Source organism: Ylistrum balloti, unplaced genomic scaffold (genome assembly GCF_031769215.1).
Source record: "Ylistrum balloti isolate Yb309-2 unplaced genomic scaffold, AGI_CSIRO_Ybal_v1 Utg370748, whole genome shotgun sequence".
Taxonomy (NCBI): Eukaryota; Metazoa; Mollusca; class Bivalvia; order Pectinida; family Pectinidae; genus Ylistrum; species Ylistrum balloti.
Genome location: NW_026782440.1, coordinates 321,841 through 384,437, shown reverse-complemented (window position 1 = coordinate 384,437; position 62,597 = coordinate 321,841). Strand labels below are relative to the sequence as shown.

The 62,597-nt window shown below is 34.3% G+C and overlaps 2 protein-coding genes across 2 annotated transcripts; one reads left to right on the top strand and one right to left on the bottom strand.

The window, feature by feature from the left end:
• Window positions 1-19,740: 19,740 nt before the first annotated feature.
• On the top strand, window positions 19,741-20,739 carry LOC132558051 (5-hydroxytryptamine receptor 4-like). The gene has a single exon (XM_060222574.1). It carries the CDS (start codon window positions 19,741-19,743, stop codon window positions 20,737-20,739), a length of 999 nt encoding a protein of 332 aa, XP_060078557.1.
• Window positions 20,740-25,815: 5,076 nt separating this feature from the next.
• On the bottom strand, window positions 25,816-54,760 carry LOC132558048 (adhesion G-protein coupled receptor D1-like). Its single transcript, XM_060222572.1, has 15 exons — window positions 54,717-54,760; window positions 54,351-54,486; window positions 51,354-51,415; window positions 47,007-47,118; window positions 42,849-42,952; window positions 42,425-42,527; window positions 41,402-41,555; window positions 41,069-41,135; window positions 36,366-36,432; window positions 35,739-35,824; window positions 33,962-34,088; window positions 31,578-31,619; window positions 29,911-30,003; window positions 29,204-29,357; window positions 25,816-25,877 (listed from the first exon to the last, which is right to left on the bottom strand). The coding sequence occupies exons 1-15, from the start codon at window positions 54,758-54,760 to the stop codon at window positions 25,816-25,818; spliced, it is 1,413 nt and encodes a 470-aa protein (XP_060078555.1).
• Between the last annotated feature and the right edge of the window lie 7,837 nt (window positions 54,761-62,597).

Sequence of the window (62,597 nt, the reverse complement as noted above, 5' to 3'; positions counted from 1 at the left end):
TGACATTATATTCAAGGTCATGGATAAACCCTTAAATAACATCTTCTGATAACCAAAAAGGCCTTGGGTCATGATATTTGGTCAGGAAGTCCATTGTATGGATGTTTGCCAAAACATACAGTACCTGTAGCAATACAAGCCCTTTGGGCCTCTTGGTTAATAAGTAATATGTATTTCTTTTCAAATATTCTCAATAACTTGACAAAAATCACTATGGAAAAAATCATTTAATTTCCAATTTCTAAGTTAATATATTTCCCCAACGATATTTTTCATAAATTGCGCCCTTTTTTCATTATCTGCATGATTTTTTTCTATTTTTTTTTTTTTTTTTGAAAAAAAATTCTCATTACCGCCAGCTTGATTGAAAGTTGATGCATTCTGTATAATCCCTTACCATGATATTGTATCCGAGTTGGCAAATGTGGACTTTCTTTGCCCAGCCATTATTTTTCCATCCCCGCAAATGTATTTGTAGAAATAAAAATATCTATTTTGAAGTTACGCGCGTAATGACATCGGAACCTTTCTTACCTGTTCACTGGTATAGTGCTATCCGAAACTCCTCTCCCAAAAAGTCGGAGTGACCGCCCTTGAAATGGCATGTTACTTCCGTCAAAGATAATTACATGGACAATAAAATCTCCGGTTATTGAGATGTTAATCTCATGTACGTATTGTGAATTTCTCGTTGCCTGTAATGTTATGCACCAAATAAAAGGTAAATATACACACTACCTACGGATACATATTGTTTTACAAGGAACTTATCATAACTACTTTTTTTGAGCCAGTTTCCAAGCGAGGGGTCGATTTTTTAAAATCTGGAGTTGCTTGCCTTGTGTATTTTTAATGACCGTGGACCTCGGATTTGTCAACCGGCACATAAACTTGAATTCTGCTGATATTTCGTTTAAATAACGTCAGTCATGAGTGCTAAAACAAAAATCAACGTTTAAAAAATAATATCCTGGCCTCGAGTGCCTGTGCTGGTATCAGGAAACATTCTCACTCTGCTAACCTTGATCTTACCCTTATGGGTACTCTGTGTGCAAATTTTCATATATTTTTATTTACTATTTTCCAATTAAAGCACACATACTTGTATAAATTTTTGTCTGTGATATTGCTGGTAAGCGACTCTTTCTAGGCTATCAAACGTTTTGTTGACATAATAAAAATCTAATTATTTCAAATGTTTTTTATCCGACTTTCCATCAAAAATCTCAAAATCGATGGGTAATATTTCTGAAGTTTCAAATTAATCAATACGTAAATCTTATCAGTTACAAAAAATGAATATGACGCTATTTAACTAAACTGGACATACAAATTGAAAACTGTTCACATCTTTTATAGAACAAGGAATTATTGTGCATGTATCTTACACGTGGACCCACGTCTTATTACACACATGAAGTTAAAACATATCAGATACAAATTTATCTAAAGGTCACCACCAAAAGAATAACAAATTTTGATAAAAAATATTCAGAGATTACCAAAGCTAATAAGACTAATTTTCGTTTTCCTATTGAGTTGCTACAACCTCCCCCTCCCCCTCCTGGAGTTTGTATCTGAACTACTAACACAGAAACACATATCTCTGGTTGGAACTGCTCGACATTCCACAAATAGTTGGGGCTGACCGTGTGTTGTTTTGACTAAGTTTTGACAGGTTCATGCATCAACAAGGTTGTTGTTTTATCATAAAAATACATGTGTAATGCTCAAATTAACCTGTACAAATTGTACTGTGTATACGATGATTGTCTGTTCCGCAGGCCACACGGGGTCATTTGTTGGCAAACACTCAACCAATATGCGATATGTGAAATAACATTTTTCTGTAACTGTCGTCCATTAGTTAATTCGATAAACCTGATTCTGTGTTATTGTATTAACACCAAACATGTATGTGCATACAGTGCCTGTTTTCCATTTCCGACATCATTGTCTGTAATGAATTTAGTTTCGTTACACATTTTATTGGGACCAATTGACAACAGAGATATATGGTTTGTAAAGTTCTATATAAGAATCTTCATAAATTGGTAGACCACTAAAGGGATGCAATATATTGAATTTCAAAATCTTATGCGATATTTTACTTGGCAACAGTTTGAAGTCATGGCGACCTTGATAGTCTACTTACAGGATAAGACCCTCGATATGAAAACATCTGATAATATTTAGCTAAAGGTTAACCTCTGAAGGCTAACGGGCTAGTCTCCTACATGTCGGGGGCTGCATGTTTAAGTATCGGTTAAAAAATCAGAAAAAAGAAAAGAAAAACGTTATAAGAGAAAGGCATATCTAACTGAAACGCAAATCCTGTTTTTTTCACAATTACTAATATTGTATCAATTGGTGGAGGTCAGTTTAGAAATAAACACGACTTTCTTATCAATTACCTCTCAATCATTTTGACATAGTATAAAGACTTGTGACATTATCAGTAAGTGATACCAGGAAAGTAATTAAATAACATTGAATTCTGGGATACCATTAATTGGGGATATCGATGTTTACATTGTAAATGTAAATTGCTGATGTGATGAACTGGAATTAGTTATAAATACCATATTGAACCATAGTATCATATTAAACAGGTATGTCTTTCTTAGTCATCTACATGTGATGTAACATGATGGTTACCTTGTTTTGTGTTTTAAACTGTAAATACTTCGTGTTCCTAAATGTTACGGCGTGGTTGTCATCTAGACTTGACTGGAGTAGTCAATTCTTCTTATTTCTGTCAATGTAAAATTTGAACAGGAACGTTGTTGAGATTTTGAAACACAAGTAAGTTTACATAAACATGAAATACACACTCACCATGAGGAAATATCGTTTGCATTTCATGCATGTTTTCGTGAATTGATTTGATAAAAACACGCCAGAATTTGATACCGTTGAGAAACATCGCTCTCGAAGTGTATTTTAAAGCAAATAGAAACCTTGAAATTACGATATTGGAAATTATAAGTACCACATGTTGAAATGGTTCATGTATCACATTTCAATCACAGATGATAACACATATCGTGCGCGAACGGCCTGTCTATAGAAGCACATATCTAGCTATAAAGTGATTATGACTAATTCGCACGTGCACAAAATTCTTCCAGTTTTAAAGAGTTCTTTCCCGTCAAATTGTACTTATGATTAAGCTGATTTTTTACCAATTATTTTTATGACATATGTTCAATTGCTGATTGATAACTGAGAAAATAAATATTGAATGAATAAATTGTGAAACAAGAATTAACTAATAAAATACAAAGTCTAACGTAATAATTACCGAATAACGTAGGCTGGATAAATAAACAACAATATTGTTATGAAAGACAAACAAGTGAATGACATGTAATAAATCACAAATTTAAATAAGATACAGTAGAGCCAAACAAACTGCATCATACAGCTGTTTCGTCCATCTACGACTCGTCAGTGATGAATGTTAACCCTAGGATACGTCTAAGGAAAATCCAAAGTGATCGAAAGAAATATCTATATAGGAAGGTGCACGTGTCACGGAATTCAGTAAATTTTGTATTTTTTTCCATATCTGATAATTTGAGATGAACGTCAACAGATATTTTAGAGTCGACTTTATCAGCGTGGGCGAGCTTATCATCGTGCCTCACGAGACTTAACAAACATTTCTAGCTATGATATAAGGTTACAGAATTATATTATTACTTGTTATATATATCTGCTCCTAAAACATTAAAGTTCAAAGCATTAAATGAGTGTACTAGGGGTCCTTGGTCAGGATCAAGTCAATGTTCAAATTGTCAAAGTGTTCCATGATATGAGAGCAATGTCATGACAGGAAAAACAAAACGTAACATTTTGTGTGCCAATCTGAAGACCAACATTGTGATGGTGATATCTGTGGCACTTTTGAACATTACAATATCACAATAAAACAATATTTTTGGTTAAGATAACAAAATTCAATCAAAGTGGAATCTCTTGTGTATGGTAAAACACAGTGTAACAATATTGTACTACTTTACACATAACTTCATTGATGGAGTATAATGCAGTCTCTAAATCTTGTGGAATCTCTTGTGTATGGTAAAACACAGTGTAACAATATTGTACTACTTAACACATAACTTCATTGATGGAGTATGATGCAGTCTATAAGTCTTGTGGAATCTCTTGTGTATGGTAAAACACAGTGTAACAATATTGTACTATCCAAATAACTTCATTGACGCAGTCTATAAGTCTTGAAGGTAAAATGTTATACTCCTACCATTGAAACAATTTAATTAGTACAACATTTGTATCCAACGTTTAAAAAATAAAGTTAAAGTGATTCTCCCTCTTCAGTGCCTTCATGTAACCTCGTATTGTTGACGCCAATATCCATTTCGAATGTCTCGTTGCTAATGCTTTCTTTTCAATTTCCTGATCCGGAGATCATACTTACAAATGTTGCTATTTTAAAAGCTGTTTCAAAATCAAGGATTGCCGTCATTAAAAAAAAGATATCGTAAACTGTTTCACCACACGTACCATTGCCGTGATGCTGACATTTGGTATAACTACTCAGGGACTCAAGACAGCTCCGATTTATTGGTAAGACTAAGTCAGCCTTTCGGAGACAAGACTGAACTGAGAAATCACCTGCTTTTGGTAAACAAAATATATGTTTTATGTAAGGAAGTAAAAACATCAGAAACATCTGAAATCAAGAAGTTCTAATCTTATTTCGTAATTGCTCCTGGTATAACTATTGCAGTCATTACACTGATTGGGTCGTTATAATCAGAATTATGATCGCTGGACCTCTTGTAAATTGTAAATTGGATGAATATTATCATGAAAGTAAATGTCACATATATATATATATCCCTTTAATGACTTTTGGCTTATCTTATTCGCATCATATCACCATAGTAACAATCGACGCTATGAACAAGCCGAATAACTATGACAATATACTGAACCACTTAGTCGATTTTTTTGGATAAATAATCTTTTGAAAATTCATTACACATGTATGTTTAATCATAGCTCAATTTCAAAACGATATTTAAAATAATGACATAGGTTATAAGTTAAAAAAGAGATTATATACAAGGCAAACTTTTCATCAGACCACATCTGATGTAACACATTCATGTAACATACAATGACATTTATATACTATACATGTGAGACATTGTTGTCAAAAACTTGCTGTCACCCAGTTTGTTATAACACGTTTATTTAGAAATACTTTAAATGCAACATGGAATAGGGTCAGATATCAATCAAACTCATTACACTTGATTCACTACTGATTTATAATATAAGTTCCTTATTTATGTCTAATTGAAATATACAGACGTATGTTAATTGAAAGTGTATTTAATTAGACATTAATTACAAATAATTAACAATAAGGTAGTTCCTCAGTATAATAACAGTCACTAATGTTACAACCATGACCAAGATAACCGTAATAGTTATATGAATCCTGAAAAATATAGGGTAAGAATATCACCTACTTTAGATCTGTCTTGAATAATGTTATTTTGACCAGTTCGTGTTAAAGTATCAAATTTTAGCTGCAGTACAGATGGCCTCGATCCTCCAACAATTCGCCAATTTATGAATGTTGAGTTTGTAAATAAGGGAGTTAATATTATAAACATCAACAATATTTTACACCAGAAGTCTTTTCAGGCTAACATTCTATCATACTTTTAAAGTAGAAACACCCATGTTAGTGTTTACAGTTATTTCAAGCCAATGCGTCCAAACTTTCAATTACACTTTGTACACACAGCCGCTTCAGCAAATGAATGTAGATGACCTTAGAACGTGTCCTTTGTCAGCTTGTTTTTGTTCTACCTCTACTTTTAACTATGGTCCAATTGGGCACATCATGAGTCGTGATTTAATCAATATTCAAAATGTTAAGCCAGAAGAGCTTTTCATGAAGGGTCCTAAATATCGTGTAAACCCGTTATAGTGATCTCATTGAGAAATATTCTATTTCTTTGTGTGATGTGAACCCTGACGTATTTGATGCTAGTTAGTTTTCCTGTTGGCTCCTTTATGGTATACCTTGTTCTCATTTGAGAACATGACATTACCTGGATCAACCAAGGTTTACATGGTGAGTGTAGTCGATGAAGTAAAAGATGCTTCTTCCGGAACACTTGTTCTTATTCTCCGTGTACGTTTTCAGGAGTCTCCGTTTAAATCTTTCTTTTGTTCATAGTTTTATAGAATTTCAATTTGAATTATAATTATGCAGTCATGTTGGCATTTCTTGATTTTTTTTATAAGACATTAAATTCGGCATGATTCTTTCCTCTTATATGAAAGAGTAACGAATGTAAGGTACTGTTTATACTTGTGATTCTAATATCTGAACTTTAGAACGTCAATATAACAAATACGTTTTGCTGTTCTTTATGCGGTATCGACTGATGGTTTCGATTCTGTGTAAGCTGTAAACTTTACAATTTATAGTATACCACAGATAGATAGTCCAAAGGGTTATATACTAAAAGGTTCCTAAGTAGAGCCTTCAAGATTACGGACATTGCCATTGTGTCATTGGTCTGGAGGCTGATGTACCCTAACCATTTAATGTACCGAAGATCGAAAAGGTTGTTAACCCGAATACGAATACTGATTAAATGGTTATGAACTCTAAATTTTATGGTTTACCACTCAAAGAAGATTTTATCTGTTAACCGTTTCTGATCGAGGAGATGGCAGCTGTAGACTCGACAGATCTTGTCGTCTCTTAGTGCACCTTACTGATGTTCCTTTTAAACCAGACTCTAATAAAACTAATTTGCTGCCAAATAATTATGCATTCTGAAATAAATTTTCGTTTGAAGAGCTTAGTTATAAATTGAACAGTGTGATCAATTTCTTTTGATTTCATTTCAATAAATGAAAACCACGATTAAGTCTGAGTTTTGCTTAAGATCGTTTTGTTATCTCTAGTCAAAAGTGTTGCCAACAATTAAATAACTTGTCTTAAAAATGGAAAGTTTGCATTCCATTAGAAAATATCAGATTGATTTTTTTACTTGTTCTTCATAAAATGAGTTATTTTTAGATTAAGTTCCTTTCTCGACGTCACACAATCAAATTAACTGAAACATTATTTCTATATGCTTTGGATACAGCTGACACCTGTTAGAATGTGTACTTGTACTTATAAGTATATTTAAACATTAAAATTTTGACTGCTTTTGTAAACGGTATGTCAGACGTGTACATCGAAGATGGTAAAATTAACATATTACTTTCCATCTCCATTTCTTTCAGTTGATAGCAATTTTTTTTCGTCATGAAGCAAAATAATCGTGTTGAATTGCATACATGCGCTTTAAGTATCTAGCTAAGGTAATTCTTGATAGCGATATATATTTACTATAAAAGTCTATAAGAGTATATAAAATATAGTACCTTACAGGGTAGGCAGAATGATAGGGGATCATTGGTAGATTCTTTAGAGGCTACTGCAGCATCAAGGGTTATAGAAAGGCGAGTATCTCAAATACCTTACAGGGTAGGCAAAATTACAGGGGATCATTGGTAGATTCTTTAGTGGTCACTGCAGCAGAAGACACCTACGGTACACGTTTCAAGGAAATGATTGTGTGAGAAGAGTAAATATTTCAACAACGTATACATTGGAACTGTTGTAATCCACTAATGGACAAATACAAACACATACGAGTAAATCATCATGTTGAAAAGTTAGAATGGCCACAATGTCGTTTAGGTCAGATAAAATTTAAATATAGGTCATTTGGAGGTCTTCAAATGCTTCACTCCATATATAGAGTCCGACGAAAATTACAATTAGGGTTAATTAATGGGTTAAAAATTAGTGGACAGCAATATCGGAACTGATATATCGGGTTTTACTACATCTCAAGGACACCAAAGGTGTAGTTCAGATCCCATTATATTAAACTGTTACTTCCAATAAAAGGTTTCCTTTCCATTAACTTACACGTATTGAACTTGTGGCTAACGCTACACGGCGCCATAATGGTGTCAAGTATTGATATATTACGGACACAGACACTCATGGATATTGTGTAGGATATTAATCTATTGACTTGGTATCGTACCTGTTTAGAGTACAAGGTTTTCTAATCAGAGTATGGTTAGATTTGTACTCGCGATAAATTCATCTGTAGGATCACATGCGTTGATAAACGTGCTAATGATGACTTAAAAAGTAATTGTGATGAAAACTTCAATAAATGGAAGTGGTTTTGACCTACGTGTAAAGGCAGTCTACAAATCTGAATGTCGAGATCGGATATTAATGTTATTCCCTGTTTTATCGAAGCGAATGGGATGTTAATATCACTTTTCGATGTTATTTGGGCTAGGGCTTGAATTGTTTTGAATTAGACACAAACCTCAATTTGCTGCAATTGTGCTATTTAAGTGGGGTTATTTTGATTTTCTTGTTGCCAATCTCGGCTTTTGAATAAAGCTTGATGTAAAACGTTAAAAGTTTCATGTTCTATTTAGCGGACTTTACAGTAAATCTAATATTATAATAACCTATTTGATTTGTTTTAAAGAGGATGTGTTTTCTAGCATTCGAACATCGCGTTCGTCATGTATAGTTTATACTGCCTACTGATTTTTTCTCTGGTGATTATTATAGATAACTTTACTGCGTTCCTAACTATGCATGAACCGGTGGTAAAAGTCTGCCTTGTATTGAATTACATTTCGGGACACTTCCAGTTCATTACTACCTAACTAAGCGATTCTTGAGTGGTAAAAATATATATTGTGTATAGGAAGTATCCCAACCAGCTTGACATTCGATACATCCGGCAAAGGGGTGAAGATGGTCTTAATTTCAATTACATCAGGTCGGGCTTACCCATTCTGACTCTTTCTCTGGCATGGGATACCATGGTGTTTTAGCTTTTAACACTTTACAAAAATCTCACATTTCTCATCCAGTACGCATAGCACATGTAGCTTGACATCGGGAACTTCCGTCCAGATGATTACGTCAACAAATCGTTGATTAATTGATTGATTTCTGATATGATATAAAAGATAAACGTTTAGAATCGACTACAGCTGACAGCGAAAGACAATATCTATAACCTAAGACATGATGCTAAGCTATGTTTAATAGAATGAACTCTGCATTGTTAAACGTTTTAACTTTTGGTAAGTAGATATTACATTAAGAAGCCTTTTTCATCGTTTGTTAACAGAAAGAACGGGCAGTCTTTTGGTGTTACACTGTAGATATTTACATAGAGACCGACAGAATATGTTTGTTAGATACATCATCAGGGTCACGATTATATCGGATACCTCCGAAGGAAACATTTCGTGTCAAACACTCACAATGTTGAACACTTTTTTAGGTCACTAGTGTAAGCGAAGAGTCGTAGAAGGACGTAACATGATTCAGTTTAATTCACTGTGATATGTCATATTTTGAAATCCTTCTGATGTGTTTATCTTCTTTGCAAAATTTTAAAGTTTACCATTCCATCGATTCACATATAATAAGTTAAAATATTTAATGGAGAAGCTAATAATAACCAAGGCAAGATGATACAAACATACTAGTGGTAAAAATGTATTTCAATGTAGAAGAAATTGCTTCAATTTGTTCAAATCTTTGTGCTGAGCGTTATGTTTTCTATTCAGACTTTAACATCGGAGTAACATTTAAGGCCATATGAAAAAGGATGCCGAAGGCGAGACGTGTGAAAACAGGCACGATATGTGAGGAAAGAAAAGTATAAAAGAAAGATACTGTACTTCAATGCTGTCATTACGGTAGCAAATCAATATCCTTTAATCAGAAAAAAATTAAACTGAGCTCCGCATTACTCGGCTCTACATATATATATAGTGATCGTGTATCGAGTGATGGTAATGTTACATCGTTACAGATTGATAGTATTCTTGAATCAAGTGAAGTGTCAGGTTACCTTGTAAAGGTTGAAAATGCTTCATTGAGTTATAGTACTGTTACATCGTTACAGAGCGCCATCTTAATTTTCTACCATATATGACATGGTTGTAAGAATATATTCAACTTGTGCTTACAATCGGTGTTGTAACACGTTTCCTATGAATGGAAACATTCCAGTAAACAATGAGATCCTGAAGTGGATATCAAACTGAAATGACCACAATGCTTTGGAAAAATAGGTGTTGTAAACACATTTGGACATAATGCCTCTGTATAGGGGATGGCTATTATGTGCATGGTATTCCTAACGTTGACAAAACTTTACTGATAGTTTAGGCGATAAAGTCTATGATATGTCTGAGTTAGACAGTTGACACTTATTGTAAACGAAATCCTCTCTTTATCTCACCTACTCTGCCAATCTAGGAAAAAGTTCACTCAAAAATAGGATTTTAAAACTTTTTTTAATTTCATCTATTTCCGGATATAGGGAATTATTTTCAAGCAAGCAATAGTGTGTAGTATTTAGGTAAGTCTTCTATCGTAATACATTTTCTCACAAGCCATAAAATGCTTCCATACATTTCCGTAAATATATTCTTTGATTTCGCAGAAACAACAAAACCAAACAAAAATACCGGTAAAATAAATGCAACTTCGATTAGATGTGAAATCAATGAGTGTTCAATGACGTTCCTATATTCATTCCTCGGTTGAGCCTGATACAAACCACCATCACACGTTAATATCGTTTTTCTTTGTGTAGATTTAAGAACCATGGTCCAGATTTAATGAAATAATTCTAAATGTAGTGATAAAGCCAATAGATTCAGATACACCTGTATTGTTAAACATTTGTTTATGAATGGCGGTCAACATGAAATTCACCTGAAACGATAAAAACGCATTTTAGTTTTGTTCTGTACACAAAAACAATGTAGATATAACAGACACAATATAGAATTATAAATACGGTAACTGATTTGAATACTTCACGGACTAGACAGCCGGAATAAATCAATTATGGTCTTGTATCATAGGCATATATACCAATCAAATCGTGGCCACTTATGATGTGATATATATATTGTCATGATGAAGTCAAAATATGGCTGCGAGATTTGGAAGCTCAATTAAGTAAAAATTAGTAATTTTACTTCAGTTCTATTATCATATTTATAAATCTATGAATCAATATATTGACATAACTGTGTTCTGGATAAAGCAACACGAACTTTATTGTTGTGATTAAAGATCGTTTAAAAGGCACACAACTACTATCAATACAAACTTTCAGCTAGAGTAGGGCCAAACAATTAATACAAGTGCGTCATACAGTTGTTTGGTCTTTCTAGATAACTCGTCAGTGATTTTCAGTGCTTAAATTTTGAAGCTTATAAGGCAACGTAGAAAAATCCAAAGTGATCAAAGAAAATGTGAAATTCTACACTGAGAGATGCACTAGCCCCATAATTCAATATAATTTCGTAATCTCATATATCGGATAATTTAAAAGCAACGCCAAGTACGTGTGTATCAATTAAAATCTGGAAAACAGATAACTGAATATCTGTAACAAAAAACAAAAGTGAAAAGGATATAACGTTTGTAAAAATAATCATACTTCCAAAACGTTTAAGCTGGTTAAAGAAGCGTTTCAAAATAAATGTGTGCATGTCTGCAGATGTTCATTAAAAATCCCGTTTCAACATGTGTTGATTTAATCTATCTATTAAGTGACCATCATACGGCCCAATTCTGCCAACTGAAACGTTTCCTGACATTCAACATGCTCGTGTTAAATTATAATCTCCTGATAGGCCATGTGGTGCCGTGATGGGAGCGAACAAAGTCGTGTTGGTATACATTCTTATCTAGACTTGTTCATTAACTAAACCAGTATTTTATTCGACGGCACCTTGAAGAGTAGATTTTGAAAAAAACCCAGCACGATTGAGTATTTAACCGTCAGAACGAAATTCCTGCACAACGTAAGTAATTGCTCTGAACTGCATTAGTTTTAGAGGGGGCATATACACTATAGCTTTAACAAAGAAGTTTTATATTTGTTTTGTCCATGATCTAAAAGTTTAGGAACCTTTCTTCGCTCTGTCAAATATCTTATTATTCTTTCTGTCAAGAAACTACATCAACACTTAACTGTACATCGTCTTCGCCACTCTGCCCACCAAAATTAGTTGTTATTTGAAATAGATAAAGAATCTTATAAATTAAACGTAAATCTCTCTTCCGTATAGCAACAATGAACATAATTTAGAATACGATTATTCAAGGAATTATGCCCGATGGCAGGTGTTCAAATATTCCGGAAAATCATCTCCTTTTAACTCTGTAATTAGTGATATTAGTTCTCTCCTTTGAGTTTTCAGGGATGTGGTTAATTAGATATCGCAAATAGAGGACATGAAAAGCAATTGATTGGCTTGGGTTAGGGGATAGGGAAAGGTGTGTATTGTATTTTCTGTTATGGGGAATATTACATACCTTTTTAATTATCTCCGTAGGGTTTATCTTTGTTTTCATACTTTCCAAATTCCTTCAAATTTAAAGCGAGGTACGGTGATACCAGGTATAATTAGACTGGTCGATTAACGACTGTTTTGTCGGATCTGGTGAACTGATTGTATGTTTTCTGTGAAACATCTCACCGATTACTAGACTCGTAAGTATCAATAGAAGAAATTATTAGTCTCCCACTTATGTGGTGAAAAGTGAAAATACCAACAACCTTTGTAGTTATCGCCTTCGACTTGACAAGAGAGAAATCATATCCTAAGTTTTACAATATATATATATATATATTATATATAACTATCTTTCATTTTATGATTTAAATATATAAACAAGATAACACATTGTATGTATGCCTATAAAATGAACTTATAAAGATAAGAACTGCCAATCGATAAGAAGATGACTTGTACTTCGTTATTTGTATCGCCTCATAGTGATAAAATATTATTTATTCTGTATCTAAATACAATGCATCTCCATTATTCACTCTGCTATTAAAGATAAAGCTTGCTTCCTGACATAGATCCTTACCGATATCGTAAGACGTATAGTTTTGAAGGTGTAACTGGTTAAATTTTGTTTTCTTTTTAGGAATATTTCCTCTATCACATGAACAATTAATGTGTGAAAATGATTACGACTACTTGGGTAACAAGTTATCTTATTTGCTATGATGATAAACAAACCCACAATACCAGACTAAATCAACAACAAGCAGGTCTGGCTTTTGAGCTGCGGTAATTGTAATAATAGTGAATAATTGATTGTAATTCTTTATTTGGCATCTGCTGCAAGGTCTATTAACTATCAGACGTACGTTGTTTATGTAAAAATTACGAGTACGTTTCTCGAGGGTGTACTAAATTAACAAACTGATGTAATATTTAAACACATCAGTCTATCGCATCTTATTTGTAGGACTCCATTACAATGTATAAGTGAATGTAACAGGTACACGTCATTTGGCGTTATGCAGTGTTTCAGCAGACCACACCAGAATGACGAAAAAAACGTAGTTATCTAATACCGTTATCTTTACAATACGTCAACACGTTTTGGTAACTGAATGAAACACACCATACATTAGCGAGCAGTAGTGTTTAAAGGGTGTGCAGTGCTTTCATACAATACACACCAGAACGTTTTGGTAGCTTATTATCATCTGACGATTACGAAAAATCCATCAGCGAAGTTGGCAATCTCATATCTTATTGCAATACATGTACGTAACACATTTCTGAAACCGAGTGGTACAATATTACATCATATAACAGATTCATATAACTATCTTTCTAATATATCAGATTTCATCAGGTAGCTCTTTACAAGGAGCTATAACAAAATTCTTAATCCAAGAATGTCTTTAAATCAACAATGCTATATTACGTCTTTCAGATAAAACTAATACAAAGCCTTACGTGGATAGAATTAACAAATGGTTAAATTTAATTCAATGCATTTACATTCTATGTATAAACACAGCTTACCCTTTGTATACGATTATGTAATGCAGGGACGTGTAAAGTACGCGTTATGCTTGATTAGACAGCACGTGTAGTTTACGGGCAACTGATTCATAGAAAACCTGTTGGTTGCATATTATGCAATCGAAGGAAAATTCAATATTACGAAACAATAAAACTCTATACAATGTACATGTAGCTTTTATCAATCAGTACTCACTCTGTCACTTTTTTCATACTGGTTGCTAAAGTGTTATAGTTAGTATTAATTATATGTTTGAAAGTGACATTTAATATGATAAATACTGCCTTTACAAAAGATTGATTAAACAAGTTAAACCCATATATGTAATACATTTATACATACATGTTGTCATTTACGACAATAATTATCTAACATAATAGGAATTAATGAATCATTTGTAGATTAATAAACGATATCGCACAGCAAAACGAGTTTTTCAAAGTAGTATTTCTAATTATATAAAATGTTTTATTATTTTTGCGGAAAATGCACACAAATTGTATTACATTAGCGGTGATAATAGTATGCATTTTTAAGGAATAAAGTCTGTTAAAGGCTATTGTACTTTTTCACATTTGACGTTTTATGTTCATTTCATTTATTTTTTCAGAGAAAATATAGGAAAAATTTGAGAGAGCCATAAAGGTTGTTCAAATACACTTATTCTTTTGAAATAGTATAATCAACCGCCAAATACTGTTTATCAAGTAACAGTGCATTGTATCTTTGCAATTCATATTTTTGAAAAAATATAATTCTTTTATAAAGGAGTCTTGTGTCACCATAACATAACGTGTATCGTTAAAGAGTGAAGGCACATCTGGTATTGAACTGTTGATGATCTGTGTTAGCGATATCCCTTTTGTCCTGAAGGGACCTCTATCGACTTGATGTGCATGGCTGCATTGGTTGTTATTATAGTGTAACATGTGTTCTCACAGATAATAATCAAAAAGTAAGAATCAGTTTTGACACCATTGACATAAATGAAGTAAATGAAAATACAGAAATCGAAATGAGAATGTATCAGGCATAACCTACGGAGGATGAGTGGTTAAACTCAGGAAAGGATAACAGTACAAGGTAAACCATTTCGTTTCAATGTTACACTTTTTTTTCAATAAAATGTGTCGATGGTATGACAATAGGTTAAAATAACGTGACCAAGCAATCCTTTTTCTCCTCAGCCTTCTGTACCCTGTCTTATTTTGCATCATTTTTCGATGATGGATATTAGACCCATCAGCAAGATGATGAACGCTGCTTCCAATGCTTTGTAAAATGAATTTTATAAATAGGCAACGAAGTCTCGTATTAAGTAGCTTGAATAAGACAAATATATGTTTGCTATTGGCGAGGCTTAGGAGAAAGAAAGCATGTGTAAGTTGCATCTGTTGGCCTTACTTGAGTATGGTTGGTGTATCTACCACTTAATTTCTAAAATCTAAATGTGCTACTCGCTTGTGTAGCACTTGTGCATTCCACAGTAAATGATCAATTCCCAGTAGAGATTATTTGCGACAACAGTATGTTAATGTCTTAAAATTATAAGATAAATCGTACTGAGCAATCTAAAACATGACCCTACAGTAACTGCACCTTGCCATATAAGTTATAATTAGCACATTCCATTCCCGGTCCGCAACGTATTCTCTTGTGACAATACATATTTTGTATCACATAAGAGATAGTAATGCATACGCGAAGATTTGCATTCCTTTTCAACTGCTGCTCTCATCAATCACAACTCTTCCTAAAATCGGGGAAAATATATGATGACTGAAGTGTATCGATATTTACATGTTTTACAGGTAGTAGTTCGTCGTATTTGTGTCTATGCTTATCATTAGACTGTCAGAGATGCAGTAAAGCAAACGAGCAAATACAGTTCTGTATTGGCTGAACACGCCATTAGGGCAGACTGCAATGCTCAAGTGTTGGATTTTTAAATGTCAGTTAACTCAAATAAAAATCAATCAGCTTATTTAAAAATCAAAGCAACTGAAAAATTTGAAGTCGTTTTAACGATCCAATAAAATGGTATATGGCAAAATATTACTACATAGCATGGATACTTATATTTCGTTCTGGTAGAAAACATCGCAATTTAAGGTTTTCAGTACGTACCTTACTCTGTCTTCAATGGTAATTTACAACCAGTGACATATGCATTAATAAAAGATTACTCCTATCGGTAGCTATACCTTTTGTTCTGTTTTAGGTTTATGTTGCAATTGCCTGCCAGACATTTTGGAAGCTTACTATTGACATTACCATACATTCTGTATGCTAAGACTTTCTTTACGATCAATTGTATCTACAGTTCACACCTAGGTCGGCACAAAGAGTAATTGATTGACACTCCTCGGTATTCTTACTTCATATATCTTAAAGGCTATATGAAGAAAAAATCTACTTTAGGATTTTACATAGAATAACTTCATCGCTGATGGGACGATGTGTTTTGTAATTATCCTCTCGTTATGTAGATGATAAAACACTGACATCTAGCGTAGGTGTTATATCTACTGTGGTGTCCAACTTTAAATGAGCAACGATCGTGATTTCTAATGTGGAATTCAGTTTTGATAGAGCAAAGGTGATGATTGCTGTGAAGGTCACATTCCATTAGTGTTATATTAAGAACAGTATTCGATTTTAATGAAACCAATATAACAATTGTCTTCAACAAGAGTTATCTGCTAAAATCACAAGAGAGATGTGAATTTGGACGGAGTAAGTATACAGATTGCTTTGATCGAGGAATCTAATACATAACTCAAATGGACACTCTGTTCTGTTTATACATCCACTTAATGATCTGTCAACGTTCCTGGTTCGACGGTGTGGTGAGCCACTTTCCAAGGAAACAACTAAGTGATAGCCTCAAAAAACCCGCATAGAATGTCATCAGATCAGAGTCAATGCTCATTTCAACCTAAATATTATTTACCTGTTTTAAGGGTAATTCTCCCCAAGTATTACAGTTATGTTTTTCGCTTTTGACGGAACCCTCCTTGGGCAACATCATTCGTTACATCTAGTAGTTTTGAATTCCTTGCCATATCACTAACAAAATGCATTTTATCATATTGACATTACTTTTTCTAACTTACCTTTTGCACACTGTGTAATCAAATTCCTCTGAAACTCTTCCTGTGATAAAGGAAAAAAAGAAGATAACAAACAAATAATAGGCAATGGGTGATTTACGGTGTCCTGCAAAAGTAAAAAAAAAACCAACATAATAACGACTAGGTACATTGTATGTGCCATCATTGATAAGGTTATGAATCATTTCTGTTGCGTAAGGCACTCAATACAAGTATAAATTGGGATTTCCGACCGATCAATGATGTAAAGTGTCATACGGTAGATACAGGTAGCATGCATCCTGTTAAGTCTATCTCCATTCCTCAGCCTGAGTATTCTTCCGTGTTAGATGTAAACCGTGTAGTGTTTGAAGCTGTTTGGTTTAACTCAAACTGTCCAACTTGAGTCTGGAACAACAATAACAACCTATTATTACTGTTGCTAAACCGGCGAAAAATCGATATTTGATTGACGTCAACGTGTTAGAAACATTGAAAAAGGTATTTTTCTACCGGAAACATGTGCCTTTCACTGAAAGTGTATGAACACTCCACTCTTTCTGCATGATGTATCGGTAAATTGAAAGGGAATGAATATGAAGGATAGCATTGATTTCTGAGTATGTTTCATGCAGAATCATGATTTTTAAGGTGCATGTCTACCTGGTTTATCACACGATGCTGTGATGGCATTTTAGATGAAGTTTACTTAATATCCAACTTTTCGAATGTTCAGGAAAAACAACATTTTCGTAATTAAAAGATAATGGCGGAGGTTCTTTGTCTTTAACACTATTATATGAACAAACTTATGATAATGGAATAGAAACAGGCAGAAAGATATCGTGACCTCTGACAAGACAGAATAGACACATCCCAATGGCGTATAAGATGTAATTAAACTATGTAAAAATTCTTATTTTCACGGCCTAAATACTAGGAATTCAACACAAATTTACTTGTCATACTGAATTGCCTGTGAAGGGCGTTGCTTCAGCACGTGCGTGTAACCTACATTGCATTCTATGTTTTTTTGTTTTACTTGATTGCCCTTTGTCTTCAAACAAAATATGTTCAATATAAGTTTATGATACATGTATCAACACTGCCTCAATACACTATCTGAGATGTATAATGGTATAATCTTATAACTAACCCGATTGACATTATGAGGACACGACATCACTTGCATTTGATCTAGATACACATGATGAATGAAGCAATAATTCATGTACTTGTAGTACATTTTTGTCTCCTTCATATCAAATTAGGGTAACATTTAATACATATGTTATGGCTATGGAAGGTTTATTTTTATCTTTTGCACAAAGGGTAACAAATCCAAGTGGGCATCAAATACATAGGACTGTCTTGTAACGGCACAAAATTACATCTAAGATAAACACGAAAGAAGATACAGAAGAGTTAACGGAATCATATGGACAAAATAAATATTCACACGAATACTCCTGGAAAGATACAGAAGAATAGGTTCAGTTGTAGCATACAATGTTATATTTTGATCTAGAGAATCGTTCATATGCACGATTTTTAAGGTCTTGAAAAGAGTCTGATTTTAATTGTAATTTTAATGAGTGTGTTTAGTTTTGAAAAATACAGAAAGGAATTTAATACTTTTCACGTCAGCAACCAAAGACATATTCATAAAAACAAATGATGAGTTGAAATTTATAATGACTACCTCAGTACATAGAGTATTACAGTATCTCTAATATGGTAATGCAGTCCTTTGTGCATGAGATCTGAATCATACTTCTGTTAAAGTGTTTCATTTACTAATCTTTCTGTTTCAGAATGAATGGGATGATTATCGAAATTCATTTGGGGTAATGGAGCGAATAGTTAAAAGCCTGTGTCGTTCAAAGAAGCATATCTCAGGATGGCATTTACAGGAAAAGAGAGAAAAAAGCATCCCATCATTGACATATCGATCTGATTATTACTTCCATATAACAGACTAAAATGGTACTGCTGACGACATTGATGTTCCAGATTAAATTTTGAGTGGGGCAACTATCTGAACGTTAAGCGGGAATACCATCATAAGAAGACATTTCGTGACGACTCGGAAGGGAGTATTTGTTGACAACTGTAGTTGTCATTTTTGGAATACCAATATTAATCCCAAAGTGGTCGATGTTTCAGCTCTGGCGTGGTGCAAACAAAGACTAAATTATATTTACACCCGAGTAGATTTGTATTTATAAAAGAAGATATTCTTATAGCTTGAGTATATCGTATACGTTCTAACTAGTAATCATCAACAATCTTGGCAATAAGTTTACTAGTGAGTGAAAAGAACACAGAAAAAAACATGGATTTAGCATAATACTACAAAGAATGTGATCATAAGGTGTGATGTTTTCCCGGAAAAAGTTCTGTTCAAAGAAGAGAGGTATGTCTACATTACAATAAGAGCGGCAGAGGTAGCCACTGTAAATATCTACTGTTTAATGAATGGTATATGAACCGTTCATTGCGTTTGTGTTCGATGCCTCGACAGAAAATCGAAATGGAAAAGCTTAATTTCTAGAAGTGGTATACATGGATGTACAAAACTAACCCAATTTAAATCTGACGAACTTAATCGTTTTTGCATCAATACCATCCCGTCTTGTTTCAAGTTTAAATTATTGTGTATAACAACAATCAATCATGGAGAATACAACCCTGAATTTCAGTTGTCGACCCGAGCCGAAACCGGAACAGATCCTTGGAGACGGTGTTGTTTCAACCCTTGTTATCATTTGCCTTTCATGTCTCCCTGTGTTGACAATATTAGGAAACCTCTTGGTTATTATAATCATCATCAGACGCAGTAACTTCCGGCAAAAAGCCAATGTCTTTGTAGTGTCTCTTGCCATCGCCGACATCGCTGTGGCGATATTTGTGATGTTATTCTCAATACTACAGGAAGTGAGCAACATGGCGTGGCTGACGGATCCAAATATATGTCTGATGGCGTGGAGTTTTGACGTCATGTTCACAACGACATCAATTCTACATTTGATGTGTATGACAATAGATCGGTACGTGGCGATATGCTTACCTTTTAAATACCATGATCTTATCAGTCAAAAGTGCGTGGCGACTCTACTGATGCTGTGTTGGTCACTACCTGTAGTCATTTCGTTTGGATTGATATTTGGCAAAGTTCATATGATCGGCATAGAGGAATATTATTCATGCTCCTCTGAGTGCCACTTCAGAGTTAATGCTTATTATGCGGTTATATGTTCAGTTATTTCATTTTACATTCCATCAATATTCATGTTAGTGCTAAATTTTAAGATTTTCTGGAATGTCCGTGTTCGAACACGACAACTTCGACAAATGACTGACGGTATGGCAGTGCAGTCAAAACAAAAGGAACACTTTCTAATGAGGGAGGCTAGCGTGGCGAGGACAATAGCCATCATGTTAGGATGCTTTCTCATATGTTGGTTGCCCTTTTTTGTTTTCAACGTCATAGATCCTCTGTTGAACTATACTATTAGTGAAGTACTTTGGAAGATAGTGACCTGGTTCGGCTATGTCAATTCAACCATTAATCCCTACTTGTACTATTTCCGCAACAGAAAAAACAGGCCTTGTATTTATAAATCTAATGTCGTGATGAAAAGAGCAGGAAGTTGTAAAGGTCATCAAGTGTAAGATACAAATAATCATCCCTTAACCGAACACTGCAGAGACCTACAACGTTATTTTGGGACGTAGATAGGTTTTAGAATGTTTCAATGCTGCATACCTAGACATTTTCGCGTTTGGTTATTTTTTTTCCATTCCATCCATGGACAAGGAGGGATGAGTGATAAAATTTATTACATTTATGTAACCCTCTGTTATAATCCTCAGAAGGCGAAATGAACACGATTATAATTCGTTTTAATGGTAAAAGTGCGCAAATAACCTGGGGCGAAAATGTCTTGATAAACATTATACATGTTTGTCAATGAAGAAACGACGAAGATGGATTGTCACTATACAGGAATGCATATTCTACAGTATTCAGTTTTGACAAGTAATGTTATTGTAGTTTCAGTTTACTATATTGCTGGGCGTGTTACTGGTTCTACTTGTCACTGACTTGTTAATTAAACTGCAATACATTACGCACACTTCCATAATCATATCACAAAATATCTTCCCACATCATATGTTAGAATGGATGTTTATTTGATATTGAAGATAATGTTACATATCTGTTGAAAGGTTATTAGTTAGGAACATCGATTCTATATAAACGTTCAGAAGTCACTACCGCCTCTCAATATATAATGATACTGCCTGGAAAATCTAATGATTATTCAGAATGCACCTTAAGCATCGTGGCAACGGATCGTCAAAATTCTCTTGTCTGTGTGACTTTCATTGTTTTATATCGTTTACTACGAGCCAAGGACCCTGGCATGTTTTGAAACCAGAAATAGGAGAATGGAAGTACATAATAAGTCCACATATGAAATATTACAAAACGAAAAAACAAAAACGTTGCCATATCGTTCGGTTTGTATCGTAGTATGCCACATAAATTTTACTTTCTTGGCTTATTATAGACAATCATTATCACACTCTGAGTAACAGATTATTTCCGCTGGTCCAAATTTCCAATATTTTCACGGTCAAAACATCAAATGTTCGCAAATGTCATTGAAAGTCCACTTTGTTTATCAATGATACATTTAAGATAACTGTCATTTGTCTACTTTACACATGTACTTGCCATGTAACCACCTATGGTCTGGTCTCATTGTTGTAGTTCTTCCTGTACAGCTTACCTGTATGCTATTTTATTCGCATTTTCTTTTTCAGAAGAGATGTTGTCCAAATACTTTTTACGGAGTGTAGCAGTGTAAAAAATGCAGAAAATCATCCCGAAGTACTAGTAAATTCAGTAACATTTACATTCTTATTTATGCCTATCAACGTGAATTTTTGTGCTATTTAAATACAATTTGTGTGCTTTAACACATAACCCATACTCAACACGTCCAATTGTCGAAATACCACTAATTAATCGTTGGAAACTGTCAACGTAGGAGTCTGCTTGTAACGTTATCGATGTCAGTCTTGAGTTACAATTGATCATATCACGATAGTTATCTAATTACATGAATCAAACTTTTGTGATCACGTTAATGTGTCGGTAATTACCAAACAAATACCATTTTCTTGATAATAATCGCCTATACAGTAACAAAAGAGTACTGAAACGGCAGAAGAGAATACATTTTTTGCTGATAAGCCGCTAATTGAATGATGAGTAAATACATTTTGATATCTGAATGACTAAATAAACTTTGATATAAAGTGTTTATGATGCTTATTATTCTATCCAAGAAAGCAAAACGAAAACACGTCTTCATTCTTAGCTATGATTTTTTATTTACGATGCATTTAAGTAAACACGACACATTATCTGTGCAACATTTATACACACAATACCTATATTTTCAATATTAGACTAAAGACAAACACGTGACAAACACCTTTCAAAACAATCAAGAATTAGGTCCATTAGGTCTAGATATATATTTAACTGCATTCTATACTCGTGATTTCTGAACATTGTTAAATGTGACATTGCTAAATTCAATATATGACGAAACAAAGTAAGGCAAGAACGACAAAATACAACAATCAGAGGATACATATTGGGATATATCTACGACACCTGTCATATAGGTAGTCTCTTGTTCCTAAAACGGAAACGAGGTTATCATATCCAATTGATGCATTTGTATATTAACAAGCGTTGAACATTCCAGACTTAATATTGCATACACGGAAACAGAATATTTCTAATGAGGTCATGATAGGAACACAACATTTCCTTGAAGTATGCTAGAAGCAGTTTGCATTTTGCACTAATACTTTATTTTCACTGCTTTAAGGTATGGATTTTTCGAGAGCTTTGCAAAAAGAGATCCTTCGAATTTTGTATTATATAGGAAATAACTCAATGCTAAGATACAATTCCCTTCCTAGAAAGTTTTTGTAATATATTGATAATAAACTTCAGACTTTACTATTTTGGTAGAAACCTTTCTATTCATTGCTTAGGGCAGAGAACCCTATCAACACAAACGAATCGATGAGTATGAAATCCGGCAAGGTCATAATGGATTTCATTTAGCATGTAGAGAAAGTCATCGTGCTCACAACACTAGGCACTTTCATTGCTAGTTAAAATAGTTTCAATCGACATAACGAACAGGGATGGTAGCAAATGAATCAACATGTAAGCATGAGACGACGATTTGGTTGCTTTGTTAGACTAACGACCGAGCAACGAACCTATTTCGTTTATAAAATAAAAAAAATCGATAATCGTTTCCTACCAGTCTTATGATAGTATTTAAAAAAAATGTTTGTCTTATGTTTCATTTAGAATCAATATTATTTACGAAATCCAGAATGAGAAAGCGGAATACGATACAAATATTCACATAAATATGTTAAGCTGATGAAGTTTAGCTTTGTCATATACCGCTCCTCTCCTTAGTCTGGTTAGTTCTGAGGCTGATCATTACAAAGGTGTAAATACAAATATCTGCAAAATTGTTGCCAGCACATAAAACGAACGTTACGTAATGAGATGGAACAATATTTTGGATTATTTTGAATATTGCATACATTCCAGGGATACTTGTTTGAAAGCTCAATTATTTATCGAAGCTTTAATCTGACGCTGACTGTCAGTCACAGATATGGATTACAATGAAGTGACGTCGTGACATGAATTACTACAATCGAAAACATGACCTTTCATGTAATACAGATATTGATAAAGAAGATATTGACGTTATATTATAACTTTTGTGACATTATCTTACTTGGGGCTTACTAATCTTTCAGAGGTATTACTCTATCCTAGATTCTTCCACTCTATTTATTCAGACTACATACAACGTGAAGATCATCTTATTGATGACAAAGTCAGGTAAGTTACTGGGAGTATAACTGTCATTTTTATATCTGAATCAGCGTGATCCATGTTAACGGGAAAAAATGTGAAACGTCAACAAAAATCGGATGCTACTCCTGATGTCCTTGGCACGACTCAGCGTCATTCGTTGGTTACAATTTCATCAAATAAATCTTATAAAAGAAATGTTCAAAGGGTAAAACTGTAAAACACGAAATACAATTAAGTAATGTGAGCTTCCATATCAACTTAAAATATTAGATGTTGTTTTATTGAGGTGCAAGTCTCGTGAAAAGTAATGCTTGTAGTCGTGTGTGGTTCGACATGGAGGATCTCACAGTTTTTATGTCGTACTACATTCATTAAACGAGTCTTACACTTTCTTCTTCCATATTCTTTTTTACGACTTCAATAAGGGCACTGGTGTGAAATTTAGACACGACAGAGATACCAGAATATTGCTACGTCTTACTTTAATACCAAACACTAGAACTGTACTATAACAGGATGATCACATAGGGCTCCTTGAATGTATTTCTTTAAACTGATTAAATTCAAATTGGCTCTCAATTTATCAATTTCAATTTAACATTCATCGTGTTGAATGCGAGTGCAATCGATCAGAATATTTTTTTTTGGATAGATATTTCTCCTTTCGCAATCTATTTTGAATTTGTTCAATAAGAGAAAATTCCTAACTGTGTACATTCATAAGAGATCTGCTGTCCGGAGCGAGATTACCACTAAACATTTGTCTGCACGCTATACGTCCAAACTGTTGTAAAACAATATACAATACGTGTAAACTCTGACAGCATGCAGCACAAACCCAGTCGTGGATTTCTCTAATACTGGGTTTTATATTAGAGTAACAATTGCTGTTGAATGACAAAAACGTTCGTCACGCATGCGCTCAAACGTAGCTTTTGATAGAAAATCGGTTTTCTGGAAAGGCGATCTTGAATTGTTTTTTATTATCTTTTATAACAATAATTCAACAAAACGCTATTTCACACAGTATTTCCAATTGAAGCAAAATTTCCGTTTTATGTTTTATCAAGGAGGCAAAACATGCGGAGAAAAGTGCTTCATCTGAATTACGAATTGAAATCATGAATAAACCCAGTGTTGTACGGAATGCTACGGAATAAGCCCTGCATATCATGACTATCGCATCACTCTTCATGTATTTAATTGTTGGTTCCTTTTAAAGTACACTTGTCCTTTCCTGAACAATTCATTTCATATCTTACTCCTAAATGTATAGGCTTATGTGATGTGTTAATCAGTTACCATTCATTCTGAACGCTTTCACCAGCATCGTCATGTCTACCAGATATTCTCTCATATCTATATAACTATATAATGATATTCTGGCGAGGATGTATCCAGTGATACGTGCATTAGGAAAAATATATTAATTCCATATAGAAAAATATATGTATGTTTTTTGAATAATGAATTGATAGCATTGCACCTGAAAATAACATGTTGTATCATCAGGACAGGTACTCCCGCAGTCATATTACCATATTATTTGATGTTAGTCAGAATTATCTTTTTTTCCAAAAGAGAACATTGTACAAATCATTTAGAAATATTAATAGGCCATACCTTTTCTATACTTTCTAACGTGACTGTTAATCTTCTAAATATCGTCTGCTTGAGATAATTCACTCTTGATCGTTACTTCAGTAACAATACATCGCACATGATATTGGAAGTTCCAATAATTCCTACATTAGTTTTTACTTCTATGATTATGGATTGGATATTAAAACAAAATTTTGTAACTCAGTGCTCTAGATGTATTGCAATGCGAAATTTTCTTCTGGCAATGTCAGGTCCTGAACAACCACATCATCTGCAAATACAAAAAAAGTATCAAAAAAAAAAAATTCGGATCATCACCAGAGAAAGAAAAAATGATTAAAAAATCTGCAGTAAATGGCTTTTAAAATGCAAGAAGATGCCATTTTGTTCAATGTGTCGTCTCCGATGACAAAGAGAACCATTACACTAAAACAGATTCCAATGAGACTTGTATCAAGTATCGTAAAATCAATGAGAAGAACATTGTAACATCATTTAAATTATAACAGGGTGGTACGGCTTTATGCTCGACATGCATATTAAAGATAAAATCCGATATTAGCTAAATTAGATTGCTATAATAAATTACACATTTTTTATGGAATAGCATGTTTCTGATATTGACACAGATTCAATGTCTCTGTATTACGTCCAGCGTAAATTTAATTTACATAAAATTACGATTAATGCCACTGATAGTCCTCTGTCATTGCATAATTCCTGAACAAACCATTCCCCCGACACTGCCGTTTGTTTTTTTATGTGTTATAGCTCCCTTGAATATTTTAGGACGATGAATTCTTAACATTTGCACGTAGTATCTTGAAAATACAACTCTAAGAGGTGATCGTCCTGTTTTGGAGTGAAATATGCAATGGTGGTTTAAAAGTCGAACAGTTATATAAAACAAAGAAAGTGCCAACACGTCACCAGAATAATAATCCAACATCCAACTAAAAAAAGGAAAAATAAAAACAAAATAAAGATTTACACGGATTCATCGGATTTTACCGTCATGTCATTGTTTTGTCAATTCAGTCATGTGATGTCACACAATGCGAATACGCTCAACCACAAGGATATCAACAGGTTTACTAATGAGAGCTAATCATGTCCGATTTCATTTCAAATCAGGAAAAATAATTTTGCAATGAAATTATCGTGAAGACCTTTACACTTGTTAACAGCCATCAATGAGCAGAGTTTATGCAGATAATTAATAAATCTGTTTTATCATACATCGCCTTAATGACGCCTTAAGTAGTTTCAGTCGGTAGAATATCCCACTACTAATGATGTTCGGGATGGTTTGTCTTCCTAAGACAACTAAGATTTCCAACATCGGCTGTTATTTTATTGGGCAGGATACAAACATTGTTGTGGATAGCATACGGAGCTCCCGTATGACACGTAGATATGTTGTCACTAGATACTACAAGGGAACTCCTCCTCAATTAGACAGAAACAACAACATATAGTCACTAGATACTACAAGGGAACTCCACCGCAATTAGACAAAAACAACAACATGTTGCCACTAGATACTACAAGGGAACTCCTCCGCAATTAGACAGAAACAACAACATGTTTTCACTGGATACTACAAAGGAACTCCACCGCAATTAGACAGAAACAACTACATGTTGTCACTAGATACTACAAGGGAACTCCTCCGCAATTAGACAGAGACAACAACTCATCAATGGAAATGAATATTCCAGATATAGTTTGGCAGAACGTCGTCCTCCTTGGGCTAAAATGTACAGTATCACCTGTCAGGTGTAGGGTTCGAAGTACCATCCGCGGTATAAAAGAATATAAGTACTCACGTCGCAATTATCAAATACGAAAATAGACATAGCGTGGTATGATGGTAACTTCCCATTTAAATCATACGAGAAAGCCATAACGTACAGTTATTAACTTGAAAATGTCACATATCTAACAGTCACAGTTGTCGTCTTGGTTATGTCCCAAACCCGCAGTATCAGAGATAAGATATGTATTATCATCCTCTCCCAGATCTTCTGAAGATTTTCCATTACAGTAAGTATATTGTGCCTGTGATTTATATACTCCAAGATTAAAGTACACTTGAAATGATATTCGAGAAAATTATTATTCAATTGAAACTGATGTAAAACTCCCATTTAATCTCAAGTCTGCATGTGCATGTAGTTTGAGTCTGTGCTGGCTGATAGTTACTGCTTTGAATTGATAATTATTCTGTTAAATGTTGAATATAGCCAAAAAAATGTATTTTTGTAACCGACGATCTGTCGCCACTGTTCTAAAGGAAAGACCAAAACTAAAGCCCCGTAGGGTTTGACCCGTCTATGATGATAGACTTGTTGTGTTTGCTTGTCATGATTTCCATGTCGTCACAAAGATCTACGGTCTTATTATGCTGGCCGCCTCGGGAGCACCGCCGAACATAAGGAAGGAGATAAGAGAATGGATGGAAACAACTTATCACATATTGTAATGGGCAGACAGGTCAATTGGGTTTAAATAAATCCTCGTTCGATTCTTTTCTGTGATGAAAAAGAGAAACGTACAGGTCCTGGTTCCAAGGTTTTGATACTGTAAAAAACTTATTTTGTGAGAGCAGTCATTGTCCTTTAAATGTATTATACGGAGTTCATAATCAGTACACTTTTGAATATAATGCATTTAATTCAATCTTGAATCCCTAATGGTTCCGGCACTAATGTAAACCTTCAAATCACTTAATTTTGGAGAGCAATCATTTTCCTTATATTGATAATTTAATTTGTGAAATATCGATATTTTGAATATCTTATATAATAATATTCACTGAATATTATGATAATGAAAATTAGTTGTCTGTTTTATTCAGACTCTTAGACGGAAAACATACATACTCGAAAATGATAAGTGTTGATGTTGGAACTAATCCTGTAAAGAGTAGGTGTGATCCTGATCTTTTCTACATTTCTATTGTATTAATGATCCGATGAAAACATAGTTATGTTTTTGATGTTTGTATGTATAAGCTGATCAGATAATTCCGGAAACATTCCTTGGAGTGTAGACATCGATTGATCCATAACATTTAGCCATCGGTTTCTCTTCACTAAGTATGCAACGTTGTTGATGAAAGTCTTGGTGATATACTTGTATTCTTTAGACACCAGAAAAGGACGTTTGGTTTTTATCGTATAACAACAGATACATGTAATTTTTCACTGTTCGTGACAAAATTACAAGATATAGACGTCGTCATAGCATCATTGAAATGCATTGTATTTCCTTGTACGTTATAAAGTGGGATAGATGTGTTCGGAGCTCCTTAGCATGCTTGCTGGATCTTTTAAACCCAGTTATCATTTGAGAATAAGCTGACATTACTTATCGTCTAAAAACAGAAGGTGCTTGCCTTTCGGGAAGACCTGGTCTTATTTTTCTGGAATATTTTCAACGATCTCTGTATTAATGTATCTGTTACATTTAGTTAAGATTTCCCCCTCATTTTTATTGGAATTTTGAGTTTGATCTGCCGTGTAGATATTAATAATTTCTTATTATCTATAAATAGACAATTTCTCTGTTGTATAAATGTGAATGTTCCCTTACCCGTTTCTCGAACTTCTGTACTTTGTGTGCTACTCCTGCTTGACACGCTTGAATGTTTAGGAGACCATGACGTCGTTTGGTCTGACGTCACTGAAGATACCCTTTTCTTTCGATATGTTCTCTGAGGCTTGGACTGATGACGATGTCGAGTTTTCTGTTAGGGATATCGATTGAACATTTAATGACTGTGAAACACTTATAGTGCTAAAGATCGGCATATAACACTACACACGAAGATTACCGACTCCAAACGTAACCCAACAACATCAACAGTCGTATTTATAGAAATAAATGATTGAGTGAAAATAACAATGTTGGCTACGTAAGCATGTTATTTCTTTTCGAAATTACTCTTTCGCTATCAATTCAGTTTCCAGAAAACTTTGCTTGTGTGAGTCTGAATCCCCGGGAGAGACGATACCGTCGGTATTTAGATGATTTGTGTTACCTCTGAGCTTGTTAATGCTGCAACACCTCGAGCAAAACACTTGCATAATAACTAACGAAGATATAATTTATCATTAACAACATCTGGAAAATATAGTGTAATATATATGTCATTGCTTTAAGATATTGCAAAGAATCACAAAAACTAGCCTTTGCTTTATTCCATACAATCGCTGACGAATGTCTTGTGAATTCGGTCATACATCCCGCGCTCATTTAAGTCATATATGTAATGCTGCATGATAGAGTATTTTTGTTACCTGGAAGCCGTCAGAGTTGCCGTTTGACAGGGAAACGAAGTCTCCCCTTTGAAGGATTCTTCTTTCTCTCATCTTTGAAAGGGCTTGTCGAACCTATAACGGTTAATATGATACATAGGCATTATTATTCCAAATATATCTTTATTTAGATGTTAATGATATTAGACATGTATTTCTTCAGAAGATGTTATCATCGAACATTTAATTGAAAGTAATATACATGAGCTCAGTGCATAAAACATTTATGTATTTCTTTCTCTCTTTTGATTCTACAGTTCAATATTTCAGGTTTAATTGAAAGATCATAGTATGGTCGTGAGGATTTGTGACAAGGTAATGCTTGTAATACTTGGTGGTAGACGTGACGGATGAGAAGTCATGATAGAAAAGACAAAAATGCGGGAGGAGAAAGGTTGGGTTGAACTGTCCTCTCATTGGTATACATTCAGTGACAGTACTTATATCCTTTGCCGCTAAGTAGTTTGTCTACTTATTATATTGTAATTATAAGATAGCAAACATAGTAATAAGAAATACGATCCCCGTTATCACATGTAAAAACAGTATATGTATTACAAGTGTAAATAGGAACAGAAAAACGAAGCAAGTTTCTCATTGATGTACGTAAATAACACGAACAAAGGAGATATATCTATAAATATATCAAAAATGTAGTATTGTTTAGCAATATACGATTGATCAAGAGGACAATATAGACAAAGTTGGATCCGAAGCCAAATGTTTTATAGGTTTGGTGCTCAGAAGAGGTCGACACTGACGTCACACATTAGCATCTGGTATGAGTAGGTTTACATTAGTTTGATAAACAACGCTATTTATGGATTATTTTTTAACAAAATATTGCATGGCAAGAAAACATAGATAAAAATGTAGCAGTGTAAAGAGAAAAATACATAAATACAAAATTAACTAAAAACTTAGTAGATTAGACGTCGTAACCTCTAAAATTAATGTCTTCAGCTATCAAACTTGTTTTTCTCAACAAAATATTACAAATCACCAATAAATTTATTTAAAAAAAAACAAACAAAAAACTCCGTATATAGATAATTTGACGAGACGAATTAAGTGCATTTACATATGTAGGTATGTGGATAAATGAAATAAATGAGCATATTTTTGGGGTTTGGGGATAAGCAAATTTATCCTGTTTTTTTAATTCCTGAATTGGTAAATTTAGATAGAAAGACCATCTTTATATTTACGTTAAGCTTGTAAAACTCTCCGCTCTAATGACCTATCAGTTGAATCTAAAGTACAATGTAGTGCTACTTTGTAACACTGTTGTGGTTGTCGTGCAATGTACATGCGTGGGCACATTCGGAACAGCTGCTAGCTACTTTTATTCGTCACCAAGCAACATTGTGATTCGGTTATACCTCGAGCAAGTCCAAGGAAATTGCTGGATGTCTTGTTTTGTGAATGAAAACATGTCGGTTAAAGGGGGAATTTTACGTAGCCCATAATTGGACGAACAGATACATGTTTTTGAAATTTTTAATTAATCTTTGTATTTATTAGTTACATGATAGCAAAATAATTTAGATTAAACGTTTGATTTTTTTTATAATCCTAAACCTTGATTTTCGCTGAGAGCAAAGACGATATTTATCACATATGATATTAAGACTTAAAAGAATACTTACCTCTAAGTTGAACGCACAATGGAAAAGGAAAATGAAAAACCCCTGTATAATGTAAAGTGCATGTTTAGCATTTTGTGTACAGAATAATCGCTGAAGCATGATATATAGGGAATATCTATCAAAAGTATGAATATGTGAATAAATATAATACATCACTTTTGATCGAGTTAACAGCATATGGAAAATAAAATGTTCTGTTCTATTATGGAATCAACTATGATTCAAAATAGAACATAATTGATGGTGCAAACATACAGACCTAACCGTGCATGTTAAGTTGAATGATGTTTCTCACAGTGTCCATGACCTCTATCATCAAACCATTAATTGTTAGACTTTAAGATAACCTGACGGAAACCATTAATTCTGACAATTCTACGCAATAGTAGTGTTGTTGAGGCTTTGACAATGATGGATAAATTCTGGAACTAAGGGTAAATACACTTAATGCTTGGGCAAACACCGACATAATAATCTAAAGATTCAAATCAATGACTGGGTAGACGAATCGTCCTAATCTATTTAAGTAACTGATTCTTCAGCGTTTCTGACGTTTTATAATTAAACATATTTATAAATGTTTTAGTATTTATTTCTGTCTTTATTTCATATCCTTAATCGTTATGTTGTCTAGTATATAAACCTGTACCCTGACCGTACTTAACACAATGAAATTCCTGAAAGTTTTTTTCACATGAAAGAACCTCCAGAAATACAGAATTAGGAGCCGAACGTCATGTGAAGGTAGAATTAAATCGTTATTGTAGCGCCATATTTGTAAAGAAAGGAATTGAAAATGAAAGTAATACTCTTTATTAGAAACAAGAAGTGTATAATTCAAGATATATTGACGTGTCTTGTCGATTGTGCTTTCCAATGTAGTAATAACTAGCTTTCAATAGTAAGATTGATGAGCATTTTTGTCCAATATATTCGTTGGGTAATCAATAATGATTTGATGACAATTATCATTTGCTGAATAGAGGTTTACTGCTGAACGTTTGGAAATGTGTTCAGGGGCATGTTAATGTTTCTTCCTGGTGTTAAATATATGTATGCTATAATTTGTATTGAATAGGGTCCCCGATTGTATGATATTTTTTTATAAAATCGTGTGGTTTGGTCGTCGATATTTCATATATATGTTTGAATAGACGTTTGCTGGTAAAAATTGTTGCCTGCTTTATGTCTTGTGTTTCTGACCTTTTCTTTGTGAGTGCTTTTAACTGTTGACAGGCTTTTGGCGAATATTTTGAAATCAAGGTCTGAATTTAGATTTGTTTTTGTATGTCGTCTTATCTAACGGATTGTCGAACTGACATATGATCAATAATAAACACTGTGCTGTATTACAATTGGTTTCACAAGACCAAAGAGGGGATTAAAATCAGTTCTACTAAGCTTTTGAATGAGACTGATTTCATGTACATACCGGTCATGTAGAGCAAGTAAAACATATTTCTATTCTATTTTCAACATTACATATAATGACATACATAACCATTGTCACATGAAGTTTGAATAAAACATTCGTGTTAATTCGGGACATGCTGCATGTTTTCCCATAAATTACGTTTTTTTCGAAAGGATGTAAAGCATTGACGACAATGTCACCATTTTCAAATTTAAATCACACATAGCGCGGCATGTGAGCGTTTCGTGTTCAATATAGACACATAGACTGTTTAGTAGCTTGCTGGTGTGTCCTTTCAATGTAATCGTAAGTCAGTTTTTATGTTAACGACATATTCATTTCACTTGATTTAATAAACAGGGACACTTTTCAAATCAATGATCAATTCTTTTTCAACCAGAAATCACGGCATATCAGATATTTGCATGCAATTTAGATGCTTAAAATCAATCAGCTTGTATTTTCAAATGAAACGGATAGTGTAACGTATCAGTTTTTATGATTGAACGATGTAAAAATGATTTGTTTATTTTGTTATTTCTAAACATATCCATCCCAAGAGGCTATAGATGACCGGATAACATGTGCGATAAATGATCAATTGCTTTTATTGTGATACGTTCGCTATCCAAAAAATCAACCATTCTCCAATGTTTATATCTAAACAATGAAGTTGCGATGTCAAATGACAAAGCTTTGTTTCTCTAATCCGCATTCTTTTTTCAAAATGTTATCAAAACGAGTAAACCTGCATGCAATCAACAAGTGATCCTGTACATCAGTTGGCTGCATTTCCTATTTCAATGGTTGCCCTACGTTTACTGTAAGAAAACGGAAAAGCGAAAAAAAACTGGAAACTCTAAAACTCGGAATAAATTCATCAGCCAGAAATGTACATAAGGAAATTCTTAAAGACATGTGTGATTTGCAATGACACGAAATGAAACTCTCAAGACGTATTTATATATACCTGCAGTGAGTTGAATATAGCAAACAGATACTGGAACACTATCATGTCTTCATTGACTGCCAACAAACCGAATAACCAGGTAAGCCCAAGTAGAGGTAAAAGGAACATAGCTCCCTTAACGCCGACTCTGTCAATATAGGTCGAGTCAAATGTGAGAACGATATCAACAAAAAATAATGGATGGAGTATTTTATAAGCAAATGATATAAACGCCGGTTCATGTAATCGATAACGTAATTTTAAGATTTACAATGTTCAATTAAACCAGCGAAATTTAGGCACTCTTGAAATTTAATTGCGAATCCCACTGATCGCTGATACGTAGTAACCTATGTCTAAACTCTTGTTCGACAAAACAATAACTGTGTACTGCCGCATCAGCGTTAAAGCTCTGTTAATGCAGTTTTTTTATTAACCAAACTCGTATGATCATTTCAAAAAACGCTTAGATATTTTTTTATGATTTCCATGATACATTTAAAAACATTGAAAAGTAGAAATGTGAAAACATATTATTGTTTAAAGGGACATATGTGCAAACCGTTCTTATATGGATCGATTTGTTATTGCGGTTGTCAACATTGATAAACTCAGTAAATATCATTCACATAAAATGGTACTTAGGAATATGTTTCATGTAACATGGCACTAAATCAAATCTCCTTCATTTTGTTTATGTCAAAACATTAAGCATATCGTTCGAGGTAACTCTAAACGAATGAGTGTTCGATATAAACTGACCACAAACTATGCAATTGACTTATGTTTAATGGACAATTCAAGCACTCAACCATTTTGGCCAATTAATGATACAAAATTGTAGACAATCATCTTCGTCCTCATATCTTATAGATCAGAACATAAAGCATACTTTCATGTTTAATAAGCGAAATGGACTTCCGGATATATGAACTAATTACTCTATACAAATCATTTCAAAACGTATGGTTGTTATGAGCGCATATTGATAAACAACTAAATGGCTTGTGTCAATATTTCAGATATATTACTGATACCAAATCAATATGCTTTCATACTATTTCATAATTTGTTTACATCGAAGCAGTAATAAAAACGGATTATGTTCAAACTAGACATTATCTAAATAAAATTACTCAGACCCCTTCCCCTCCCCAGTCTCTATGGCAAAATTGACGTACAACGTACTTCTAAAGCTTTACGGCATATAGCGGTACTATACTATAAACTTCTTACTTCAAATTCAACATACATCGAGAGGGAAAAAGAAACCAACATCTGATTTACCAGAAAAAGCCTAGTGGAAGAAAAAAAATCATCCGGAGGGTAAGTGTCTGCCTTGTCAAGGATTACACCAGTCATACCAATCGAAGTATACTAAATCTAATGACGAACATCGAAAACATCCAATTTCATATCGTACAAAGAGTTTAATGTAGAGTCTAACTTATTTATTTAGCAAAAATAGATATAATAATGTTGCCATGAGGTTGTTGATTTATTTGAAATGTTGTTTCCATGAGTTTTAAATGCAGGTAGTGCCTCCTGCGTTATATGACGTAGTAAAAACTGGAAATGTTTTGTCTAATTTATACAGACACAGATGTGCGCATTGTTTCGACGAGATGTAGTTTTCAAAGCAATGAGTTACTCCTGAGTATCTAATAGTAAATTGATCATTAATACTCATAGTGTAATGCTTATGTCGTTAAAGTAGTTATAAAAGTATATATAAGCTATGGGACCTGTCTGCAAAACAATATAAATATTTGAAATATAACCCTTATCATTTGATTACCTGATATGATCAAATTCCCCATTTCTTTCCAGCTTTGCAGAACTCATCACAACTTTAACTACCATGGCTAGGATCACTATATTAACCTGTGATATTAGAGAAAATCAGTTAGTTAATTGCAATAGTCAACTCAAGGCAATACATCAAGATACAATATATAACGATTTTTTTGTAAATATGTGTAGATGTAACAGAATACTGGAAGGCATTCTTGATAAAGTGAAGTCAAACATTTGCAGATATCTCGTAACGATCAATCAGTTTATCGATATATTTTACCAGTTGTAAACTCCTTCCCAGATGAAAATAATTTAATTAAATCGATGTGTAAGATACATATATGACATAAAGTCCAAACACTTCCGGCAGTTCGAATGATTAGAATATGAAGATGTTAGATGCAATCTGTTCGTCATACCAGTGATAATGTAAATGCTGCCAAATTCATAACACAGACATGACTTAACCTGCAATTCATTTTGTTAATATTTTTCATATTTTATTTCATTGATCTCGAATATCAATTGTGACTTTCTATGATACTTTTCATGATATAATTGACTTAATCTTAATACGTGAACGTATAGTATATTTTCTTTTAGACATGCCAGAGATAACATATCTTACCAATATGATTGCTATCGCGGGCCCAACGAATGCCCATATGGTCCCTGTCTTGGTAGAGAGCCAACAGCTAGAGGAAGCAACATGATCAAGTATATTAATGTACAAATACGATGTAATTACAACGGCATCTTTCTGTTTGATATATCTGTCATTATAGCGTAGCAATAACAACTTACTGAGGTAGAGATATCACCTACATACATACCTAACCTTAAACTAGGGATGTACAATATATATTTCCTTCAAAACAGTTAAGGTAATTATCAATGTGCTTAAGTTATTGGTCTTATCAGATTCATTAGTTAAAGAGGCACAAGAACCATAACAGTCATCTGTGTAATATAAAACTGATTGGCTATTTCATTTTTGTAACAGCTCATTTAGAAATCATGTTGTTACCAAATTAAGAGAACTTTAACTGCATGATTTATGTAATTTCAATTAAGTTGACCCATTTTAAATCGGCCCATCGGTCACTTTAAGGGTCAAAAGGTGAATACAATAACAATCTTAAATATTGAATTACTTTCAAACAAAACAAATTTTGCTCAGAAATACTATAGTATTGGATTCGACAACTTATGGGTCGTGAGAAAATAGAATTTGGAAATTTCAGTCATGCCAATGTCGATCAGCCAAGGTCAATACATAATACAATTATAAATTATTTTCAATTTAAGATATACATATTGTGCTCAAAATATAAATATCCAAAATGGATTATAGTGAACTGCCAGCAGCCGAGTGAGAGGAGGGATGTATGTGACTTTGGATCTCAGGGTAATGAAATTCAATTTTCCACGAATGTGGTTATACAACATGAGCACGAGGAAAAATACTTCTGAAATGAGGTATTGTCACCTGCTAGCTCCACCATCTAGCCCATTTTAGCCCAAGGGAGAATGAGGGGGGTAGGGGGTAGGCCATGTTGGTAATGTCAATAGAATAGAAGTTCTTATTACACAACCAGTAGAAGATTAGAATGTGTCATAGAAACGTCACACTCTAATCTGTTACTGGTTGTGTAATAAGAACATCTATTCTAGAGTCAGTGTCTGCATTCCTGCCATCTCATACAAATAGTTTTAACCGAATAGCTAACCAAATCTACTTCCGTACATGGTTAGCATCTTGTGTCCACTTTTAAAATAACGTTTTTAACCATCTCGTCAGTAAATGTTTTTTACAACTAAGTATATACATAAGATTATATTACACCTGAACAAAGTCGGTAGTTTCTTAACTATCACAAACACTATATACATCAGAGCTGGTAAGCTTCACGCTGATCATTTGTCTGATGAAGTTGGCAGTGTAATCATCGAAACGACACATTTAAATATTTAGTTGTCGTGTTTTAAGAACATCTATTCTACAGAATGATGTCGTAAAATGTGATCTTTTGGAAAGAAAGCTGAGAAAGACGGACAGCTCAAAGAACATTTACGTATTTCCTACTATTTTGTCCCCATTGTTATTGTTATGACGTCACACAATTAATGTTATTTACAGTTTGATTAAGGACATGTATATTTGTTAGGTTTAATAAGGGAACCTCAATTATTTCAGATGTAATTATACAATATGTACATACTTAAGGTTATTCCACGTCATTCACTCACCATTGTCCTATAATTCGATTCAAACAAAGACAATTTCTTAAAAGAATGCTGACCAAGGAGAAGCAGCAGAAGTTATTATAGTAAATGAAATTACAGTATATCAAATCTGAAAAGTGCATGTGTTCTATGAAACAATGCTCGACAGGGAATTGGAATTTTACTGTCTGTCTATACGCTAAAGCGCGTGACTTAAATATTTCATTATCATACAATTCTCGCGTCTACTTTATAAGTCAAATCTATAGCTATCATGATAAATTGTATCGATATATAACATGGCATTAGAGTTATGTCGAGTTGTATTACGATATTCGAGATAAGTGTATTGATAAGAAGATATTAGAGTTCTATAAATTTATATTGAATTGATATTGATTTATATTATGATATGACAGTTGTGCATCAATTTGTTTAACTTTTATCACTATTCTTTATAAAACTATAGTTATATAGATATACATTGTGATAATGAAGGTAGTTCTATATACATCATTTGAGTTTTAGTCCAGTATCTATATATCGCTTGTAGTTTTTGATCACCAAGAGCAGTAATTTCTTATCACTACATTGAAATTTGCGATTATACTGATTAGATGTAAGCAAAGGTAGATATAGTTAACTCTTTTTATGTACATCTCTTATTTGGAATATGTAACAGTTATTAAGCGTATTTTACCAAAATTAGCATAAAATATCTGACTACGTTGTACAGCTATCCATTAAAAATGGCGCCGTCTTGTTGTCAAGTGTAAAGTAAAACCTTAAAGCACATGCTAATGAATACCGAGTTTGTTTGAATGTCTGTTTATATCATAGCTAGATTGGTTAATACCCCATTTGTTTTTCATTTTGGAATGGATTAACAGGATAACTTGTTTAAAAGTTACAGGAGAGGCAAACAATGAATTAAACTGCATCATACAGCTGTTTTGTCCTTCTAAGACTCTTCAACGATATCGATATATTACAACATCGGTTTTATATCAATATATATATCATGATCTTGTTATTTCGATTTATGTCGATATATGACCGATTTCTCCCGATAAATACAGGACATTTGAAGAAATATTACAATTCAATGTTACTGACTGAACATGTTGATAATTCTATTGCCTATTAACTCTTATAGCATCTTCAATGAGATTTCATTCCATATGTCATGTAATGGAAAGAGCTTGTTGCCAGCCTTGACACCAAAATTCAAATCTTTCATGTTTCAAAAAAGTTACATTTTGTCAGGTTTTTTAAAGCAAAAGTGTGGAGGACAAAATCAAACGGGGACAGCCACTTTCAACTTATGACGTAAAAATGCTGCGTTAAAAGAAATTGATAGCTGTAATAGATATTAAAGTTCTAAGATCATTTAAAAAATACGTACGTAACACAATGACGTTAAACAATGAATTGTCAATGCATGTAGTAGCAGTTATGAAAAAAATATATATGTCATATATACAAAAGAAAAAAAAACATAAATCGCTTAAGGGTCGGCAAACATTACTTTATAATCAAACTAACATAACTATCGACTGTTAAGATAAATCCATTGGCACAATATAATTGATGCTAACCACAATTGATAACGAGATTTCGTTACATAGACTTTCATCAAAACAGTAACACCGAAAATAATGCTTCTGTATAGAATACATTCAGTTTGAGGATCTTTAATGTAAAACCATGCTAGATTTTTGCTGTTAAATGTTGTAGGGATTTGTTAAAGTTTATTTCTTCAATATTGACAGAATCGTAATTTACAGAATTCTTGATAATAATCTTCAGACTGTCTGACATTGTAGTTTTAGAAAAAAGGGATAAAGAAAAGCATGCAGTAATGAGGAAGACTGTGTATCTTAAATATTGTTTAATGTTATTTCTCGTTTGTATCTTAGAATGCTGTCATGTTATTGAATTAATTTGCTGTTTGTAATATTTCGGGCATTGAATTAAAATTCGAGTAAATAGATTTGTTTGTACAAATTGCTAACTTTAAATAATTAGAAAAACAACACACGTACAAACCAAGCATATCAATTAGATATTGGCATCAGGGAAGACCCGGGAATGCTGCTTCAAATGGGTATAACTAGTAGCATTGGCGTCAAGATAAACATCTTTAATTAAACACGTATATTAACATCTTCATTAGTAGGCGTCATTGTACGATTTATCTAAAAAACAATATTTTCCATTTCAAGTATTTTTCAGCAAATCGTTTTATTGTTGAATATTAAGTTTGATAATTTGTTTTCAACAAAAATGAAGTGTTTTTGTTTTATCTTTATCCTTATAATGATGAAATTGTTATGAATCTATATACCACTTTTTGATTTGCTTTTGGTAAATACATTAATGTTTTATCTAAAAGGAGTGTAGATTTGAAATGTGAGAAAGATCCATCGAATCCTAGAAATAATAACAAAATTTCTTTGTCAAATCGAAGATAACGTCTTTTAGTCATTTTCTTTCCCTAATCACAGAAATTAAATGGACAAAACAAATGACCAAAGGAAACTTGCATATGGAATTTGAGAGCGATCTATGTAGCACTTCTCATTTGAATTCGATTTGAATAGCCCAGATAGTTAAAAATATTTGTAAAAGTTGTAATGACTTAATTCCTAGAAATAAACGGTGCCTTTTCCATCAAAAGAAGCCAAACTGATATGTATAACATTTACTTAACAACATAAAACTACTTTTTTTTTTTACATATTTACTAGAGTCCTCTCTTAACAGTACAGAACACAAACGCAATGCCTTTGATTTCGCACTTGTTAAACATAGTATTTTTTTTTCTATTGTAGTCTTCAGCCTTTTGGTTAATCATTAGAGAGATGTTTTACACAGACATGTCTTCCTGCCAATATGATGTCTTAAATGTCTGGATTATCTATCACTTAATATCCAACTTACATATCGTATTGAATAACTGTATTTCGAAACGGTGGTAACAGGATAAAAAGAAAATTAAGATTGGTCATATTACACAAATCAATTGAGTGTTAACTGTTTTATTGATGTTGAGAAAGTTTTACTTATGAACCGAACTGTTTCCCGGAATATACCTCGACATACCTCTTACCGTTTCCGTAGCCTTCCCAATCCGCAGTAGCAGAAATAGTCACTAGTACGAGGGGGACACCTGGATTGCCAGATAAAAACATCATTTTGTAATATTACATGCCGAATTCTTGATAATTGGCATTAGACTACAACTAAATCAACTTTACTCTTTGTATACAAATACCTTACATTAAAAATGTCGGATCATAATTTGCAGTTGTATAACTATAGTTGAAAACAGAAGTGTTTGAGAGATAAATCGTTAATATGAATAGAGATATGATCAGCCATTACCCGAATCAGCTCTCTTTATGTGGAATTATTTATCTTATCTGAAGCATTTACCCCATCCAAAACCACAGTAGTATATGACCCTTGACCTCTCCGTCGAGAACACTCTGACGACCTTGCTGTATAGATGCATGCCTTCAACCAGCATCCAAACAAACATGGCGGTGTAGAAGTAATGAAGGATCATAGCGACAATTGAACACAACACCTGTTGGGACAAAAGAGTTGTGAAGGCAGGTTCTAAGCAATCTTGATTTCAGTTTACAACCAATAAAAAAAATCCCGCTGTTATTCACAAGATAAACGATTGTTATTTATAAAATCAAGAATATCATTTAGAATTAGGTTATTTTGTCATTTTAACCAAATGATAGTAAATGTTTCGTCAGGAGATCAAAATTATGATTGACATCTCTAAATTCTGCTCTAAGCCATGCCATCTTTGTCTCATCTAAACATTCGAATTCTGACATTATCATGTTAACCAATATATATAGCATAAATTGCGGTAAAAGTATGCGACTTGTGTGTACATTTTAAGAAAGAAAGTCTTTTCTTCGTGTGAACAGAAATAATAGGGTTGCCTACAAAGACTTAAAAGGGTACTGACATGGAAAGAAAGGTGGTGAAATACAATCATCGTTCACAAATATTCTCTTAAAAAGCTAAGCTGTAGTCATGTTACATGTATACGTGGTATTTGGGATTCTCTCCTATTGCACTGAGCGTACATAAGACCCACAAATTAATAGGACCTTTAATATGAAATTTTGAATTAGTACAGTAGAGCTTAATAATGAATTAAACTTCATCAACAGTACAGCCAACAATGAATCGAATTAAATCAACAGAACAGCCAAACAAAGAATTCAGCTACATCAAAGGGCAATGTAGATTGTGTCATCAAATGCAATCAACATCACATGTTTCCTCCAGTCAGTATTTTTCTTCTTCCAGTTACTCTGATAAACGGTATAGGACAAAATATTGCCTGGCACGATTGCTATTTTTTGCCTCTGCCTTTGCCTTTGTCCTATAATTTTCTCTGGCTTACTTCCCATTGTTTTTATACAATACCTTATTTTCAACGGCTCTGATCCCTGACAGAAACGCAACTTGAGAGGCGATGATTGCAAAACATAAATTTCGGTGAACATAAACACGTTCCGAATTCAGAGTCCTAAAATTGAGCAAATATATGTAAATAATATACAATGGATATATATTAAAACAATAAAATAATGTCCGATAGATTTATTCTACAAGATGTTTTATAGCAATATCGCTTCTAGCGTCTACTTAATGCTTATATCACCCTGTTGATGGAACGGTAATACTCAAAGGAAAAGTATATAACATCCTATAGATCGAAATAATGCGATATCTGATGGTATTTATGTATCTTAACATTACGTATTTATGTACATGTAAGAGGACTATTGTGAAACAATAATCAGAAGAGATGAAGAGTTCATCACATATCACTTATATAACAGCTTACCCGACACAGACGAAGACGGTAACTGTGATCAGCTGTGTGAGGAGGGACACACTACAGCCAATGTATGTAATGATACTGAGGACAGTCTGGTCTATGGCTGTTATCTATACATCAAAATGCAAATTAGGCACGGAATATGAGAAATTATCAGGCCTTGTTCGTCACAATATCAATAACTATGAATTGGAAAACATGTACACTTTATACAGCTATCTATTTAATATATTTCACAATAATTGCTCATCAAACCGTATTAACTACTCTTGCTGGCTCGGATGAAAACGCAAAGGGAATATTTCATTATCAGGAACCAAATTGAAGGCAAGGAGAAAGTTTACGCTATCAGTCAAACGATTCTCTAAGTCTCCGCTTTCTTTGCTGAGGGCAATCGAACCCTTGGCAACGTTGTGAAATTTTACATTTTCCATTACTCCGACTGGTCTTCTATTATGCCATTTGAACTGGATTGATAAATTTTGCTAAATTAAGTTCACGCACGAATAACCAGTCTTCGTAATGATAATACCTGCTGTAAAAGTATTGAAATAAAGACATCGTCATTTCCTTAGTAGCACCAAAATATATATTTCCCCCCTGCTTTTAAAGTATAAGTTAGAAAAAAGGCATGAAGATATTATTGTCACTCCAGTAGAATATCTGTAATTAGCGAAAAACTATTAGATAAACAGAAAATTTAAAATTTCAACAGAATTTCTAAAAACTGAATCATGCAATAAAGAATAATTATGTATTGTACACATCTCGATCCAGGCAGAAAAAGGAATGCGCATGACACCAGACCCATAACGTACCATTCCCGGTGTTCTATTCAACATCAACAACAAGTAAATATATCAATATTGTCCGAAAGAATGTTTCTTCTGAAATTATATATTCTTATCGATCTAAAAATGATTTTTGTCTGGTCTGAAAACTATGATTTAAAGTACATGTGACAGCATACTTTAACAATTACAAAAACAGAATCATGGCGGCGCTGAAACACTCACTTTAAGCTATTATAATCAAATGACTTAAGGTTTTGTTTTAAAGATATTTCGAGCACAAAATGTCACACAATTCTTATTCATCTTTCTATTTTTCCATTTTTCAAAAACCATTGCAGCCCTATAAAAACGTTTAAGTCAGACAAAATGACGGAAACACAGTGCCTGGCAAAACCTATCCAAGCGCTTAGTCTCTTTACAGAACCGATTTTGTTTGTTTTTCAATAAACTTGGCGATCTGTTAAATACGGAAATTGGTTCTTCTCAGCAATCGGTTTTCTACAAACTTGCCGACAGCTAGTTATCGTCATTGCGATGGCATGGTGATAATACTAGAAATGTGCATCATTGGTATGATGCAAGCGTCAGGAAGGCTTTGGGAGGCGCAGAGAAGACAAGGTCTCTTCGTAATCACAACAGTGTTATGAGCCATATGACTCGGACATTTATGAAAGCATGATCAATACTCAGCCTTCGTTGTGTAATCTCGCATAATCTCGGAGAGGATATTGGTCTTGTTTACAATCTCATTTAGTGAGAAGAATTTGAACAAATATGTCCTGAATTAAACGTAGGCGGTCGTTTTAGTAGTGTTAAAGGCTATCAATAACAGTCAAAGTTCAGCAACGATTAAACAAAGCACATTTTGCTTTTTAATTCGACGTATCAAAATCCATCATCATCGAAAATAAAGAGATGGAAATATAAAGACTTTATCATGTCTAAGATTATAACTCGGGAATGGTTCTTGATAAACTTCTTTCTATGAAGGAAACAATGCATTAGGTGGAAGTAATAAATTTAACTCTCCGTCAGACAGTAAGAGGAATGATTTACAGAACTAAATGGTTGCCGAATCGAGAGCGGTGGATTTTAACTTAAGTGTGTTAGTGTATGCGAGTTCAATTATTCCCCTGATATCCATCAGTTTCTGTTCGTGAACATAGCCTATCTACCGGTATCATCATGAAATGGGTCAATCCTTTATGACATTCGATTATGTTTAGGTGTATCTTGTATTATGTATGTAACTGAAGACTATCATTCATTTTTTTTTTTTTTTGTAATATCACTTTCAAAATCTATCACCACGCCATGTACTATACATCATAATACAACTTCAACACACTGATACAGCACGTCTGAATATTTGTGAGTTTTTGCTTACAATAGTAGTTTAACGTATATGTCCTATACAAAGACTCTACAAATAGGCAACCACATAAAGATGTTTCACCCAAGAACACTGGAGTTTACAACAAGTGGTCGATATGGTTACTTTACAGAGAAAACAGGGTAATCAATTCATGTACTGAGCGATAAAAACAATATAAAATTTGGATAACTCAACATTTGGGATATAGAATTACTATGAATGAAACAATCAGTACGTATAGCGTCTACATATCATTTCATCAATAAAACTGTTCCTAAAATAACGAAGAAAAACCAACATGTCAACAGAATCATAATTCAAATTCAATAAAACTGGTCCTAGACCAACAAAGAAAAACCAACATGACAACAGAATCATAATTCAAATTCATTAAAACTGGTCCTAGACCAACAAAGAAAAACCAGTAAGACAACAGAATCATCATTCAAATTAAATAAAACTGGTCCTGAACCAAAAACAAAAAGAAGGAAAAACAAGCATGACAACAGAATCATAATTTCAATTCAATAAAACTGGTCCTAAACCGACAAAGGAAAACCAACATGTCAACAGAATCATACTTATATGTGTAATCCAAACTGAAGATAAACACGGAAAATATAGGGTATATATATATATTTTTTTCAAAATGTTAAAAAAAATTATGATCGCTAGTCAAAAACTGGGGACGGCCAGGAAATCGGAAACAGACATTTTCCCCTTAGTTATCGTATTTCCACCTTAAGGTATAAACAACTAGAAATAAAACTTTGCAGCCCCGGAGTCTTAAATGGTACAGAAGCAATGAATGAAGGAAGATTGTTCGTGTTAAATTCCATTTGAAGCAACAAAACAGCTCACTGATTGAGAGTGTAAAAACTGCCTTGATACCGAACATGCTTGCATGACATTTGTTATTGTGTACCGAGATATTAGCATTAGATGGAATTGAAGGTGTTGTTGAATACGGATTTACGAGGAACAACACCACGGGCTCGAATGACAATACCAATCTCACACCACAAACTGTTCAAACGAAGAAGAAGGTTGCTGGTTGGTAATCAACGAATTTTACACGTTTATTGAACTCAATACAATAGTCAAATATTTATGTTATTTTAGGTTTAAAGCACACTTTTGTCAGTCAAGGCTTTGGGATGCATATAGCTATAGCATTAAGCACTATCTGTAAACCTGAGTATATTGAAAGTGTATTTACCAAGTGTTGATTTATAGAGAGGAAGTTTTGAATATTTAGCGTAAATGTGGCGAGCTTCATTATAATGATAGGTATGTTAATCATAGCGTACAAGCGTTGCCAAGAACATGTCAATTAAACGGCTGTGATTTATAGGGTGTTTCCAGCTGTAGTGGTTCATCAATGTTAACTAGACGCTATATCTCTGCTGCTTCTGCTTCTTGATGACACAATCAGTGATTTATATAGCTTTCTTGTATACACTACACATTCAATCATGCTTCCGATAGATTATCAAAAGGTAATTTGTACATCATGTGTGCTAAATTTACATCATACACAGAACATGAAGTTATCAGGAAATACCAATAGAAGGTTTGAGTTCTCATGATGTTTACATTACTATGTCAAATTTTAGTTTTGAGATGAAAAATCTACAAATGGACAGATAATTGAATAGTAAATTGATTTGTTCATGCTTTTATGTTGGAACATTATAAAAATAGGTCGATGTACTATTTTTTACGTTAAACTAAACTAACACCCTACCTACATGCACTGCCCAAGTTATATTTTTATTGTATAAATGTTAGAGTGATATGGGTCATGGCTTTTAATCTAATTCATTTTGAAGATGACAATCCGTCGAATCTAAATGCGCTCCATAAGGTCTATGTTTGAACGAGCTTTCTAGAAATCGCTATATACATGTAATTAAGCAGGGCACACTAATGGAGAATCACCAAATCTTACCTCTACTGATGCATAATTAAACCAAACCAAAAACAAACGCTCACCTTTACGTCTCGAACCTGCATGAGGATGGCGAAGTTAGTTGTATGATTACAATGACAGGTGCTAGCTGAGGCATTCGTGTGGAGTAAAAAACACCCTTTGTCTGACCAATAACTTCAATATAAAGAAAATGAAAACATGGCAACAGAATCAAATTTAGGTTTAGTAAAGCTCAACGCACCAAAAACTTAGTGCTTGCATTGTGGACCGGCAAATCGTGCATACATCGTGCGCACATTCTCCGCACAAACAAACTCTGCAGTATTAAGTCTACAACTGATTAAATCGCAAATTTTGAGTGGTTTCATAAATATGATAAGCTAAATTTACGGACTGAAAATTACACGGAGAATTCAAGTAGTTGTGACTTAATAGTGATCACATCGTATCAAAATTGACCGGTAATTATTTTTATCATCTTTCATTCGTCAGTTTTCGCAAATAACACTTGACGCTGCGCTTAGTAGCCTTTTTAGCATATGATTTCACATCTTAGACAAGAGATGTGCCTCGGATGTATACGTGACAGGTGCGATCCGGCTAGGTTTCCCGTATAACAAACCATCAAACATTATGATTACTCTAGAGACTGATTAATAGGAATCTTTCTCTGAATAATCTAATAACATTTTTACTATTGTAAAAACTGTCTGAGAGGGGACCTTTCATATACAGCTGTGGTGACGTGCGACGCACCCAAAAATGTGCTTACATCGTAAGCACACTGCAATCTACAGCATGCAACGTACAACTGTGTTTCAGGATCGTACGTTTTGTGCGGCTTGGTCGAAATGATTGGCTAATATTATGGATTGAACATTAAACGGAAACTCGTATAGTTATGACTTAATAGCGATAACGGGCGTATCAATGATAGATCGGTGATTGTAAAAGTCGTTTTAAGTTTGGAAATAACATTGGACTCTGCATGAATTCGTACCGACTAGGTCTTCCGTGTAACAAATACAACACCTAGAATTTATCTGAGTATACATTTTATTGTTTGTTTACGAAATGATAGAAAAATGAGTGTAATACAGAAGCAATGAAAATCAAAATTCATTTATGACGGAATGCGATTTAAAATCATTCATTGCCGAGACAAAACAAAGGTTAATTTCGTGTTAACACATAATGTGTACAATGAGTGTAAACAAAACACTATGAATTACGAGTGTATATAACTCTTCTGTCTGTATATGATAGATTCGCATGTGTCCAACCTATAGATGTAGGACATAATTAGGAAATATACCTAGTTTTATTTTTATATATTGAGCAAATAAATAAACCCTATCTCTCACTAATCGATAATTATTTTCTGAATTTATATCAACCAAGATAGAATCGCACATCTGTGCGATAGCACCGCACAACGTGCGCACAGACGTGCGATAACTTATTCGTACAGTTTTCCCATCGTGCGCACATCGGAAAAGCCTCGTGCTTCATCGACGACACTCGCCATGTACATCTTGGTCACTGTATCTTACATAAAAACGACAAACCTGATTACGATGATAATGGTCAAATTAAGAACATCTTGATTATTCCTAGGTATTTCCATGCGTTTAGGGTTGTACAGTGTATACATACTTTTATATGAGTGATGTATTTCGTCGGTATAATTGTTTATAGATTCATTATACCTACTTTCTTTTTCAGGATTACATATGTATATTGTATTGTTTTCCAGACTTCAGGTACTCAAGCGTTGTGGTATCAAATTAATGTAAACCTGTGTAAACATTTGAAGACTCACTGAGACAGAATATGTAACAGTACCCATTTTACTTCCGCATGTTAGATCGTGCCATGTTTGTCTTTCATTTATGTTTTGATACGGTTTAATGCTACATTGGTGATGGGAACTATCATGTCGGAATGACTGACCACTCTTTATGTTACCTTAGGCTGAAGAGACCACATGCAATTATAGTGACTGATAACACGCTGATACTATTTCTGAAGAATGAAAACATGATTTACTAAATGAACTACGGTTCAGTGACTTCACCACTTCGTCAATTACAAAACGTTTATCAAAACATATCATGGACAAAATGTTTATCAAAACATATCCTTCACAAAACGTTTATCAAAACATATCAATGAACAACAGTGAAACAAAACAACCATGACGTCAACCACGACCTTGTTTTACTTGTTTGTTCTCATTTTGAGATAAATAACGACGAAATTGTTCTGCAGTAAAATTCACCGGTTAATAAGCGGTCATTGGGCCGTACGGTCACCGGCGTTAAATACTGTTGGTGATTATCTTGTTAACAAAAAGTGGTAACTTGAACTACAACGTACATGAAACAGAACTGAAGAGTGTACATAACATTGACAGTCATCTCAATCTAAGGCATCTTACTACCTTTTTAATTGATTAAAAATCAAACTAAAAAAAATGTAATTTCCTACATAAACTCCTCTATCCATGTAAATTATTTAATAGATTCGTCCATAGCTTGGTAATGAGATGATTGAACACTGAAGTGAATTTGAACCCGTCTCCCTTTGGGAGTAAGCCAGGACCAGTATGTGTACACCATCAAACTGTTGTCATATACTAAGTTTTCATTAGTTCCAATAAAAATTAATAATTCATGCCCAGAAATTAATATTCCTGTATGATCCGTTGTAGACTTTCTTTTCTCTTCAGGGCGAAATGTGACATCATGGGGTCAAGGAATTTATAGTTTTAGTACCGCAATATCTTTTAATTTGAGTATTTGATTTGACCATACTTGTGAGAAGATTTTTGAAATGGCAACAATTTGACCCCTTTTTTACCCCAGGGCCTGAGGAGTGGGAACCATTTAATTTACAACGCTATTGAAATGTTGGTATATTCTCTGTTGTTACGGAAACTTACATTATTTTTGTAGTAATGTATATCATTTTTATTTGATTAGGACGCAAAAAAAGAAGAAAACAAAAACGATGTTTTCATATGTGTAATATTGTTTTCTTGACAACATGCTTTTTTGCGACATGTTCAGTATTTTGTTTTACCTGTAACAAAGATCTAACATAATGTGTACAAGAAGCAGTATGTAACAATTTCGTAATAAGTTCGCTAGTGAAAGGGCTATTATCAGTGGAACCACCAAACCCAGATACACATGTCTTTGGTGGTACGAACATAAAAGAACATTCTCGTTTTCTATAATGGTAAATTTGACGACGAACTTGAGATAGGTTTGAAAGCCAGTGCTGTAATGATGTAGGTGTCTAAGAGAACGGGAGACATTTGAAGACGGCGTAGTTTGTGTTCATACATGAGTTTGTTATACGTTTTACTTCTAATCGATGTCGTTAGCGATGTAGTTATCTTTATGAGAACGGTGATCGCAAGGGCAGTATTATGCACGCATTCTGTATATCAACAACAGATCTTTAATTTAACTAGGGTCAGTATAGCATTTCCGTGCCTTTTGAAACAATTATCAGATTACAGTAGCTGAAAACAGCATGTTCCTACGGCAATTCTCAAAGACCAGTTACGAAACACGCGAAAGAATTCTCAACATACTGAATAGCATCGATGTCGAATTTGGAAAACGCATCATACTGAAGCAAATATTGCCTGCCGTCTTATATTAATCGGCCATTAAAAAGCTTTAGATGTCACTCAAATGGACAGTACGTTTTGAATGGTTGGTGCAATATCGTATCCGGTAATATCATGTTCACTCCGTACACCGTTCGATACGAAGTAAGAACCAATATGTAAGGGACAATATGTTGAAGATATCAGTGTATGAGATTCGGCATGGTCATACATTATACAATTAAGACATAGTATGAGAAGTGGTGGCAGTTTTGAAGAAACTACATTGATACATAATGCAAATTAGGAGATCTTAAGCAATTTCCAAAGAAACGTTTTAGACAATCAGTATGTGTATTAAAGTTTTATATGGTGTCAATTTTATTTGCATTTCTTTAGATGTACATAGCGGAGTTAATAATACCGATTTCAATCAGCAATCAGCACATAGGAAAAAGCAATAAAAAGTTAGATTAAAGAAATTTAATGAACAATGCCTTTCACTTATAATTAACAATAGGGTCAGTCTTGTCGTTTAAAAGAAAGTAATAAGCATACAAAACAAAGAAGACGTCAAAATAGTAAAATGGATTACGATTATGTACACACATTATGTAACTGGTTTCCTGGTAGACAGGTTTTTCATCAGTACAAATGTTATTAGAGTGTTTATTCAGAGAGAGAGAGAGAGAGAGAGAGAGAGAGATTTCCATTAATCGGCCTCTAGAGTAATCATAAGGTTTGCTTGCAAATTACGAAACCAAATTGAATATGGACGATGACTTACCCAGATTCCTTATCAATGTAGCCACATATTATCTCTGCACTTTTATTGGTACCAATTTGTTCCTGGAAATAACAGAATGTTTAAAGAATAAGGTCAGGGTAAAGCACAATACGGTTTTCGTTAAGCAGGAACTCAACGTCATGAAACCATTACGTGCTGAAAGCTAATATCCAGGAAAATGTCAATTTAAGATTGTAAAACAAATGTTAATAAAACCTTTGTTATGTGATTAGGTTATTTGTGAATAGAACAGTAAAAACTGATTACGCAAGTCTTTATCATTGTTTCGGATTAAACAGAACTCTTTGGATTTTAGAGGTGAAAGAGAACTAAATACTAATGTTTTTCGCACATTGATATACTTGAAAAACAGTTTTTTTCCTACAGGTATTTCTGGTTAGGTAACACAGCATGGATGATCTCCGCGTTAGAAATCATACCCTAAAACCAGCGATGTAAATGGATGACCAAAGTGAAATTGTCGTTGCATGGCAGTTTGTTGTTGTCTAGTGTGTAATTTATTGTGCTACTGGGTCAATTCGCGTAAAGACTACACGACATGGCATGGCAATTTGAATTATGCACCCGCGTGACGGATTCAAAATTGCCGCAGAGACTGCATCGCATAACCTAGACACCCATGGTAGACCCGTCGGTGTTCAAACGTCCAGGAATCATCTGCGTGTCGAGAGAACACATGGTTCGAATAAGTCACATTATCGTTCCTTGTTGTCATTTCTCCAAACATCGTCCACTGAATACGCACACCGAAGAGGTTTATGATGTATTTTATCGGCAGAGGTGTGTGTTGTTCATCAACGATTCGATATGGTAAATATAGTTTGGAGTGGCACATCCCATGGAGTAATTTCGCCTTAGTAGTCAAAAACCAAAACCTCAATGCCATTAGATATATAGATCATATCCTCCAACCACATGTCCTTACACATGCTAGAGGTCATAATCTTATATTTGCAAGACTACATATGACGAGATTCATACGTAATATCTCACGGCAAAAAAATCTAGTCTAGCGAATGACCTCTATACTTCACGACATAGATCTCCGTTTGACGACCTTTAGAATGAGCTCGTCAGAACCAAGCCACGTAAGTTAAATACAACATAGACAAGAGGAACATCCCAAGGCTCGACCAACACGTGAGTTAGATACAGCATAGACAAGAGGACCGTTCCCAGGCTCGACCAACACGTAAGTTAGATACAATAAGACAAGAGGAACGTTCCGTGGCTCGACCAACACGTGAGTTAAATACAACATAGACAAGAGGAACATCCCCAGGCGCGACCATCACGTAAGTTAGATACAACATAGACAAGAGGAACATCCCCAGGCTCGATCAACACGTAAGTTAGATACAACATAGACAAGCAAGAGGAACATCCCCAGACTCGACCAACACGTAAGTTAGATACAACATAGACAAGATGAACATCCCCAGACTCGACCAACACGTAAGTTAGATACAACATAGACAAGCAAGAGGAACATCCCCAGACTCGACCAACACGTAAGTTAGATACAACATAGACAAGATGAACATCCCCAGGCGCGACCATCACGTAAGTTAGATACAACATAGACAAGCAAGAGGAACATCCCCAGACTCGACCAACACGTAAGTTAAATACAACATAGACAAGAGGAACATCCCCAGGCGCGACCAACACGTAAGTTAGATACAACATAGACAAGATGAACATCCCCAGACTCGACCAACACGTAAGTTAGATACAACATAGACAAGCAAGAGGAACATCCCCAGACTCGACCAACACGTAAGTTAGATACAACATAGACAAGATGAACATCCCCAGACTCGACCAACACGTAAGTTAGATACAACATAGACAAGATGAACATCCCCAGACTCGACCAACACGTAAGTTAGATACAACATAGACAAGATGAACATCCCCAGACTCGACCAACACGTAAGTTAGATACAACATAGACAAGATGAACATCCCCAGACTCGACCAACACGTAAGTTAGATACAACATAGACAAGATGAACATCCCCAGACTCGACCAACACGTAAGTTAGATACAACATAGACAAGATGAACATCCTCAGACTCGACCAACACGTAAGTTAGATACAACATAGACAAGATGAACATCCCCAGACTCGACCAACACGTAAGTTAGATACAACATAGACAAGATGAACATCCCCAGACTCGACCAACACGTAAGTTAGATACAACATAGACAAGATGAACATCCTCAGACTCGACCAACACGTAAGTTAGATACAACATAGACAAGATGAACATCCCCAGACTCGACCAACACGTAAGTTAGATACAACATAGACAAGATGAACATCCCCAGACTCGACCAACACGTAAGTTAGATACAACATAGACAAGATGAACATCCCCAGACTCGACCAACACGTAAGTTAGATACAACATAGACAAGATGAACATCCCCAGACTCGACCAACACGTAAGTTAGATACAACATAGACAAGCAAGAGGAACATCTCCAGACTCGACCAACACGTAAGTTAGATACAACATAGACAAGATGAACATCCCCAGGCAAATCCATGGTCTAATGAATTAAACGCATAAAGAAACACATTAAACAACAATTCAAACAGAATGGTAATTTTGTCTATTCGGGGATATCCAACTACCAAAAATACTAAAACTACATACGTCACGTCACACAGACACTGCTTTTTTCAGCACCAGCACAATTTTGTAACGGTGTAATTTAATTAGGTGTTTCTTTTTTTGTGGAGTATATGAGGTTGATTTGCAATTTCTACACGTACAATCATAATATTAAATTTATCAAATATGTTTATGTATATGTAATCCTATATATCTATATAATATACATATAACAACCATTAACCCGGTCTAGAGTCAGCGCGACATAATAAAGATTATAAATAATAAACTTAATCAATGTAAAGATCTCTATCTGACATGTATCATCCGAATCAAAGTATTACTCACTTCCGCCCTGTGACAGTTATGCTGGAGCGTGTAGGTCAGGGATAGGGAAACAGGTCGAGCTGATAAATAGCCAGTGATTGATAGAATACGACTGAGTAAAAACAGATTCTTCCTGTCTATTTCACCAGTCTTACTCCTGTAACATATATACATTTACAGATATTAGTTTGTTCGGAGCCTCCGCTGCTGTCTCTGAGAAGTAAAATTCAAATCGAGCACCTTAACATCAAATTGTATTGATTTACTTTAAATAAAAAAACGATATGTAAGTGACATCGCGTGCATTATCAGTCCCATTGCTTTATTCATCATAGAAAAGAACCTTTAACATGAAATCTTATAGTTTTTACGATTTCACTATCTTACCTTCGAAGTTGGAGATTACTATTATCAGATGTCGTAATTAGCATAATTGACAAAACTAATTCCTTACCTGTCAAAAAAAAACATATATATATATATATATATATATTATTTTACAATAATATATTATCTGCAGAATTTTGTTCATAACAAGGGACAGTGTTTGGAGAAATGAAAAGGGATGGCGTTTCGAGAAATGACAAGGGACAGTGTTTGGAGAAATGAAATTAACGGACGATGTTTAAAAACATTACAACAAGGGACGGTGTTGGAAAAAATGACAACAAGGAAAGGTGTTTGAAGAAATGACAAGGAACGGTGTTTAGAGTCAAGACAAAAACGTACTGTGTTTGGAGAAATTACAAGAGATGGCGTTTAATGAAATAACAACAACGGGCGATGTTTGAAAACATGACAACAGGTGATGGTGTTTGGAGAAAAGAAAACAAGGTACAGTGTTTGGAGTAATGACAACAAGGGACAGTGTTTGTAGAGATAACAACAGGGGACAGTGTTTGGAGTAATGATATTACATGATGTCGGGAGAAATGACAACAAGGGACAGTGTTTGGAGTAATGACAACAAGGGACAGTGTTTGGAGTAATGACAACAAGGGACAGTGTTTGGAGAAATGACTACAAGGGACAGTGTTTGGAGTAATGACAACAAGGGACAGTGTTTGGAGTAATGACAACAAGGGACAGTGTTTGGAGAAATGACTACAAGGGACAATATTTGGAGAAATGACAATAAGGGACAGAGTTTGGGGTAATGACAACAAGGGATGGTGTTTGGAGTAATGATATGACATGATGTTAGGAGAAATGACAACAAGGGACAGTGTTTGTAGAAATGACAATAAGGGACAGTGTTTGGTGAAATGACAACAAGGGACAGTGTTTGGAGAAATGACAACAAGGGACAGTGTTTGGAGTAATGACAACAAGGGACAGTGTTTGTAGAGATAACAACAGGGACAGTGTTTGGAGTAATGATATGACATGATGTTTGAAAACATGACAACAGGTGATGGTGTTTGGAGAAAAGAAAACAAGGTACAGTGTTTGGAGTAATGACAACAAGGGACAGTGTTTGTAGAGATAACAACAGGGACAGTGTTTGGAGTAATGATATGACATGATGTTGGGAGAAATGATAACAAGGAACAGTGTTTGGAGAAATGACAACAAGGGACAGTATTTGGAGAAATGACAATAAGGGACAGAGTTTGGGGTAATGACAACAAGGGACAGTGTTTGGAGTAATGATATGATATGACGTTAGGAGAAATGACAACAAGGGACAGTGTTTGTAGAAATGACAATAAGGGACAGTGTTTTGAGAAATGACAACAAGGGACAGTGTTTGGAGAAATGACAATAAGGGACAGTGTTTGGAGAAATGACAACAAAGGACAGTGTTTGGAGTAATGACAGCAAGGGACAGTGTTTGTAGAGATAACAACAGGGGACAGTGTTTGGGGTAATGACAACAAGGGACAGTGTTTGGAGTAATGATATGACATGATGTAGGAGAAATGACAACAAGGAACGGTTTTTTGAGAAATGACAAGGAACGTTGTTTGAAGAATATGGAGAACAGCTATTGTATATAAATACCCATCTGTGGAAATGAGCAAAAGCAGATTTGTATACATGGACATATTCTTCTTGAGTGTAGCATCTATTTGATTCTTTAAAACAGGATAGTATAAATGATCGAACATTACATGTAACACAAAAAACTGAAACTTAATTAAACTGGAGATAACCGATTTGTAAGCAAAATATAACAAACACGATGGAGACTCCATGAAAGACCACAAGTGTTACGTAAAATGTAACCATCCCCAATATAAAGTAAATCTGGGCAAAATACATGAAATGCGACGTTCTCTCTAGATAGAAACATGGACATGACAAGGTAGCTATCATGGAATGTTGATCAAGTATTGAAATTGTACTTTGAATATAAATTTAGAATTATATACAGTAGAGCCAAAACATTAATCACATTGCGCTATGAAGCTGTGTTTTCTCGTGCTAGAACTTGTCAGTGACGCTAAGAGCATCAATTTTGAAGCTCAAGACTTGATATATGACATTGGAATATAATCTTTTCCTATGATATCATGTTTACAACCATGTAACCGTCTTAAAGTCTTCGTATCACGGATCTCTCGACGTGCTGTTGGACTTTCACTGCTAGCTAGTCACTGTACATGATCGGTGCTAGCTATTGCACTGTATATGATCGCTGCTAGCTAGTGCTCTGTACATGATCGCTGCTAGGTAGCATACCGTACATTATCGCTGCTAGCTAGTACACTGTTCATGACCGCTTTTAGCTAGTCACTGCACATGATCGCTGTTAGCTTATGCACTGTACATGATCGGTGCTAGCTAAAGCACTGTATATGATCGCTCTAAGCTAGTACACTGTACATGATCGCTGCTACCTAGTACACTGTTCATGATCGCTGCTAGCTGATGCACTGTCCATGATCACTGCTAACTGGTGCACTGTACATGATCTCTGCTAGCTAGTACACTGTACATGATCGCTGCTAGTTAGTGCACTGTACATGATCGCTGCTGGCTAGTGCACTGTACATTATCGCTGCTAGCTAGTACATTGTACATGATCGCTGCTAGCTAGTGCATTGTACATGATCGGTGCTAGCTAGTACACTGTACGTGATCCCCGTTAGCTAGTGTTCTGTACATGATTGCTGCTAACTGGTGCCCTGTACATGATCGCTGCTAGCTAGTCACTGTACATGATCGCTGCTAGCTGATGCAATGTACATGATCGCTGCTAGCTAGTCACTGTACAAGATCTCTGCTAGCTAGTCACCGTAAATGATTGCTGCTAGCTAGTACACTGTACATGATCGCTGCTAACTGGTGCACTGTACATGGTCGTTCCTAGCTATTACATTGTACAAGATCGATGCTAGCTAGTTCATTGTACATGGCCGCTGCTAGCTAGTCATTGTACATTATCGCTGCTAGTTAGTCATTGTATATGGTTTGTGCTAACTGGTGCGATGTACATGATCGCTGCTAGCTAGTCACTGTACATGATCGCTGCTAGCTAGTACACTGTACATGATGGCTGCTAGCTAGTCATTTTACATGATCGCTGCTAGTTAGTAATTGTACATGATTTGTGCTGACTGGTGCGATGTACATGATCGCTGCTAGCTAGTCACTGTACATGATCGGTGCTAGCTAGTTCACTGTACATGATCGCTACTAGTTAGTACACTGTACATGATCGCTGCTAGCTAGTACACTGTACATGATCGCTGCTAGCTAGTGCATTGTACATAATCGGTGCTAGCTAGTACACTGTACATGATCGCTGCTAGTTAGTCATTGTACATGATTTGTGCTAACTGGTACGATTTACATGATCGCTGCTAGCCAGTCACTGTACATGATCGCTGCTAGCTAGTCACTGTACATGATCGCTGCTAGCTAGTCACGGTACATGATCACTGCTAGCTCGCACTGTTCATGATCGCTTTTAGCTAGTACACTGTACATTATCGCTGCTAGCTAGTACACTATACATGATCCCTGCTAGCTTGTGCATGGTACATGATCGATGCTAACTAGTGCACTGTACATAATCGCTCTTAGCTAGTACACTGTACATGATAGCTGCTAGCTTGTTCACTGTACATGATCGCTGCTAGCTAGTGCACTGTGCATGATCGCTGCTTGCTAGTACACTGTACATGATCGCTGCTAGCTAGTGCACTGTACATGATCGCTGCTAGTTAGTCATTGTACATGATTTGTGCTAACTGGTACGATTTACATAATCGCTGTTAGCCAGTCACTGTACATGATCGCTGCTAGCTAGTACACTGTATATGATCGCTGCTAACTAGTGCATTGCACATGATCGGTGTTAGCTAGTACACTGTACATGATCGTTGCTAGCTAGTACATTGTACATGATCGCTTCTAGCTAGTACACTGTTCATAATCGCTGCTAGCTGATGCAATGTACATGATCGTTGCTAGCTAGTCACTGTACAAGATCTCTGCTAGCTAGTCACCGTACATGATCGCTGCTAGCTAGTCACTGTACATGATCGCTGCTAGCTAGTCACGGTACATGATCACTGCTAGCTCGCACTGTTCATGATCGCTTTTAGCTAGTACACTGTACATTATCGCTGCTAGCTAGTACACTATACATGATCCCTGCTAGCTTGTGCATGGTACATGATCGATGCTAACTAGTGCACTTTACATAATCGCTCTTAGCTAGTACACTGTACATGATAGCTGCTAGCTTGTTCACTGTACATGATCGCTGCTAGCTAGTGCACTGTGCATGATCGCTGCTTGCTAGTACACTGTACATGATCGCTGCTAGCTAGTGCATTGTACATGATCGGTGCTAGCTAGTGCACTGTACATGATCGCTGCTAGTTAGTCATTGTACATGATTTGTGCTAACTGGTACGATTTACATGATCGCTGCTAGCCAGTCACTGTACATGATCGCTGCTAGCTAGTACACTGTATATGATCGCTGCTAACTAGTGCATTGCACATGATCGGTGTTAGCTAGTACACTGTACATGATCGTTGCTAGCTAGTACATTGTACATGATCGCTGCTAGCTAGTACACTGTTCATAATCGCTGCTAGCTGATGCAATGTACATGATCGTTGCTAGCTAGTCACTGTACAAGATCTCTGCTAGCTAGTCACCGTACATGATCGCTGCTAGCTAGTCACTGTACATGATCGCTGCTAGCTAGTCACGGTACATGATCACTGCTAGCTCGCACTGTTCATGATCGCTTTTAGCTAGTACACTGTACATTATTGCTGCTAGCTAGTACACTATACATGATCCCTGCTAGCTTGTGCATGGTACATGATCGATGCTAACTAGTGCACTGTACATAATCGCTCTTAGCTAGTACACTGCACATGATAGCTGCTAGCTTGTTCACTGTACATGATCGCTGCTAGTGCACTGTGCATGATCGCTGCTTGCTAGTCACTGTACATGATCGTTGCTAGCTAGTGCATTGTACATGATCGGTGCTAACTAGTACACTGTACATGATCGCTGCTAGCTAGTACACTGTACATGATCGATGCTAACTAGTGCATTGTACATGATCGGTGCTAGCTAGTACATTGTACATTATCGCTGCTAGCTAGTACACTGGTTATGATCGTTGCTAGCTAGTGCATTGTATAAGGTCGTTGCTAGCTAGTGCATTGTACATGATCGGTGCTAACTAGTACAATGTATATGATCGCTGCTAGCTAGTACATTGTACATGATCGGTGCTAACTAGTACAATGTATATGATCGCTGCTAGCTAGTGCATTGTACATGATCGGTGCTAACTAGTACAATGTATATGATCGCTGCTAGCTAGTGCATTGTACATGATTGCTGCTAACTAGTGCACTGTATATGATCGCTAATAGCAAGTACACTGTTCATGATCGCTGCTAGCTAGTCACTGTACATGATCGCTGCTAGCTAGTACACTGCACATGATCGCTGCTAGCTAGGCACTGTACATGATCGCTGCTAGCTAGTGAACTGAACATTATCGCGGCCAGGTGGTACACTGTACATGATCGCTCAACGAACAATGACATTAAGAAGATAATGTACACTACATATTGTTAACCAGTAATACCTTATTTTGGGCATGCACTCTTGTATATGAAATTATTGCTTACTTACCTATGTGTTTCCTGCGTGTGGATAGTTTCAGGTCGGACACCACAGTATCATTATTTGTAAAGATGTATGTTCGGATCTTACCGAGAAAAACACGTTCAACATGAAAATCTACAACATTGGATTGTAATACAAAATGCATCATTACAATATAATGAATCTTCAATGTACAAAAATATCACATTAGTTACCTAAATCACTTTAGTTAACTTACTTACTATAGTTAACTTAATTACTTTAGTTAACTTATTCACTTTATTTAACTTAATCTCTTTAGTTACCGTAATCACTTTAGTTAACTTAATCACTTTAGTTACATAAATCACTTTAGTTACCTTAATCACTTTAGTTAACTTAATCACTTTAGTTACCTTAATCACTTTAGTTAACTTAATCACTTTAGTTACCTTAATCACTTTAGTTCACTTAATTACTTTAGTTACTTAATCACTTTAGTTACCTTAATCACTTTAGATAACTAAATCACTTTAGTTACCTTAATCACTTTAGTTAACTTAATCACTTCAGTTACTTAATCACTTTAATTAACTTTATCACTTTAGTTACCTTAATCACTTTAGTTAACTTAATCACTTTAGTTAACTTTATCACTTTAGTTTACTTAATCACTTTAGTTAACTTAATCACTTTAGTTAACTTTATCACTTTAGTTTACTTAATCACTTTAGTTAACTTAATCACTTTAGTTAACTTAATCCCTTTAGTTACCTTAATCACTTTAGTTATCCTAATCACTTTAGTTACATTAATCACTTTAGTTAACTTAATCACTTTAGTTAACTTTATCACTTTAGTTAACTTAATCACTTTAGTTAACTTAATCACTTAAGTTAACTTAATCACTTTAGATAACTAAATCACTTTAGTTACATTAATCACTTTAGTTACATTAATCACTTTAGTTAACTTTATCACTTTAGTTAACTTAATCACTTTAGTTAACTTAATCACTTTAGTTAACTAAATCACTTTAGTTAACTTAATCACTTTAGTTACTTAATCACTTTAGTTAACTTAATCACTTTAGTTACCTTAATCACTTTAGTTATCTTAATCACTTTAGTTACATTAATCACTTAGTTAACTTTATCACTTTAGTTAACTTAATCACTTTAGTTAACTTAATCACTTTATATAACTAAATCACTTTAGTTACATTAATCACTTTAGTTACATTAATCACTTTAGTTAACTTTATCACTTTAGTTAACTTAATCACTTTAGTTACATTAATCACTTTAGTTAACTTAATCACTTTAGTTTACTTAAACACTTTAGTTAACTTAATCACTTTAGTTAACTTAATCACTTTAGTTATCTTAATCACTTTAGTTACATTAATCACTTAGTTAACTTTATCACTTTAGTTAACTTAATCACTTTAGTTAACTTAATCACTTGATATAACTAAATCACTTTAGTTACATTAATCACTTTAGTTACATTAATCACTTTAGTTAACTTTATCACTTTAGTTAACTTAATCACTTAACTTAACTTAATCACTTTAGTTAACTTTATCACTTTAGTTAACTTAATCACTTTAGTTAACTTAATCACTTTAGATAACTAAATCACTTTAGTTACCTTAATCACTTTAGTTAACTTTATCACTTTAGTTACTTAATCACTTTAGTTAACTTTATCACTTTAGTTACCTTAATCACTTTAGTTAACTTAATCACTTTAGTTATCTTAATCACTTTAGTTACATTAATCACTTAGTTAACTTTATCACTTTAGTTAACTTTATCACTTTAGTTAACTTAATCACTTGATATAACTAAATCACTTTAGTTACATTAATCACTTTAGTTACATTAATCACTTTAGTTAACTTTATCCCTTTAGTTAACTTAATCACTTAACTTAACTTAATCACTTTAGTTAACTTTATCACTTTAGTTAACTTAATCACTTTAGTTAACTTAATCACTTTAGATAACTAAATCACTTTAGTTAACTTAATCACTTAACTTAACTTAATCACTTTAGTTAACTTTATCACTTTAGTTAACTTTATCACTTTAGTTAACTTTATCACTTTTGTTAACTTAATCACTTGATATAACTAAATCACTTTAGTTACATTAATCACTTTAGTTACATTAATCACTTTAGTTAAC

Excerpts from the sequence above, each read along its gene's own strand:
- LOC132558051 (XM_060222574.1), top strand. The coding sequence starts at position 19,741 with ATGGAGAATACAACCCTGAATTTCAGTTGTCGACCCGAGCCGAAACCG.
- LOC132558048 (XM_060222572.1), bottom strand. The coding sequence starts at position 54,760 with ATGCTAATTACGACATCTGATAATAGTAATCTCCAACTTCGAAG. Across the intron at positions 42,953-47,006 it reads TGCAGGTTCGAGACGTAAAG|ATAACAGCCATAGACCAGAC; the intron begins GTGAGCGTTTGT and ends TTTGATGTATAG. Across the intron at positions 42,528-42,848 it reads ACCGTCTTCGTCTGTGTCGG|GACTCTGAATTCGGAACGTG; the intron begins GTAAGCTGTTAT and ends GCTCAATTTTAG.